At 34.4% G+C, this 69,321-nt stretch overlaps 2 protein-coding genes and 2 long non-coding RNA genes across 4 annotated transcripts; 2 read left to right on the top strand and 2 right to left on the bottom strand.

The window, feature by feature from the left end:
- The first annotated feature begins 25,911 nt into the window (after positions 1-25,911).
- On the top strand, positions 25,912-28,280 carry LOC129888397 (uncharacterized). Its single transcript, XR_008766653.1, has 3 exons — positions 25,912-25,995; positions 26,919-26,967; positions 28,211-28,280. It is a non-coding gene; the product is annotated as an uncharacterized LOC129888397 (long non-coding RNA).
- Positions 28,281-31,905: 3,625 nt separating this feature from the next.
- On the bottom strand, positions 31,906-32,682 carry LOC129890673 (uncharacterized mitochondrial protein AtMg00810-like). The gene has a single exon (XM_055966174.1). The coding sequence runs from the start codon at positions 32,680-32,682 to the stop codon at positions 31,906-31,908; it is 777 nt and encodes a 258-aa protein (XP_055822149.1).
- Positions 32,683-37,136: 4,454 nt separating this feature from the next.
- LOC129888398 (uncharacterized) lies at positions 37,137-37,710 on the bottom strand. Its single transcript, XR_008766654.1, has 3 exons — positions 37,676-37,710; positions 37,441-37,508; positions 37,137-37,358 (listed from the first exon to the last, which is right to left on the bottom strand). It is a non-coding gene; the product is annotated as an uncharacterized LOC129888398 (long non-coding RNA).
- A 4,250-nt stretch (positions 37,711-41,960) lies between these two features.
- Positions 41,961-50,316, top strand: LOC129889398 (syntaxin-32). The gene is made up of 5 exons (XM_055964679.1): positions 41,961-42,555; positions 44,905-45,149; positions 45,359-45,531; positions 48,387-48,593; positions 49,809-50,316. The coding sequence occupies exons 1-5, from the start codon at positions 42,309-42,311 to the stop codon at positions 49,966-49,968; spliced, it is 1,032 nt and encodes a 343-aa protein (XP_055820654.1). The 5' UTR covers positions 41,961-42,308; the 3' UTR covers positions 49,969-50,316.
- Positions 50,317-69,321: the final 19,005 nt, after the last annotated feature.

The raw sequence follows: 69,321 nt of genomic DNA, 5'->3' as shown, positions 1-69,321 counted from the left end.
GGGCGACCTAGGGCAAATTTCATTAGTTTTTCATCAGGAATCTTCGTAAAGGTAAGTAATTTATTTCTCCAACTTGGTACTTTAACTACTATGCCTTAGAGGTGGTATTTATGATCCTAGGGGAGAGTTTGAATTTAATCTAAGGTGGGAGAAATTTGGTGTAATAAGGATTGTGGGGTGTAAAACCTTGAGTTGATTATAAACTCTTTGTTCTTGATTTTATTTTCATAATTCACTAGTGTAACCATAAATCGATAGTTCTATGTGAATTATTGGTGGGAAGGCCCTAGGTTGAGTGGAAAGATCATGAATTTGACATTGGGTTTGGGTTAAGATATAAATCGTGCTTGTTTAGGCCAGTTGAGGCTGATTTGGTGAAAATCCATGAATTACAAATATTTTCATCAGGAGTCGCCTCCACGGAGTTTGAAATTCATGTTCAACTTCTGTAGTAGCTACTTGAAACTCAAATAGGCTAGGCTTAACTGAGTAGTTATTACTGTTTCTCATTTCATAATTCATTGTAGATTGAAGAAAGATTTCATATTAAGCCTTTGGGCACAGATTTTAAATAGCTAAATATGTTGATTATTGTTGTTTAGAGTGGAAGGTTGTTATGGTAAATAATGTTGAATCTATGACTGTCGTTGGATATTTATTCTATGCTTGATGATTCTTGGATATTCGGATGTGGAGGTGGGTTCATGGCGCCAATAAGGACTAAGCGTAAGGCGTTGTTGGGTTATAACGATTTCTGGATTTGATGGAATTGAAGGGAAATTCTCAAAAACGAATATGGTCTCTTGAATAGGTTCAATATCGATCTTTATGTATATTTGTGTGTATGTAAACTGTTCATTAGAATTGTTTGTATAATACATGTTTAAGAAATACGAGAATGAATGTGAAATGATATCTTAATGTTAATCTCGTGCGATGAATTTGTCTTAATTATTTGTTGTCATACAGGTGTGGTTGTATTTATTATGGTTGTGATTGAGTGATATCTATCATTATCGATTGGCTCGGATATCATGCCTGATACAAATTATAGGTTGCCTCGGATAGAAGGGGCAGCCCGGTGCACTAAATATCTCTCTATGCACAGGGTACGGGGAAGGGCCCGACCACAACGATCTATTGTACGCATCCTTACCTTATATTTCTGAGAGAGGTTGTTTCCAAGGCTACCATATCTGATATAAAATTTCTATTGATTGACTCGGATACCATGCCTGGTACATATTCTATTGATTGGCTCGGGTACCACACCTGATACATGTTCTATCAGTTGGCTCGGGTACTACACCTGTTACAGGTTCTACTCGAATACCACGCATGATATATACTTGATGGTTCTTTTATGTGTTGGTTCCATGAGTGAATTGAATGTATTCATTATGATGTATATATCCTATTGGTCTATGAATGGTTGGGTTATTGTGTTTAAATGCTGAAATGAATTTTGTATAGATCGAAATTGCATGTTAAACACCATATACTATATCTTAGATATCCTTGAGTGATTCGAATTACTTGAAAGGTGTATTGGTCTATGAGTGACCCAATTGTTGTGTTTAAATACTAAAATGAGTTTTTAGTAGAACGAGGTTGCATGTTAAACACCGTAGACTATGTCATAGGAATCCTTGGATGGTCCGAATTACTTGAAAGATATGTTAAATTATATATGGATTGTTGTTGAGGATTTGAGCATTTTCATATGGTGGCTTAGTCAAGTTGTTGACTTGGGGTTTGCTTATATTCGCTTATTAGAATTACTTATGTCTCTCAAGATAGTTCGGGAGTTACCTAATAGGGTGGCTTGATTCAAGGTGATTAGGTAAGAGTCTTGTAGGTGGTTGACTAAATGGGTCAAGGTCCAGGGCTGTTGGCATGGGATCTTCAAGGTGATGGACCGATTAATAGGAATTGTTAGTAAATTGAATTCGGGATTGAAATCAGTAAGGTAATTCTAGTGTTTGGTAAGATGAGTAGTCTTGAGAAGTCTTAGTGTTATAAGGGGACAGCCTATGACCAGGATAGAATGGTGGAATGGTTCCTATGGGTGGAGTTGGCAGCGGAATAAGGTAGGAAGGTTTGAGAAAAAGTGTAAAAAGTTCTTGGTTATTATATACGAGTAGTAGGAGCGTGTTGATAAGGGATTAAATTGTGTAACTCTCATATTGTATGCTTTTTTTGAATATTACATGATATTATGGGGTGGATTCGAATCGATCGGTGATGTCTACTAGTATATGTTGTTTATACTGATATTATTCTTGATATTCCACTTGGCATATTCTAGTGTAAGACCCCAAAAGTTGAAAAGTCATAAAACAAGGATCAAAAGATGATTTCCCATAAAATTCAGCCTTTTGGCACCAGGGATCCTAACAGTTAGAATTATAGGGGAGGGATCACGACAGAGGAACAAGACCGGTAGTGAGCACCATGAGTCGTGGTGCATTCCGTGGTGGACCCTTTTGCAGGCCTTGATGAGGTCCTCACTACGCTCCACCACCATGGAACGTAGTGCCCTTCATGGACCGTGGTGGGTCTCGTGGAGGGGAACCCTTTTGCCAATCCTTTCTTCCTGTCACGCCCCGAGAGGGTACCCTAGGCGTGGCCGGCACTCAGAAACCATCTCTGGCTTCCGAGAGAACCACTTGGTCTCATTACTCATTTGTTCATCAGCAGAAGACTTAATAATACTAATGTGGGATTGTCATAATCAAAGGAAAAATATATAATTCTTAGAAGAAGTAGTTTCTAAGGAGAACTACTCCGATTACATCATCAGACTCTGTCTATGAAGCCTCTAATACTCTTAGATGGTGCCAATGACATGTCCATGGCTACCTCAAAAGAAACATCACACTCAACAATAATAAAAGGATAAGGAGTTCCTTCGAATACAAGAAGTACTCACCAAATAGCTGAAAAGAAATGATCTTCAACGATGCGCCTGTTGAGGATCTCTAACACCTGTATCTGCATCATAAAACGATGCAGGTCGAATGACGTCAGTACGTGGAATGTACGAGTATGTAAAATGGCAGGAAGGTAAGGACAGATATCAAGAAACTCCTCTCAAGAAAACTCAGCTCAGAACTCAACATCATCTCAACATGAATATGTAATGCAAGTTTAAAATATAATAATAAAAATAATAGTAATAAGCAATGCTTACTCAGTTGGGAGTTTCTCTAACCGACAACCATCACTTATGAGCTAGCGATGATACAACGAAGCGATGTCGTTGCCACATCCATCCAATACCTTGCCAGGGTAAAGGACATCACCATCTTGGATCCATTCATCAAAGTCCTCTTTTTGGGACTTAAGAGGCATAGCCTCCATCCTACGCTGGCTACGTAGTTCTGGGGTTTGAGTCAATTAAACTCTTACCCAACTCGGTGCTCAATACTACTCCCAAAATATGTGCTCATATTAAACTCATCATCTAGTCTCATTGGACTTTAATTTAAATCATCAAACTCATCTCATTTCATGTTCATCAATCATTATACTTCCAAAAACATCATTTACATCTCATCAAAACATCTTGCTCAAAATATCATTTTCTCAAATTCATTCAAATTCAACTCTTTTACTCTTTCAAAACTCAATAAAATACATATATAGTATTAATTCATATAACTCTCTTTTTATCAATAAAAATAATAAAAAGCCAACATCTTTACTCAAAACATATGTAAAAATATTCATGAACATCAAATCAATTAGAATTCATGGGAAAGTAGCCATGAACAAATAATTCCAATAATATGAGAGATAACAATAATAATAATATTAATGCATAAATATATCAAAACTCAATAGAAGAAGAATTAATTCATCTAGAATTCAAGATTTGAATAAAACTCAACTATAACTCAATTTTAATAAATGTAAATATTGGGCGCATGGACGAACTCAATCCAATGCTATGAAAGCCTTACATACCTTAAATCCGAGGGTTTACTCCGAATTGGAATACTCTTGGATCCCTAGCCTTTTCTCCTCGCCGGAGCGTTTTGTGTACTACCCGAAGTATAAGAATAACCGGAGTAGTATTTTTATACTACTAAAACTAAAACTATATTTGAAAAGAAGTATATAGAGAGAAGAAATGCTTAGGAAAGCTTGATGAATAAAATGAGGAAATAAGGTGGGTATTTATAGGTGGGAAAGAGGGACTTATCAATAAATAAAATAATTATAAAGAAAAATCTGAAAATTTAATGGAATATATTGATGTCATGGATGATGTTAAATGGAGGACAATTTATGTCATGCATGATGTCAAATGCATCTAGATGTTTCCATGGTAGGTAAGATGAATTCTTTTTAACAGAATACTCATTTTCGAAGCTACGTTTGAATAAGATAAATTCCTTATTAGGATTTGGTTTCTTCATAAGAATTGTAGATATGGAAGTCTAGTTTCATATCGTTCAAGAATCAACCAATTTGGAGCAACCTACAGTGAGATATGAATTTTCTTCTATCAACACTCAATTTCGTCACAGCACTATATCTTGCAAAGATTAATTTATTTGACCTACTTATACTCCGAATTTGAAGTTATGTTCTTCATGAAAGTTGTAGGTAAGGATGTTGTGATTACCCAGAAATTTGAATCACCTAATTTGGACCAACCTATGAAAAGTTATGCCCAAAATACAGAGGCTGTATTATTTTTGTCGAGAATTGAAATACCGACATACAACATTTTAGGGGTTGTTACAATATCTCCCCCTTGGGATCATTCGTCCTCGAATGAAGATGAAAATAGAAGACATAAAGAATGAATATCATCAATACATCAACTCCGATACTCAAATGGTTAATGACTCAAACTCAAGAATAAACATCGACTCAAAGGTAGAAGTAAGGAATATTACCTTGAATATCGTCATCAGAAGGCATAAATAGATGAGGATAGTTAGCCTTCATATCTTCTTCAGCTTCCCATGTAGCCTCTTCAACAAATTGATTTCGCCATAGGACTTTGACAGATGCCACTTCCTTAGTTCTTAATTTGTGAACCTGACGATCAAGAATTTGAACTGGAATCTCTTCATAACTCAAATTCTCTTTCACCCCAATGCTCTCAGCTGGGACAACAAGTGAAGGATCTCCCAAACACTTCTTAAGCATAGAGATGTGAAACACGGGATGAATAGCAGCTAATTCTGGAGGCAACTCCAATTCATAGGCTACGTTACCTACCCTCCTCATAATCCGATAAGGACCAATGTAGCGGGGACTAAGCTTCCCTTTCTTTCCAAATCTCATCACACCCTTCATGGGTGAAACTTTCAATTATACCCAATCGTACACTTCGAACTCTAAATCTCTTCTTCTAACATTAGTGTAGGATTTTTGGCGACTTTGAGCAGTCCTCAACCTCTCTTGTATGGTTTTCACCTTCTCCATAGCTTGGTGAACCAAGTCTGGTCCAATCAACTCAGCTTCACCAACTTCAAACCAACCAATTGGTGATCTACATCTCCTCCCATACAGAGCTTCATAAAGAGCCATTTGAATACTCGAATGGAAACTATTATTGTATGCAAACTCAATAAGAGGTAAATGATCATCCCAATTACCTTTGAAGTCAATGACACAGGCTCTTAACATATCCTCCAAAGTCTGTATCGTACGCTCTGCCTGGCCATCTGTTTGCGGATGAAAAGCAGTACTAAGGTTCACTCTTGAACCCAAGCCCTTCTGAAATGACTTCCAAAACTGAGCAGTAAATTGAGCTCCCCTATCAGAGATGATAGACAAAGGAACTCCATGCAGTCTAACAATCTCTCTAAGATACAGTTTGGCATAATCCTCTGCAGTGTTCGTAGTCTTAACCGGCAAGAAATGGGCCGATTTGGTCATCCTATCCACAATCACCCAAATAGAGTCATGTTGTTTGCGGGTTCGTGGTAAACCGGTAATGAAGTCCATATTGATCATTTCCCACTTCCATTCCGGTATCTCTATATTCTGAGCCACTCCACAAGGCCTTTGGTGCTCAACTTTAACTTGTTGGCAATTTGGGCACTTGGACACAAACTCTGCTATATCTCTCTTCATTCCACTCCACCAGTATACTTCTCTCAAGTCATGATACATCTTTGTTGAACCTGGATGGATGGAATACTTAGAATTATGGGCTTCTTTCATGATTCTCTCCCTAATACCATCAACACTTGGAACACATAATCTTTCTTGATATCTCAACACTCCATCTCCCCCTTTGGTAAAAGCCATTACCTTCTGCTTGTGAACCTCATCCTTCAGTTGAAGAAGAATAGGGTCCTGGTCTTGCTTTTCTTTCACCTCTGCAACTAGAGATGATTTGGCTCCATTTCGTACTATTGTACCACCCTCACTAGAGTCAATAAGTTGAACTCCCAAACACGCAAGTCTATGCACTTCCTTTGCCAACTCCTTCTTTTCCTCTTCCACATGAGTTGTACTTCCCATAGATAACCTGCTAAGAGCATCAGCAACTACATTTGCTTTACCTGGGTGGTAGAGAATGCTCATGTCATAATCCTTGAGCAACTCTAGTCATCTCCTTTGCCTCAAATTCAGCTCCTTCTGGCTGAATACATACTGCAAGCTCTTATGGTCTGTGAACACATCCACATGTACACCATAAAGATAGTGACGCCAAATCTTAAGAGCAAATACCACAGCTGCCAACTCAAGGTCATGAGTGGGGTAGTTCCTCTCATGAGTCTTAAGCTGCCTGGAGGCATAGACAATGACCTTACCTTTCTGCATCAATACACATCCCAACCCAACTCTTGAAGCATCACAATAGATTACAAAACCATCCATTCCTTCGGGTAGGGATAGTACTGGAGCAGTAGTCAATCTAGCTTTCAACTCTTGAAAACTTTTCTCACAAGCATCAGACCATTGAAACTTAGCCTTCTTCTGAGTCAGCTTAGTCAATGGTGAGGATATGGATGAAAATCCCTCAACAAACCTCCTATAGTAACCAGCCAAACCTAAGAAACTCCTTATGTCGGTTGGAGAGGTGGGTCGGGGCCAGTTCTTAACTGCCTCAATCTTTTGAGTATCAACTTGGATTCCATCCCCAGATATAATATGACCTAGGAATGCTACAGACTCAAGCCAAAACTCACACTTTGAAAACTTAGCATACAACTCCTTCTCCTTAAGAGTTTGAAGGACAATCCTAAGGTGATTAGCATGCTCACTCTTACTTCTAGAGTAGACCAAAATATCATCGATGAAGACAATTACAAACGTATCTAGGTATGGTTTGAATACTCGGTTCATGAGGTCCATAAAAGCTGCTGGAGCATTTGTCAATCCAAAGGACATAACAAGAAACTCAAAATGACCATAGCGGGTTCGAAAAGCCATCTTCGGGATGTCACATTCTCTCACTTTCAACTGGTGATAGCCTGATCTGAGGTCTATCTTAGAGAAACATGTGGCACCCTGAAGTTGGTCAAATAAATCATCTATTCTGGGGAGAGGGTACTTGTTTTTAATGGTGACCTTGTTTAGTTGTCGGTAATCAATGCACATTCTAAGGGACCCATCTTTCTTTCGCACGAATAGGACAGGAGCGCCCCAGGGTGAGACACTTGGCCTAATAAACCCCTTATCTAGGAGGTCTTTCAGTTGTTCTTTCAACTCTTTCAACTCAGCAGGAGCCATCCTATAAGGAGGAATGGAGATAGGTTGTGTATCAGGAAGGATATCAATACCAAAGTTTATCTCTCTATCAGGAGGAATTCCGGGTAGATCCTCAGGAAAGACTTCAGGAAACTCATTCACAATGGGAACTGACTCAAGAGATGGAGTCTGATCATTAATATTTTTGACTCGAACTATATGATATATACATCCCTTAGAGATTAATTTTCTGGCCTTAAGGTAGGAAATAAATTTACCCCTAGGCACTACAGAATTCCCCTTCCACTCTAAGATAGGCTCGTTTGGAAATTGAAACTTGACAATTCGGGTCCTACAATCAACCGAAGCATAACAAGAATAAAGCCAGTCCATACCAAGAATCACATCAAAATCAACCATGTCCAACTCAACTAAGTCAGCCATGGTATCCCTATGATAGATTGACACAGTACAATTTCTATAGACCCTCTCAGCTAAGATAGAATCACCAACAGGAGTAGACACACTGAAAGGCTCAAGAAGACACTCAGGAAGGATCTCAAATTTACTAGCCAAGTAAGGAGTCACAAAAGATAATGTAGCACCCGGATCAAGTAATGCATACACATCAAAAGAAAGGACTCGAAGCATACCAGTAACAACATCGGGTGCGTTTTCTTGGTCTTGGCGACTACCCATAGCATACAGACGGTTGGTTCCCCCACCTGCACTTGAAGTTGCACCTCTATGATTACCTCTATTCTGTGGAGCTGCAGAAGAAAGCTGAGCTCTACTACTTCCATCTCCCTGCCTTTTTGAAGGACACTCATTCTGGAAGTGACCTATCTTTCCACATCCGTAGCAAGCATTGGTGCCCACACGACACTCTCCCAAATGGAGCCTTCCACATCTAGCACATGGTGGTTTCCCTCTAGAACCTTGAGCCATACTTAATTGGGACTGAGAACCTTGAGATCGGAAGTTTTGGTGACTTAGAGATCTTTGATCATACCTGGTATTAGGTGTAAAAGTATTTGTTGGGGAAGGTGCATAATTGGAAGACCTTTTCTGAAAGAAAGACTTGTTACCCTTCCCTTGCTTCTGCTCATTCTCATGCCCAGCAGACTTAGCCTTCTTGCTTAGGTGTTCTTCTCGGTCCTTTTTCTTATCATCCTCAACCTGCTGAGCATACACCATCAATCTAGAAAAATCCATGTCAGAAATCATTAGCATTGCCTTACATTCTTTCTTTACATGTTTGCCTAGGCCAGAGACAAACTTCCTCATCTTAGACCTCATATGGGGAATCATTTCTGGGGCATATTTGGACAATTGAATAAACTTCAAACTATATTCTTTCACAGTCATACTCTCTTGCTTGAGGTTCACAAACTCCTCAATTTTTGCTTCACGTAGCTCTTGGGGAAAAAAGTTATCAAGAAATGCTCTTTCAAACTCATCCCAAAGAGCAGGCTCTGCATCTTCACCTCTACTTTCTTCCCACTGGTTATACCAGACATTTGCGACATCCTTGAGTTGATAAGACACCAACTCAACACCCTCAATCTCTGTAGCATGCATCGCTTTTAGTATCTTCCACATCTCATCAATGAAATTTTGGGGGTCTTCATCAACGTTAGAACCCGTGAAGACCGGTGGATTCATTCTCAGAAAATCTCTGATCCTCGTGGAAGCAGACGGCTCTTGATAACTAGAGCTAGGAATTGGTGAACTCTGGCTACTATTTCGAGCAGCCACCAACTGGGTGAGCATAGCAATCGCTCCTCGAAAATCATCCTCAGAAGTAGGAGTAGTCTGAACAGTAGGTACTTGGGGTACCTCAGTAGACCTTGCAGGTCGGCCCCTAGTTCTCCGTGGAGGCATCACTGACTGTGGAACCTCAGTGCTGGGAGCGTTCCTCTGACTAGCTGAACGTTTAAGAGGCATGTCTGAAACGTGTAAACGCACGAATTAGAAAGAAAGCTTTTATAGAGTTAAACTCTATCGCACGAACTCAGAATATGAAAGAAGTGAAATAATTCCTAATGTCCTATAGCTTCCTGATTATAAGTGTGGTGCACGACACACCCATAAACAAGACTCTACTAGACACGGCTTCATAGACACCCTAGGACTCTTGAACTCTGTGCTCTGATACCAAGTTTGTCACGCCCCGAGAGGGTACCCTAGGCGTGGCCGGCACTCAGAAACCATCTCTGGCTTCCGAGAGAACCACTTGGTCTCATTACTCATTTGTTCATCAGCAGAAGACTTAATAATACTAATGTGGGATTGTCATAATCAAAGGAAAAATATATAATTCTTAGAAGAAGTAGTTTCTAAGGAGAACTACTCCGATTACATCATCAGACTCTGTCTATGAAGCCTCTAATACTCTTAGATGGTGCCAATGACATGTCCATGGCTACCTCAAAAGAAACATCACACTCAACAATAATAAAAGGATAAGGAGTTCCTTCGAATACAAGAAGTACTCACCAAATAGCTGAAAAGAAATGATCTTCAACGATGCGCCTGTTGAGGATCTCTAACACCTGTATCTGCATCATAAAACGATGCAGGTCGAATGACGTCAGTACGTGGAATGTACGAGTATGTAAAATGGCAGGAAGGTAAGGACAGATATCAAGAAACTCCTCTCAAGAAAACTCAGCTCAGAACTCAACATCATCTCAACATGAATATGTAATGCAAGTTTAAAATATAATAATAAAAATAATAGTAATAAGCAATGCTTACTCAGTTGGGAGTTTCTCTAACCGACAACCATCACTTATGAGCTAGCGATGATACAACGAAGCGATGTCGTTGCCACATCCATCCAATACCTTGCCAGGGTAAAGGACATCACCATCTTGGATCCATTCATCAAAGTCCTCTTTTTGGGACTTAAGAGGCATAGCCTCCATCCTACGCTGGCTACGTAGTTCTGGGGTTTGAGTCAATTAAACTCTTACCCAACTCGGTGCTCAATACTACTCCCAAAATATGTGCTCATATTAAACTCATCATCTAGTCTCATTGGACTTTAATTTAAATCATCAAACTCATCTCATTTCATGTTCATCAATCATTATACTTCCAAAAACATCATTTACATCTCATCAAAACATCTTGCTCAAAATATCATTTTCTCAAATTCATTCAAATTCAACTCTTTTACTCTTTCAAAACTCAATAAAATACATATATAGTATTAATTCATATAACTCTCTTTTTATCAATAAAAATAATAAAAAGCCAACATCTTTACTCAAAACATATGTAAAAATATTCATGAACATCAAATCAATTAGAATTCATGGGAAAGTAGCCATGAACAAATAATTCCAATAATATGAGAGATAACAATAATAATAATATTAATGCATAAATATATCAAAACTCAATAGAAGAAGAATTAATTCATCTAGAATTCAAGATTTGAATAAAACTCAACTATAACTCAATTTTAATAAATGTAAATATTGGGCGCATGGACGAACTCAATCCAATGCTATGAAAGCCTTACATACCTTAAATCCGAGGGTTTACTCCGAATTGGAATACTCTTGGATCCCTAGCCTTTTCTCCTCGCCGGAGCGTTTTGTGTACTACCCGAAGTATAAGAATAACCGGAGTAGTATTTTTATACTACTAAAACTAAAACTATATTTGAAAAGAAGTATATAGAGAGAAGAAATGCTTAGGAAAGCTTGATGAATAAAATGAGGAAATAAGGTGGGTATTTATAGGTGGGAAAGAGGGACTTATCAATAAATAAAATAATTATAAAGAAAAATCTGAAAATTTAATGGAATATATTGATGTCATGGATGATGTTAAATGGAGGACAATTTATGTCATGCATGATGTCAAATGCATCTAGATGTTTCCATGGTAGGTAAGATGAATTCTTTTTAACAGAATACTCATTTTCGAAGCTACGTTTGAATAAGATAAATTCCTTATTAGGATTTGGTTTCTTCATAAGAATTGTAGATATGGAAGTCTAGTTTCATATCGTTCAAGAATCAACCAATTTGGAGCAACCTACAGTGAGATATGAATTTTCTTCTATCAACACTCAATTTCGTCACAGCACTATATCTTGCAAAGATTAATTTATTTGACCTACTTATACTCCGAATTTGAAGTTATGTTCTTCATGAAAGTTGTAGGTAAGGATGTTGTGATTACCCAGAAATTTGAATCACCTAATTTGGACCAACCTATGAAAAGTTATGCCCAAAATACAGAGGCTGTATTATTTTTGTCGAGAATTGAAATACCGACATACAACATTTTAGGGGTTGTTACACTTCCAGAGTTCAATTCCCTCACTACAATGTTGACCACAGACCGTATTTCCCATCACAATCTGTGGTAAGGTCCCGTCCTGATGCCCAGTTCTAGTTTTTAATGAGGTTATTGTTGTCATTCCCTATATTTCATAAATGAATGTGGACGATTTATGGAACTAGATCCATACTTATTAAATAACCTAAGTACCCTTAACCCTCTCATTCTCATCATAACTCCCAAAATCACAAAAACATCTCTACTAAATTCCCTCTAAAGAGTTTTCTTCTTCATTATGCAAAGGTCAATGTATGTGGGACTTCATACATGGGTACCTTTCACCTTTGGAATCCCAAAATTTCTCTGTAATTTCTTTGTGATTTCTTCAATCAAAAAACTCTAATTTTATGATTTGCATTGGGTCTTCTCAATTATGATATATTTCAATGCTATTAGCCTTTTTATGCATAATCACACCATATTGCATGATTTTAAGATGAATTTCAATGATTCATGATATATGTTATTTTCAATTATGATTTATGACTTATGATCAAGATTTTCAAGTTATATTCAATGAAAACTTTATTGAATGATTTTCAAGGTTTATGAATGATTTATGAAAGGTTTTGAATGATTATTCTATGACGTTTCAAGCAAGTTAACAATAGGGTGACCTAAGACCCTCAAGATGTTTTATGAACAAGTTTTATGAAACATGATTTATGACAAGTTTACAATTTACGATGATTATTTTTATGATGTTGATTGGTATAGATTATTGTCCTTCCTAATGTATTTCATGAGCTATTCCTATGATGTATTTGTATTATAAATGATATTTTATTGGGAGTTGTACTTAGCATCGAGTTGACTAGTGGCGATTATCCATATCCCATAGCTATGTGCCATCATAGGATTAAAGGTGATTAGAGGCGAGTACCCAATCTAAAGGAGATTAGAGGCGCGTACCCAGTCTAAAAACTAGAGGCGAGTATCCGGTTCTCATGATGATAATGAGGTTTTGAAGCATTGACCAATGAGATAAATATTTTAAATTGTTTTCATGATTTTACTCATGTTTTAAGATATTGGTCTCGCATCTCGTGATTCTTATTGATTATGTCCTATGTTTATTGTTCATGCATACTTAATGCATTTCATGTACTAACACATACTTTTACCTACATTGTATCATAATGTAGAGTCCGACGATCACGTCTATCCTCTCATTCGTGGCTAGAGCTTGCTATAGTTGTACTTTAGTGGTGAATCTTCATATTTCGAGGACATGACATTTTAATTTCATATTGTCATTCGACTATGTCATTACTCTTATGTTGTCATGGGTGAGCTAGGTGTTTCTCTTAGGCCTCCATCGAGTTAGTAGAGGCATATTAGATATTCATGTAGTCTATGTTGTCGTTATTTCTCTTTTGAGACTTATGTTTCTTTTATAGAAACTATGCTTCCATATCTTGATTTAGTTTTATTTGCTTATTTACCTTAATATGCTCATGAATGATGTGCTAAAAGGCTTGGTTGGGGTCCCTCGAAATTCTAATCATCGTGTCACGGTTAGGCCCTAGTTCGGGTCATGACATCTAGTTACAGGATCAGTGATGTTTCTTAGGTGAAAACGATAATGATCTCCGACGTCTTTTATTCCTGTCTATCTATGGTGAAAGTTGTGTCATTTTTTTTATATTTTCTCATAATCTTAGAAGCTCTTGTACCTATTTAGACAAGTTCCTAGGGAGGATTTTTATTGTATTCTTCAAAGGTTTTATATTAAAATTTTAAGGTTGGAGATTATTCAGTCATGAGTTAAAGTATTATAGTATATTTGATATTCTTCAGCATTACCTGCTTAAAATCAGATGGTAAAGATTCACCTATTTAGGTGTTAGAGAAGGTGTAGGCATGACCCGATAGTTGGATCATGATACATATTTCACTACTCTTTTTTGGCTATTAATGATTTTTTTATCAAACTTCCGCATGTATTTTTGTAAGGGTTCTCCTATCTAAGTGTTAGAATAGGTGCTTGCACATCCCAGTGAGTTGGATCATGACGTTATTTTGTTTAAATGCTGGAATAATTTTTGTATAGATCAAAATTGCATGTTAAACACCGTATGCTATGTCTTATGGATCATTGGGTGATCTGAATTCTTTGAAAGGTGTGTTGGTCCATGAGTGACCGAATTATTGTATTTAAATACTGAAATGATTGTTGTGTAGATAAAGATTGCATGTTAAACACCGTAGATTATGTCTTAGGAATCCTTGGGTGGTCTGGTTACTTGAAAGATGTGTTAAATTATGTATGGATTGTTGTTAAGGTTTTGGGCATTTTCATGTAGTGGCTTAGTTAGGTTGATGACTTGGGATTTGCTTATATTCACTTATTAGAACTGTTTATGTCTGTCAAGATAGTCCAGGAGTTATCTAATAGGGTCTTGAGTCAAGGTGGTTAAGTAAGAGTCTTGCAGGTGGTTCACTAAATAGGCCAAGGATCAAGGTTGTTGCCATGTTATCTTCAAGGTGATGGACCGATTAATAGGGATAGTTAGTAAATTGAATTCAGGATTGAAATCAGTAAGGTAACTCTAGTGTTTGGTAAGATGAGTAGGCTTAGAAGCCTTAATGTTATAAGGGGTCAGGTTATGAACAAGATAGAAGGGTGGAATGATTCCGATGGGTGGAGTTGGCAGCGGAATGAGGTAGGGAGGTTTGAGAAAAAGTGTAAAAAGTTCTAGGTTATTTACCCGAGGTAGTAGAAGCGTGTTGAGAAGGGCTTAAATTGTGTGACTTTCACATTGCATGCTTCTTTTGAATATTACATGATATTATGTGGTGGATTCGAAACGATCGGTAATGTCTACTAGTACATGTTGTTTATATTGATATTATTCTTGTTATTCCACTTGGAATAGTCTAGGTGCAGGACCAGTGATATTTTATTAGGTGAAAATTATTATGATCTCCCATAGCTTTTATTCCTCTCTGTCTATGGAGAAAGCTGTGTCAATTTTTTTTTACGTTATCTCATAATCTTAGAAGCTCTTATACTTGTTTAAACAAGATCCTAAGGAGGATTTTTATTGTATTCTTCAAAGATTTTATATTAAAATGTTAAGGTTAAAGATTATTCAGTCACGAGGTAAAGTATTATAGTATGTTTGATATTCTTCCGCAATACCTGCTTAAAATTGGATGGTGAAGATTCACCTATCTAAGTGTTAGAGTAGGTGTAGGCATGAATCGATAGTTGGATAGTGACACATATTTGACCAAATTAGGGTGGGGAGGGGGATTGAACTTTTTTTCATTTTTTCATATCAAGTAGTCAATTATTGGAGCAGACAGTAAAAAAAATCAATTGATGCAAAAAATAAAATGGTACCATATATTTTTATATTATATTTATATGGCATTATAATATATAAATATGCCCTTTAACTTGACCTCATTTCATATTTATGTCCTTTAATTTTGGGTGTGCACAAATAGACACTTAAACTTGTATAAAATTGAACAAGTAGAAACATGTGTCCTATGTGACACAATACATGTAGGATGTCACGTAGGACACAAAATTATCAAGTAGGATGTCATGTAGGACGAATGTGGCTATTTGTTCAAGTTTTGAATAGTAAAAGTGTCTACTTATGCACTAGTAAAGTTAGAAATCATAATTGTCAGCTGAAACCAAGTTAAAGGTCATATTTATGCATTATGCATATTTATATTAATTTTGACATCATTAAGATTGAATCCTAGCAACTTATTTTGCAAAGCATTTTTTGTTAGAAATATTTTTCGAAAAAGTATTTCTAGTTAGTAGTTATATATGTATAGCTTAATTTGAAAAGAACTTTTATCAATAGTAGCGTAGTATTTGTTTTTTTTTTTGTAATTAACCCTTGAAGGTCAATTTTTGGAAATTCTCAGAAAATTACCATTTTGATCCTTCTGATAGTTTCCTCGAGTCATAGTTGAACAGTATATGAGATTAGATTTAAAACTGGATCGAAAAGTTGAGATTTTTGAAACTTTTGGAGTTTTGGATGTTTTAAAGTTGAAATGATTTATTTTAATCAACATTTGAAGTTTCAAATCTCAGAATGAAATTCTTTCAGTTCCATCAGCACCAGAACGTGACTTTTGGATTAGTAGGACTATTGGCTCGGGTCTTGAGGAGTTGAGGTATTTAGATGAGTTTTGAAAGAGTTTTTGGTGTTTTGAAAGCTGAAAGCATAAGCTAGTTGACCAAAGTCAACAATTGGTGATAGCTAGCTCGAAATGGAATTTCAACATTTTTGTTAGCTCCGGAATATTGTTTTGGTCTATATGTACTATTAGTTTGGGTCTCAATATTTTTGGCTTGATTTTGGGCTATTTAGACGAGATGCGGAAAAAGTTAATGCTAAAGTTTGACTTTAGTCAAGTTCGAGGTTAGAAAGGTCATTTTCGAGTTTTGATATTTCCACTAGGTCAGAAGGATGATTTTTTGTCTAGTTGAAGGTTTGGTTCAGTTTCCAAAACTTTTGGATGAGTTTCATGTCCTTATTTGAAAATTTAGAGATTCTAAAGTTAAAGTTGGCTTTGGACAACATTGAGTTAAGGTGACCTTGTTTGGGTGTTTTGATAATTTCATTGAGTCTGAAATATTAATTTCCAATCTAGTAGCATATTTGGTTTGTGTTCGAGAGGTTGTGGATGAGTTTTGGGTGAATTTTAAGCCTTTTTGAGTGCTTTAGTGTTGTTTCAACAAATTGTGTTAACTAAAAGTTTCGTTATTAATTTTAAGACTCGAATTTTTTCCCAAACTTCTGAAAGTTTGAGCATGAATTATAGGACTTATCTGCAAAGTTTGGTACATTCTTGTTAAGTCGAGATTGAACTTTTATTGCAAAATATGAAATAAGTGTTTACCGAGCAGAAATAATATTGAATGAGCAAAAGAGCATGGAATCGAGCTTCAATTGAACGAGTAGGCCGTATTATTATTTGGAAGATTCAGGAAAAAGAATCGGGTCATTTCCTATCGTATGAGGGAGTTACGATCTTTTTAGTGAAAATTTAAGTGCTAGCTTCTAGCGCAAAAATATTGTTGTTTAGGTATTTAAATTTCAGCATGTGTTCATTTAGTCTTTTGAGCATATTGAGAGTTCTAGAGTTTGGAATGGAGTGATTTTTGCTGCTTTCTTCTCTATTTAACATGGGGGTTAATATCCAATCCTCAATTCGGTATTCTCTCATGATTTCTTCATCTGATTTTTTTCCCTATCAACAAATTTCTTGGGAAAGTAGGATTTTATCGATTTGGACTCTGTTTTTTATGAAAAGACTATATTTAGGATCTTTATGTTATTGGTAATCTGATTTTGGCATAAACTTTTGATTCATTAATTATTTTTATCATATTAACGTGTATAATTTGGAGTTTTTTCGGTAAACTTAAAGTTTGATAAAATGAGAATTTCAAAATTGATTTTAGCTCCTTTTTTGATGAAATTTTATATTTGAACTTTTCTAATGCGTAAGATATTTTTCAAGAAATATTTTCATATTTGGATCGGAGTTTCGGATCCGAATATTGAGAATTTTTCTTATCAACTTTGATCTTGTGCTTTGGGCTTTTGGGATGGATTTCAATTCCATTTTAAAAATGGTTTTTACCGGTGAGTTAAGAAAATCCTTGGATTACGTAACTTAATACAAATTTTTAGATTTAATCCTAATTTTTGAAAATGAGTTTTGGATCAATTTAACCTTGATTTTTAAAATCTGTGATATGAGTCTTGTTAGTTTCGAATTCTTATTGTGATTTCATTTATGAATAAATTGTGTTGATTATTTGTCATATATTGATATACTTAATAAAGCATTCTACAAATAATAGGTGCGTTATGTTATGAAATAATTTTGGGAGAATTCAAATCAATTAATTTAGTAACTAGTACTTATTTTAATAATAAAATTTAACGCACTGATAAATATTCCATCCCAACAACTCATACTATTTATCCATTAAAATTCAGCAACCAAATAATAGATTTTTCAAAGAATAAAATGTCAAAATTTTGATTACATATTTAATTATTAAGTTCTTATTTTTAGATATAAGTTGGAGATAAATAAGATTTACTTTTTTATCACGTGTTGAATATACTATTAAATAGCACAACATCATATGAATTAAAATTATATAATATAATAAAGTTATATATATCATTCAACGTAAAATATAATATTTACACAGTCAATTTTTTCATAACATGGTATATAAAATTATATAATATTATATATTTTTAAAAATAAATAATGTATCAATATTATATAAGAATCTTTATACACACTTTTACACTATTTGTAACAATTATACAAACTTATATAAAACTTGAATTTCATCTCCTATACTTCTAACTCGTGAAAATAGATGAATAATATTACCAAATAGTTCAGATATTAATTAATAAAATATCTCTGAATTTATTTTGTTTTTTTGAATTATTTTAGCAGAATGATTAAACTTTAGGAAACATTAATTTATCTCCTTTTGCGCTCTTTCTCACGTTATTTGATGAAAATAATTGTGAATTGCAGTTGAGCGAGGATCAATTCTCAAGACTACTTTATACTCCATTACACATAAAATAAATGTATATAATTGAAAAAAAAATACTTTTTTCTAAATGTGTAACAATGAAGTCATAATGAGCTATTTCTAGAACAATTGCGCAAACGCCAATTACGTATCATGCATGCAAACCTGCTCTCATTCATGCGTGACACGTGACAATTCACTAATCATATGCATGTGTGACAAGTGTCTAACATGTATGAAGTGGATTTTCCCGCTGGGCGAGTGTACGATCTGGCTTCACACCTCTCGCCTACCTATTTATGCATGTTTGGCAAGCGACAATCATGCAAAACACGGCCGAATTCATCGATGACCCCTAAAATTGACATTAACTTTCACTTAGATATCTCAACTAGATTCTGTTCATTCTAGACACCTCATGTCGGACTTGCTGTGTCATTTTGACACTTTTTTTTACAATCAGCAAAAATATATGATGTGTGTGTATTACACTCGCGAATGACGTGTAAAGTGACGAATTAAACGATGACATTTGTCATTTTTGTCAAAAATAATTCTTAAATAATGAATTTGGAGTAAAAATAAAAAGTGACCAAATGAATCAATGACACATGCTATTTTTGAAAAACAAAAAGATTTAAACCATTAAAGAGTTGCACATCCCCCCCCCCTCTTTTATTGTCTTCTCCACATACCCCTACCCCTTTGCAGAAATATCTGCTCACACCCCCGCACCCCACCCTCCGGCGTTCTGATTTTCTTCTCCAAATACCCCTGTCCTTTTTTATTAATGTTTTCTCCAAATATCTTGTTTTGCTGAAATAACCGCTATCTTTTTGTCTTTTCCATCAAATACCAAGTTCTATATAGCTCTAGAATTCACCAAAATTTTTTCATTTTTCTGTAAATAATTCTTTTAAGAAAGAATTTCATTAATATTTAATATTTAAATCTTGAAATTGGTCTATTTCCATTAATTTTCACCATTTTTTTGTAACTATCTTCATTCACCATTGATGGAATTTAAGTTAGCAAAAATGGTGGATGAAAATACAGAAGAAGAAGGAAAAAAATTAAAATGGACTAAATCAGGTCTTTCACACGGTCAATGAGTGTATCACACTTATTATGTCATGTAGGCAAAAAATGTCAAAATGACACAGCGGGATTCGACATGAGGTGTCTAGAATAAACAAAGTCTAGTTAAGATATTTAAGTGAAAGTTGATGCCAATTTTAGGAGGTCACCGATGGATTTAGCCCGCAAAACACCTTCTTGCATGTGCTACATATGAACATCACGGGTGGCGTATGTCATGCAACGTGATGTGTGTCGCGCTAATCAATCATGATTACATATATCATATTTTTTAATCATTCATGTATAGACATCTCCAAATTATTGAAATAGCTAATTAAATCTTCACTTTTCATTAAAATGGAAAGTTACTTAATTGTCTTAAAATTACCTTATAAATTTTAATTTTTTTTTAAAGTAGTACATTAATTTAGTAAACTCAATTTAATCACGTGGAACATATATCTTACATTCTCCTACATGGCATATGTGATATCATTGGCTTAATGGGTAAAATAAACATTCTTACATTATGTACATATTATGAACTAGAATTTTTAACTTCGTTAATCATTGTCATTAAGTAATTAATCAATATGAATAATGCCGCTATAATTTAATTCGACATAGTCATTTCATGTACTATAATTCTAATCAATTACTGGACACAATCTATAATTAGAAAGCACATTATTGATTCAACGATAATGCTTCAAACATCTTTATTAAAGTAAAAACCCGTTATCATCATTTTCTCAACACACACCCCTGATGAATATTTGTATTTATCTTTCTTTTTTTCCTCAAATTTTGGACATTATTTTTCATTTTTTCTATTCATATGATATATTAAAAAATCTAAATATTATTTCATAATTACATTCTCTTAATTATTCTGATCTTTTCGGCCTAGAAATCCCACGAGTCATTGTTATTAATTTACTAATAATTTATTATGCAATAAAATAGCAATATAAATCAAAAAAACTAAGGCATTTTAAGAAAACGAAATGAAAAAACTTTAATTTCTAAAATTTTCGGAGGTTGAATAGTGAAAGGGGATTTTAATATAATTTTGAATGAAAGAAGAAAAACAAGGAGGGTTGGTTTTCACTCAGTATGAAGCATTGAATTTTCATCAGTGCATCAATTCTTGTACATTATCGGAATTGAAATTCACGGGAAATAATTTTACTTGGTGGAATGGAAGAATAGAAGAGGAGGCTGTTTTTAAGAGGCTTGATAGAGTTTTTGGAAATCAAGAATTCCTCAATTTACTACCTACCAGTGAAGTGCATCACCTAGTGAGACAAGGCTCAAATCATGCTCCCTTATATGCCATTTTCAATTCGGAGGAGGAGGTAGTGATTAAGCCATTTAAATTTCTTAACTTTTGGACAAAACATCCTAAATTCAAGAAGTTAGTAAAGGATAATTGGTATGTAGATTTTGCGGGAAGTCCATTTATGGTGGTTCAGACAAAATTTAAAAAGGTGAAAGGAGTGCTCACAAAATGAAGCAAGGATACATTTGGGAATATTTTCATTGAGGAGATACAATTAGAGGTCAACACAAATGCTGAAAATAGAGTATATTTAAAAAAGACTGAAGCTGATTTTGAAGAAATATCTTTTCATTGAGGAGGAATTTTGGAAGCAGAAAGCACGAATGAGATGGTTTAAAGATAGAGATAGGAACACAAAAAAATTTCACAACTATGTGAAAGGAAGGAGGAAGAAATTATTTTTAAGGAAGATTCATACCCAGCAAGGTGATGTGGTGAATTCTAGTGAAAATATAAGGGTGGAAGCAGTATCTTTTTCAAAAAGCATTTTAAGAAAGAGATTACTAGTGGAGGGGAGAAGATATTGCAGTAGATTCCTAAACTAATCACTAATGACCATAATGGACAGATGGGTAGAACACCAACAATGGAGAAAGTAAAAGAAGTGGTTTTGGCATTAAATGGAGAGAGCACTGGTGGGCCTGGTGGTTTCTTAGGACTTTTCTTTCAAAGCACTTGGGAGATAATAAGGGAAGATGTTACACATATGGTGAGGACATTTTTTTGAGGGTAACAAATTCCAGATTTGCATCTCATACGAATCTTGTTCTGCTATCAAAAAAAGAGAGAGTATCACATTTTATTGATCTCAGACCTATAAGTCTAAGTACTTTTTCTAATAAAATCATATCGAGAGTTTTACATAAATGATTAGCAAAATACTTATCTACTATTATATCAAAAAATCAATCTAATTTCATAAAGGGAAGAAATATTACTGAGAATGTGTTGCTGGCTCAGAAAATTATAAAGGATATGAATGTGGGAAAGAAATTTCATAATGTGATGGTGAAGTTAAATATGGCTAAGGCATACGGTAGAGTCTCTTGGGTATTTCTAATCAAGGTGTTAAGGAGATTTGGTTTTTCAGAACTTATACTAGATATGGCATAAAAATTAGTATCGAGTAATTGGTATTCTGTACTAGTTAATGAAAAGTTATATGGGTTCTTTAAATCCACAAAAGGGCTGAAGCAAGGAGATCCTCTGTCTCCTACCTTGCTTATTATTGCTGCAGAAGTACTTTTAAAGGGATTGAATAAGTTACATGAAGATGGAGAATTCAAGGGGTATGGCATGCCAAAATGGAGTCCACAGATCAATCATCTATCGTATGCTGATGATACGATTTTGTTCTGTTCAAATGAGAAAAACTTTATCAAAAAAATGATGTCAGTACTTAGGAAGTATAAGAAGGTCTCATGTCAGATGATTAAAATTAATAAAAGTTTTTTTCTATTTTCATGATAAGTATAAGAAAGTTAACAGGAATTCTGCCTGGTTCTTTTCCTTTTACATACCTTGGTTGTCCAGTGTTTTTTTGACGGGAAAAAATAAAGTATTTTGAAGACTTCGTACGAAAGGTGCATAGAATTAGATTAATGTTATGGCATAACAAGTAGCTGACATATGGAGGAGAGTATATTTTAATTGCAAATGTGTTACAATCTATGCATATTCACTTGTTATCAGCTATGAATCCTCCTAAAAAAGTCATCAATAAGTTACATCAAATATTTGCTGATTTTTCTAGAGTAAAGCAGAAGGAGAAAAAGGAAAACACTAGATAACATGGGAGGAAATGTGTTATCCAAGGAGGAAAGGACCAGTAGGATTTAAATCTTTACATGATGTGTCAAAAACTCTTTTTTGCAAATTGTGGTGGATCTATAGAACTAAGACTTCCCTATGAAACACATTTATGTGAAACAAGAATTGTAAAAAGCACCACCCTCTTATTGTAAAAGGGACAGGGGCTTCACATGCTTGGAGAAAAATGGCGGAGATAAAAAAAGAAGTAGAGCACAATATATGGTTGGAGGTCAAAGAAGGTAATGTGAACTTTTGGTTTGACAACTGGACTAAGCTTGGGGCTTAATACTATTTAAAAGAACAAAGAAAAAATGAAGAGGTGATAGAAATTAAGGAGTTTATTGAGCAAGGAGAATGAAATATTCAGAAATTGAAGGGGGTATTATCAGAAGTGATGGTTTATTACATTGTTGAATGTATAAGCCAAAACAAAGTCAAGAAGAAAGTGATAAATCTTGGTGGATGGAGAACTCTAATGGAGAATTCACAGTAAAGTCAGCTTTTGAATATGTGAGAAAAAAGAAAGAAAGAAGTTATTAGGGAGATGGCATGTGGAGTAAAGGGGTGTCATTCAAAATAAATTTTCTTCTTTGGAGATGCTGCAAAGGGAGAGTGGCCACTAATGATAATTTGAAGAGAATGAGAATTATTGGTGCTTCCAAATGTTACTATTGCAGTGGAAATTATGATCAGAAAATAATGGGACACCTTTTTCTAACAACTCCCATAACCCAAAACCTATGAAAGAAGTTTGCTATTTGAGTAGATATTCCAATGGAAGGAAATTTGCAACAAGTAATATCCAAATGGTGGAGAGCAACAAACAATATGAACGTTAAGACAATCTTTCAGGCTATCCAAGCCTTTCTAATGTGGAAATTATGGAAAAAAAGATATGCTTGGAGACATGGCAAGGAGGCAACACACTATAAGTTGCAGCAACAGTGTCAAGAAAAGGTATACCAACTTATGTAGACACTATACCCATGGATAAAAGCTCCTAGGAAATAAGAAGGTTTAGTGAAGGTGATAAAAGGGTACAGACCAAAATTACATTACTATCCAGTGACATGGGAGAAATCAGAGATGGAAAAGCTCAAATGTAACATTGACAAGGCAAGTAGCAGCAATCCAAGAGAAAATTCATACAGTTTTTGCACCAAAAAACATAAAGGAAATTTAGTACATGCAGAAGCTAGTAAGATGTAATCAGGAAGCAACATGGATGCAGAAATAATAGCAATGCTACAAGTCTTTAGATACTGTAGAAACAAAACCTTGAATAATGTGATTGTGGAAACAAATTCTAAGATTCTAGCAAAAATGGTTAAAACGATAATTGAAAACACCATGGGAGCAAGCAGAGGGGATAGAGGAGATATAAGAATTAATAATAATCACACAAGCACAGATTAAACATGTTGGGGAGGAAGCACCACAACTAAAGTTTGATATGATGAAAATAATGAAAATAAATTAGACACGAGAATTTTATGTGGAAACCCCTCTAAAAGATAGAGGGGAAAAACCACGGGGTAGAAGGATCTCACTATTTTATTATGGAGTATACAACTCTCAAATACAAGGAGAAAACAACAATTAACACTTCTCTCCTGTAAAAGGAACAACTACTAAAGAGGACACTCAAGACTACAATATTTATCTTGGTGTATAACTCTCTTTGTATTCTTACTCTCTCTTTTTGGGATTTTTGGATGATATAAATGAGGGCATTAGGCCCTCTATTTATAGGAGGAACAAAACGCGTAAAATTTCTTTTACGCGCTTTGTATTTCAGAAAATGTGTTGCCAGCATTTTCTACACATTTGTTTTTGCTGTTTTTCCAACAAAACAACTGTACCTTTTTTACTTTACCATTTTTCAACAATGGCTGCCCTTCTTTTTCCACAGCAATTTATTGCATTTTTTTATTTTCTTTGCATTCTCCCACTTGAAAATTTAATTGAGAATCAATTAAGTCTTCACATCATCCTTTCTACCCAATTAATGCAATGTTACGTTTCTACTAGGCCAATAGAAGATCGACACCATATAAACTTGTTACTGTTGATCGGCTTTGTAAACATATTTGCTAGGTTGTCATTAGTGTGAATTTTCTGAATATCTACACTGCTTTCTTCCACCTTCTCACGAACAAAGTGATACTGAACTCGTATGTGCTTTGTCCTTGAATGAAATGCCGGATTCTTTGCAAGGTGCAAAGCGCTCTGACTATCACAAAATAAAGCAACTCTCTCTTGTTTGTGCATGAGCTCCTCCAGTAACATCTGCATCCATATTGCCTCTTTGCTAGCTTGTGTAGCTTCTACATATTCTGCTTCCGTTATAGATGTAGCCACGATAGATTGCAGTTTTGAAACCCAGCTTACAGCTCCTCCAGCAAGAGTAAACACATAACCTGTGGTGGATTTGCTTTTATCAAGATCACCTGCATAATCTGAATCAACATAACCTTTAACAGTAAAGTTTGATCCTCCATAACACATTGCAACATCTAAGGTACCCTTGATGTATCTCAGGATCCTCTTAACAGTATTCCAATGCTCTCGGGGCGTAAGAAACTTGGTATCAGAACACAGAGTTCAAGAGTCCTAGGGTTTCTATGAAGCCGTGTCTAGTAGAGTTGTTACAACCCGTATTTTTGTACATTTAGACATTTGGGATAATTGTAACAAGTGAAGGATAATGCTACGTTTTGGTCTTGTTTGATACATAAGTTGGTTATGGAATTTTGGAGGTGGAAATAAAAAAATTGGAGGTTCACAAAATGTAGTTTATGAAAACATATGGACCAAGGGATTGGGCTTGGAAAGAAATCAAAATAATAAGAGAGGCCCAATCATAAGCCATGGCCCAAAACAAAAGAAAAAGGAAAGGGAGATTCAAGCCCATATGATTTAGTCATGTTATAAAAGAATAGAAAGGGGCTAGTTAGTCATAAGGTCCTAGAACATTCAAGAAAAATCAAGTCATCAAAAGAGAAAAGAAGAGACCGAAGCTAGAAAAAAAAAAGGAAAAAAATTGCCAAGTTCTTCAACTTTGATTCAAAAATCTCGTTTTTCTCAAATTCTTACTAAGTTCAAGCTCCTCTTCAAAGGGGTATAATTGGGTAAGCGAGAGAACTACGATTGTGGCAAGTCGAAAATTGAAGAAAAGGTAAGAATTCTATTTTTTATGTTATGGAAGAAGTCTATGTGTTGTAGCTAGTAGAATTAACTGGAAATCATGTAATTGTGATGTATGTGGGTGTGTGAACATGTGGGTGTGCAAGTGGGTGTGTGTGGCCATGTGGTGTGATGGTTGGAAGAAGAGGAGTTGAACTTTATTTAGCTTGTTAGTTGTGTTGTTATGGCGGTTATGGTGTAATTAAAAGTTGAACGATTCGAGACGGCCTTGAAATTGGTTACAAGTTGTTATATGAAATTATGTGATTTTAGTATAGTTTTATGAAATCATGGAAGTGGAATTTTAATATGGGGATTATTGTTATTCTTAATGAATTTGGAGGAAGACAATGCGATTTGGTAGTTCCGTTGTGTTTGTAGAAGTTTTGGGTGGATTATGATTTTGATGGAATTTTTGGTATATTGTATGGAATAATGTTAATTTCTTTTGAATTATGTTTAAATGGTCTTGAGCTAGTAAGGGAATAAGAAATTTTGATATTAGTTTGAAGGTGTGAAGTTGGAGTAGAAATTGTGGCCTTATGTAATAAAAGAAAGAAGAGAAAAAAGAAAGAAGAAAGAAGAAAAAGAAGAAAGACTACTAGTGTAAATTGTGTTTTGTAATAATTGCTAATATTGTTAGTATGATGTGGTTAGTGTGTAAATTATTGGGTTGTGGTAATTGAATTTGAAAGAAGGGATTAGATTGTTATTGTTCTTATTGGAATTGGAAGGTCTTGGAGAAAGTAGTATATTGATTTGGTATGATTGTTGGTAAATTGGCCGAGTTAGATTCTCGAGGATGGTGTATTTACAGGGGAAGTGTTGTCGAAATTTCGGTAGACAAAATGTTAGTTTATAATGAGGTTCTTGGATACCTATAGCTAATGTTGACATTTATTAATCTTGTTATAGATTTTGGAAAGGCCAAGAGTTAGGTGGGGTGACTAAGGAAGCGGACAAGGTATGCAAGGCTTACCCTTTTTTTTCAAGTCATGATTCCGATGTTATGGTTTCATAAGTGCTTCCATATATTCTTTGTTTTTAAAAGCTAGGTGTCAATGGTCCCAAGGAAATGACTACTTTTTCCTACAACCCGTCAATGTTTTCCAAAATGTCTATAGTTTCCCAAAACAAAGGTTTACAATATTACAAGCTTTTATGGCAATGACGATGGATATGTTTTACAACGACATTGATGATGTCGAGGATGAGAATATGTCTATGATGGCTAAGATAAGAACGGCTTCATGTATGTAATGTTTACTCTTCTTTCTCTTGGCATGTCTTGACATAAGTATATAGAGCTACTCTTCCTTTTGGCATGAGTTTTATAAAACAAGTATATGTCATTTTGTACAATTTCAAGAAAGTCTTATTCGTAGAGCCACTAGGATGGCCAATTTTCTTGAGTTTCCAAAGGATATTTTCTCGTGCTTAGATACGTGTACATGATTCCAAAAGTTTTATTTTGATATAATCCATGGTAATTTTTTAAAGGTACTTGACATGACTCTTATCTTGATTTTGAATCATAGCTCATTCCGATTATTCTACGAGTCTTGAAAATTGGTCATATGTGCATATGTATACGAATTGGCGTCTTATAAGATTGTGACCTTATTCTACGTTCTCTTAATATTATCTTTCATTGATAGTCTCATCCTATAATAATTGTTCCTTCAAGGTGAGACAAAGCGACCGTGATTAATTCATAATATAATCGGAGGTTACCGACCTTCCGTCACTCCGATAGATACATGACTTTCGTTGAGCTCTCCTACATGCTGTCTATATGTATATGTATATGTATATGTATATGTATATGGGGGATATGGGGAGGTGTATATGTGGCGCTATAGACGCATTCCCACCTGATCAGTTGGAGTAATTTTCATCCTGGACGCGGGATGCCCGGACGCGGGACATATGTGGGAACGCCGACGTTGTTCGGTGATATGACTTCTATTTTCTATGCATATGAAAAATATATGTTTTATATGATAAGACAAGCATGCATGGCATCCGGCCTAAAAGGGCACTCATATGTACAGGTTACTCTCTTATCTCACTATATGTCTATGATTCTATGATATGGTTATTCATACCCTATGTTCTTTATTATGCTGATTTTCATGCCTTACATACTCAGTACATTACTCGTACTGACCTCCTTTTCCTTGGGGGCTGCGTTTCATGCCACGCAGGTACACACAGACAAGTAGAAGTTACTATAGAAGATGTTCCAGCGGGGTTAGCAACTCCACTTGTTCCTGGGGTGCTGTCGAGTAAGATTATAAACGCTATGATGTTTCATTCGAAGTTGGAGACTTTGCAGACAGAGTTGTGGGTATAGAGTGTCATCTTTGTTAGCGGCGTCACCAGCCGATATGTTATTATGTCGTATGTTATGAGTGTTATGGGATGATAGATTTTGAAAAAAATAATTCACGAAGCTTAGTTATGTTTTCCATTTCTTGTTGATGTAAAAGTCTAAGAGATTAAGTATGTACTATGAAGCAGCGGGTTCGCTCGGCTCCAAGCATGGGGTCGGGTGCCCATCACACCCTGTTGAGATCGGGGTGTGACATTCTGGAGTTTCGATCTCAGCTTGCTCTTGTTCTTCGTGCTCTAGTGCTGCTTCAGAAGAAACTGAAACTTCTTCTATTTCTTCAACTTCAACTGTAGTAGTCTCTGATTTTTCTTTCGAAGTGCTTCCTTCTTTTGCTTGTATCTTGTTTTCAATAAATACATCATCCCTGCTGATTACCACCTTGCGGGCTGTGGGATCCCACAAGCGATACCCCTTGACTCTATCAGCATACCCTAAGAAAATGCATTCCCTAGATTTTGGATCCAACTTTGATTTTTCTTGGGTGTTGTACATAACATAAGCAGGACTTCCGAATATATGTAAGCGAGAATAATCAGCTAGTTTTCCTGTCCACATCTCCATTGGCGTTTTCAGATCAATTGCGGTTGATGGTGACCGATTGATCACATAACATGCGGTTTTGACTGCCTCTTCCCAGAATGATTTTTTCAACCCTGCAGTTGCCAACATAGCTCTTGTCCGTTCCAATAAGGTTTTGTTCATCCACTATGCTACTCCATTTTGTTGTGGATTATATGCCACCGTGAACTGCCGTTTAATACCTTCTTGTTTACAGAAGTTATTAAATTCATCACCAGTGTATTCTTCTCCATTATCTGTCCTCAAATACTTGATCTTTTTCTCAGATTCAAGTTCCACCCGCACTTTGAATTCTTTGAAAACTGAAAAAACATCTGTCCTCCTCTTGATTGGATACACCCAACTTCTCTTGAAGTAATTGTCGATAAATGACATAAAATATTTTGCTCCTCCTAGAGACTCCATCGGTGCTTGCCAGACATCAGAGTGAACTAGATCTAGTATTTCCTTGCTTTTAGCAGAAGAACTGCTAAACTTCAGTCTATTTTGCTTACTGGTAACACAATGGTCACAAAAGGGTAGTGAAACCTTTTTGAGCCCTGGAAGAAGTTTTTGTTCAGCAAGAATCTTCAAACCTCGTTTCGATATATGACCAAGTTTACGATGCCACATCATCGTTGATTCTTCAAATGAACTTGCTGACGCGGTTGATGTTTCTCCTTCTTAGTGTGTTTCACCTTTAAGCACATATAGATTTGCAGCAAGTTTTTCTGCTTTCATCACTACAAGCGCTCCTTTGGATATTCTCATGACTCTACCATGAGTCTTATACGAACATCCATTATCATCTAGTTGTCCTAAAGACAATAGATTCTTCTTCAAGTCTTTTACATGTCGTACCTCCTGGATGGTGCGAACCGTGCCATCATACATCTTTATTTTGATGGACCCAATACCAACAACATCCAAAGCATGATCGTTTCCCATGAACACAGACCCTTCTAAGATAGGATTATATTGATGGAACCATTCTCTCCTGGAAGTCATGTGCCATGTTGCTCCTGTGTCAATGATTCAGACATCAGCGAAATATTTCCTGCCTTCATTATTTGATATTGCCTCACTACATAAAATATCGCCATCATCCGAGGTACATGCAACATTCCTTTGAGCATTTGATGGCTCAGGGTTTTCACTCTTCTTCTTGAACCGACAATCTTTCTTGAAGTGTCCTTTCTTGCCACAGTTGTAGCACTTGATATTCTTCTTACTTCTTGATTGAGATCTGCCATGATTGTGACTCCCACTAGGGCCACGTTCCGTTGGTCTTCCTCTCACCATTATCAAGGCTTCAGCTTGCTGCGAACTTGCTTGTCTGTCTTCCTTATTTTTACGCCGATTTTCTTCTTCCAAGACACCGACTGCAATTTCATCGAAAACTAGACTGTCTGTATTGTTCGTCAGGTTGATGATGAGTTGATCATACGAGTTAGGCAGACTTTGAAGTAGAAGCTCCGCACGTTCAGTCTCCTCTATTTTGCAACCCATTGTTGTAAGTTGCGAAAACAGAGTATTCAAAGTATTGATGTGTTCAGTAACTGACATGGACTCTGCCATTCGAAGAGTATACAATCTTCTTTTTAAGAAGATTTTATTATGTAAAGACTTAGCCTCATACAACCCCGTAAGAGTATCCCATATTTTACTTTGCCGTCCGCTTTTCTGCTATACTAGACAACACTTGATCAGCTAGTGCCAAGTGTAGATCAGAAACTGCGTTGCTATCTATGTCGTTCCACTTGCTGTCATCAACAAAGTCTGTGGGCCAGCCTTCAATTGCAGCTAAGCAATTGTCTTTTCTCAGTATTGCTTTTATTTTCATTTTCCACAATGAGAAATTAGTCCCATTGAATTTCTCAACGTCAAACTTTATTGTACTCGACATTGTTATTTGCTTCACACCCTTCTAGATCGTTTCTGAATATTTTGCGAACAATCATGACAAACTGTACCATCACCAAAATTTACTATTCACGTGAATAGTACTATTCACTGAATTTTACTATTCACAAAAAGTTACTATTTACAGATAGTACTTTCGCATAAAATAGACAGAATAACCGAGGGCTCTGATACCACTGTTGGGGGGAGAAAGCACCACAACTAAAGTTTGATATGATAAAAATGATGAAAATAAATTAGACATGAGAATTTTACGTGGAAACCCCTCTAAAAGATAGAGGGTAAAAACCACGCGGTAAAAGGATCTCACCATTTTATTATGGAGTATACAACTCTCAAATACAAGGAGAAAACAATAATTAACACTTCTCTCCTGTAAAAGTGAACAAATTAATTCTAAGCTTCAGTGAGCTTAGAATCTTCTTGTGAGAGTAAGAAACAGAGGAAACATGAAGAATCGACGAAGAAGAGAGAAGAGAAAAAGGAGCGAAGAGAGAGAAGAGAGAGAAGAAGAGGAGATAAAAATATCTTTACATCTTTTTTGTATATTCTCTTAGAGTACAATCAGTGTATGTATCCATATACTTATACACTCAATTAACACTAAACCAACAATCCACCAATCAGTTACAACCACCTCAACTAACTAACTACCTAATTAGCTCTTTAACAAATCTTAGCTAAATGACCAAAAAGTCCCTAGCTTGCTTAACCTCTAACACTCCCCTTCAAGCTAGGTGGGGTAAAAATGTTCAACACCCCTAGCTTGGAAAGAAGATATTCATGCTGATCTTTAGACAACCCTTTAGTTAGTATATCTGCTGGTTGTTCTTGAGTTGGAAGATAGTGTACTTCGAGTAAGCCTTGTTGCAGCTTCTCTCTAATGAAGTGACAGTCTATTTCTATATGCTTTGTTCTTTCATGATACATTGGATTGGCAGCAATCTGGATTGCAGCTTTGCTATCACTATACACCTGCACTGGCAACTCTACTTCAGCTTCTACTTCTTTCAACAATCCTAGCAACTAGACTAACTCTGACACAGTTGAGGCCATGCTTCTGTATTCAGATTCAGCTGAGCTTCTTGACACTGTGGACTGCTTCTTGGCCTTCCATGATATCAGTGACTCTCCAACTTTTATCATGTATCCAGTGACTGATTTTTTGGTTAGGGGGCAAGCAGCCCAATCTGTATCACAATAAGCACTAACCTGGTTGTCTGAGTGGCTTGAGAGTAGTATGCCCTGTCCAGGTTGTCTCTTTAGATACCTGACTACTCTTAGTGCAGCATCCATGTGGTACTTTTTTGGTTGATTTAGGAATTGACTCAATATCTGAGTGCTAAAGGCTATGTCTAGCCTTGTCATGTTGAGATATAGTAGCTTACCTATAAGCCTTTGATATGCTGATTGATTTGTCAGGGGATCATCTGATTCTTCTTGACTCTTGTTCACATGTTCATCATACTGTTTGGATGTCAACTTGACATTTACATCCATTGGAGTGCTTGCTGGTTTGGCTGTTGTCATTCCCATTCCTGATATGAGTTCAAGTGTATACTTCCTCTGGTGCATAAGTATTCCTTCTGTAGATCTTGTAAATTCAATTCTAAGAAAGTACTTGAGCTCCCCTAAGTCTTTCATTTTGAAAGCCTTTTGTAGAGCTTTCTTGGTTTCTTCTATTAGCTTCAAGCTGCTGCCAGTGATCAGCATGTCATCTACATACACAAGTACTATTGCAATTCCTTCTGATGACTTGTTAATAAACAAAGAGTAGTCATATTGGCTCTGTGTAAACTTCATTCTCAGGAGGGCTTCGGTAAGTTTTTGATTCTACTGTCTTGGGGCTTGCTTGAGTCCATACAAAGACTTTGTCAGTCTGCACACATTCTCCCCTTGACTGACAAAACCTGGAGGAAGCTGCATATATATTTCATCTGTTAAATCTCCATGCAAGAAGGCATTAAAGACATCCATCTGATGGATGTGCTAGTGTTGGGCTGCAGTAATAGACAGAACAGTTCTCACAGTTACCATTTTAACCACTGGAGAAAAAGTTTATGTGTAATCAATGCCTTCCTGCTGGCTATACCCCTTTACAACTAGCCTGGCTTTGAATCTGTCTATCTCTCTTGTGGATTTATACTTGACTTTATATACCCACCTGCACCCAATAGCTTTCTTGCCTGTAGGTAGAGGTGTAACCTCCCAGGTATGATTACTCTCCAGAGTCTGAATCTCTGCTTGCATGGCCTCAATCCATCTTGGATCTTTGATTGCTTCAGCATAGGTGGAAGGTTCAGTCACAGTGGATGTAGCTGCAATGTTGCATTGATAAGAGGGGGACAGATGAGAATAAGTGACATAGTTAGAGATAGGATAAGGGACATCTTTAAGTGTATTGAAGGAGACAAAGTCCTTCAACCAAGCAGGGGGATGTTTAGGTCTTGTAGACTGTCTAGTAGGTTGTGGAATCACTGAAACAGGAGGCACCTCAGGAAAAATCAGATCATTCTGCAGCTGCACTTCAGAGAAGGGCTGAGTGGTCTCACTTTGCTCAACATCTGCAGACATAGAAGTCTGATCAGCACCTGGTGATATTGCAGCCTGGTCAGGACCTGGTGAGATCACAGGATCAAGTGTAGAGAGCACTGATCCTTGCAGGGTGTCCAGAAATAGCTGCTGATGAGGTGACCTGTTATCTGTGGCAAATGGGAAAATATCTTCTCTAAAGAGAACATCCCTACTCACAAAGAATGACCTATTAGACAAATCAAATAAGATGTATCCTTTATGCACTTCAGAGTAGCCCATGTGGACAGCAGACCTTGATCTAGGCATAAGTTTATCATGTTCAGTAAGATTTTTTGCAAAGACCAAACAACCAATTGTCCTCAAGTGAGACAATCCTGGTTTGGCACCATAGAGTCTTTCATAAGGGGATTTGAATCCAAGGACACTGCTAGGAAGTCTGTTAATAAGATAAGTGGCAGCCAGTACACAGTGACCCCAGAACTTAATAGGAATTTTACCTTGAAATCTTAGTGCTCTTGTTACTTCAAGTAAATGTCTATGTTTCCTTTCAGTAACACCATTTTGTTGAGGGGTGTAAGGCAGGATTTTTGATGTAGGATACCTAGTTCTTTAAACAGGTCATCACAAACTGAGTTAACAAACTCTGTACCATTATCAGTCCTTATAGCTTTGACAGTTTTCCCAAACTGATTCTTAACATACTTCAGAAATAATGGAAGTGACACACAAACATCTGATTTTTGTTTAAGCAAGAATAACCAAGTCATCCTTGAAAAATCATCAACTACTGTAAGAAAATATTTGTTGCCATCAAAGGTAGCTGTTTTGTAAGGACCCCAAAGGTCAACATGTAACAAAGCAAAACAGTCACTACTTTTGATACTACTAGAAGGAAATATAGACCTGGTTTGCTTAGCCATTGGACAAATAAGACACTGAGAAACTTGACACATACTGTGTTTAGTCATAGTAAACATTTTAGCAAGCACTATTGAAGAGACATGTCCAAGCCTTTGATGCCATAACTCCACTTCTGCAGTTGAATCCTTGTCTGTGGGATGAGTTGAATCAACAACAAGAGCAGACTCTTTACTGGTGCTTTGAGATAATTGTCTCCACAACAGATATAAACCCCCTTCTTCTTTACCAACCTCCTTCACCTTCCCAGTGTAAAGCTCCTGGAAAACACAAAAGTCAGGGAAGAAGGACACTGAGCATCCTAATTCCTTTGTTAGTTTGCTGACTAACATCAGATTATATTTGAACTCTGGAATGTGAAACACATTAGTGATAAGACTTCTAGTTGATAGACTACATGAACCAATGTGTGTTACTTGTGTAGTACTACCATTTGGTAAGGACACTTCCTTAGGAATATCTAGCTTTAACATAGACTCCTTTTCCAGCATATTCAAATTTGATACCATGTGGTTTATTGTACCTGTATCTATAATCCAGACATCACTATTTTCAGTGACAAATAGGGCTTTACCTGCAGTATTGTCCTTATTGTCATCAGATGCAGTAACTCTTGCTTGTGACTGTTGACTCAGCATTTTCAAAATTTGATCATACTGCTCTTTTGTGAATGTGCAGCCTTGAAGTAATTGTTTGACATCCTTTTCAGCTTGACTAGTAGTGATGGCAGATGTGCTGGCCTCAACTGATTTGTCATGCACATTGGTGTTCAAACCATAAGAGAAATGAGCATGAGCAGGATGCTGACTGGAATTTGAGGCACTTTGTATCTTCCTCTTTGACTTAAAGTCTGATGGATATCCAATAACTTTGTAATAGTATTCCTTAGTGTGGCCTCTACACTTGCAAAAGTCACATACTAGCAGTATATTTTTCTTGAACTTATGATTTGCACCTGAACTAATCACACCTTTAGAATACATTACTGCTGACTCTAAGATGGATGCATTTAGGCCCAAAGTATTGATGCCTGTAATAACAGACTTTTGACTTTCATCTCCTACTACCATGGCATAAGCCTGATTAACAGTTGGTAGTGGATCTATCATGAGTATATGTCTCCTAGCCTGATGATACGAATCATTTAGCCCTATTAAGAATTGATATAACTTTTGTCTGTTCATGTGAACAACAAAGCCTCTGGATTTCTCACAGTTACAACCAGGTGAAGGTACTAACACCTCAAATTCATCCCACAGAGCCTTTAGCTTTATGTAATATGCAGAAACTGAAGTTGTCCCCTGCTGTAGAGTTGCAATTTCTTTGTGCAGACTATAAGTCCTTGAACCATCTACTCTATCAAATCTCTCTTGTAGGCCAGTCCACACATCCATTGCGCTTAAAGCAAATGCAATTCCACTCAGTAGACTTTTTGACACTGAGTTCATCAGCCATGATAAAACGATAGCATTTACCCTTTCCCATTGACTCCACAATTCCTCGCCATACATCTCCTTTTTGCATGTGCCATCAACTAGCCCTAATTTGTTCCTTCCTAGTAGAGCTAGTTTGATCGATCAATTCCATAAAGTGTAGTTCTCCACACCAATCAATTGAAACGAAATAATACTAATTCCACTTACATCTGTAGGGCTTAAGAACAGTGGATGGTTGTAATCAACACCTTGCCCAGACATGGATCGATTCAGCTGGACTCGTTGACCTAGGGTTTCTTCACCTGTCATTTTCAACCTTTCTTCCTGTTTGTTGTAGTTGTATGAATGATCTGAGCTTTGATCTGTAGATCGACCAAAGATTTTTATGAATCTATGAATCTAACTGATTCTTTGACTCCGAAAATGGAACACCTACCACAATGAACCACTGTGATACTTGCTCTGATACCATGAACAAATTGATTCTGAGCATCAGTGAGCTTAGAATCTTCTTGTGAGAGTAAGAAACAGAGGAAACATGAAGAATCGACGAAGAAGAGAGAAGAGAAAAAGGAGCGAAGAGAGAGAAGAGAGAGAAGAAGAGGAGATGAAAATATCTTTACATCTTTTTTGTATATTCTCTTAGAGTACAATCAGTGTATGTATCCATATACTTATACACTCAATTAACACTCAACCAACAATCCACCAATCAGTTACAACCACCTCAACTAACTAACTACCTAATTAGCTCTTTAACAGATCTTAGCCAAATGATCAAAAAGTCCCTAGCTTGCTTAACCTCTAACAAAAAGGAACAACTACTAAAAAGGACACTCAAGACTACAATATTTATCTTGGTGTATAACTCTCTTTGTATTCTTACTCTCTCTTTCTGGGATTTTTGGATGATATAAATGAGGGCATTAGGCCCTCTATTTATAGGAGGAACAAAACGCGTAAAATTTCTTTTACGCGCTTTGTATTTCAGAAAACGTGTTGCCAGCATTTTCTACACATTTGTTTTTGCTGTTTTTCCAACAAAACAGCTGTGCCTTTTTGACTTTACCATTTTTCAACAATGGCTGCCCTTCTTTTTCCACAACAATTTATTGCATTTTTTTATTTTCTTTGCAAAACATGCATTCAGAGAGGCAAATCAATTTGCAGATAAACTATCTAGTGACACATACAGTCATAGTGACAGAATTCAGTGTGATAATTACAACTATCTATTAGAGACATGCAAGGGCATTCTTAATGCAGACAAAGCAGGACTTCCCAATCTAAGAATAAGGACCAAAAGGATTACTACAAAAAATGAGCAAGGATAAATAGGAAACAGAAGGCAAAACAAAGTCCCACAATTATGATATTTACAAGTCAAACCTACGCCATTATTTGTCTTACATAACTACGAGATTTAAGCTACCTAGTCAACTCTTAGACTATGTTAGCTTACAAAAAGAGTCACCAGCAAAAAAAGAGGGCCTTGGAGTCAGATGGGGAACTCACGAGCAGTGGCAAAAAACAAACCCAGAAAAGAAAGAGATCAGGAGCATGGTGAAGCCTCCGCTACTACCACTTCAGCTAGAAGATCAGGAAACAAAAATGAGAGGAGAGAAGAATTTTTTTTATAGGAACTAAAGATTCAAAACAAATAGAAGCTTACTTGGAGTTGTCTCAGCACGGGACTTGACTCCTCTACTGAACAAACATGACAAACCACCGGAGTACCCTCTGAGGACATAAAGAATAATAGATTAGAGGTGAAGAAAAATGAACCAAATGAAAGAAGAGTTTATCTTTGTGAGCTGAACATGATGGACTACATAATCACAGAAAGGAAAGTGTTGATAATCAATAACAGAAGAAAAAAGAAGATAGGGTTGAACATAGCTCCCTACGGCGACATGAAAAAGGAAAGGATCAAGCTCAATTTGGAAACTCTAGTGGAAGTGAATGGTTACATTGTTATATATATTAGGAAAGGTGGGAATTGGCTAGGTGGATTTGGTTTCTTTATTTTGGGTCTCTGGCCTTTTATTTGTATTGTTGGTTTGTTGAAATAAAACGAGCCTAGAGCTCAAAGTTAATTAAAAAAAATTCTAAAAAAAAAAGTATGCCAAAAACATTATTTATTTGTTTTGCTAATTATATTTGTTTCTCATGCTAAAAATCAATTTTCTTCTTTCCTAATATAATGGTAGTAACTTAAAATGATAGTGTTTTTATTATTTAACTAAACAGGATGTAATTATTCAGGTTTCAGAATTCTAAAAGTCAATCCTCTTAATTTCATAATGCCTTCATCTCTTCAATATCTCTTATTCCTTCACTTTTTATCAGTAATCTTTTTCAAGTTTTTTTTTAAACAAATACAATTATATATATATATATATATATATATATATATATATATATATATATATATATATATGAATTTATTTTAGTGTTAAATTCGATAACTCACGATATTAAATATATTTTACAGCATAATACTTGAATCAATAAAATACAGGATGTTGCTTTCGAGTCTCTTCGTTCACGTTACTCTTTGAAGATTTCTATTTATGATATTATTTTGTGTTAAGAAAGAAGCTAAAAACCACTTGATTCTAAGAAGAGGATCACTAGCTAGTGGATCAGACTACTCATGCTTGAGCTTTTCGATCAACCAATCTTATTCGTCTTGATTGATGCAACTATTATGCAACTTAAAGGCTATTTAGCTTGTTACCACGACTTGATATCTTATGTTCATAAGTAGTATTTTTTTATTGATTGTCCTATAATTATTGTGCAATAGATTGATCTCTATTGATGTTATTTTGCCTTCGTTCATAGAACATGTAGGGGTGGCAAAATCAAACTCAGCACGCCCAATTTGTTTAAGTTTGGGTTGGTTATTGACCCACTCATTCATTAGCTCAATCCATTTCAATATTTTAAAATTGGGTTGATATGTAACCCAAATTAGCTCATGAGAAATTTCGTTAATTTTTTTTTTTTTTTTTTTCAATTTGATATGTTATATATAGTCATAATAACGAAAAACATATTTCTATTAGGTATTAAAATAGTTTAAAAGAACAAAAAATAATTAAGTTTAGCAAAAATTGGGTTGAATTGGGTCTTGACCCGTTATATAGCTTATTACCTAACCCATTTCGACCCAACCTGTTTTGACACAAACAAATTTGGATTGAGTTGGATCTTGATCCAATTATTATTTTAACCTATTATGATCCGTTCAAACTTGATTCAATCTGCTCAATTGACACCCTTAAAAACATGTATGTTTTATCTTCTCTTGTATTCTTATATATCTTTTTCTTAATCATTTCACTTTTTAATATCTCACAGTTGCCTAATTAAAAGTCTAATAATTTTGATATTTTCTTCTTATTTACGTGCTATATTAGAAAAAGTACCTTTTTACTCTCTTAATATACTAGTGACAAAAATTCAGTGAAAAGCACGGGCTCAATATTTATTGACAAAGTTATTTTTTAAAACCAATATCGATTAGTAATTTTAATTTTTTATTTAACATAGATATGTATTTGTATGATAATAAATTATTAAGTTTAATGAATACTTACAAATAATTTTAAATAGATTTTAAGTGGTATAAATTAAATTAATCTTAAATATTTAATCAAAAATAAGTTATATATATTTGTATCGTGGTAAATTATTTATCTGAATAAGTTATATAGATGTATTTGTATGATAGAAAATCATCTCATTAAGTGTAAAGTAAATACCTATAAATATTATTGACATTATATATTTTAAGTAGTTATATAAAAGTATTTGTATGATAGTAAATTATTTCATTATGTGTAAAATAAATACCTACAAATATTACTAACATTGTAAATTTTAAGTAGTGTTGATTAAAATAATTTTAAATTTTTATCTAAAATAAATTATATATATTTATGTGATAGTAAATTATTATTTTTTTTTGAAAAAAGATCTAAAGAAAAAATTTCTCAATAATGTAACTTCTAATTCCAAAAAGGCCCCTGCTACTACCGGAAGCTGCTCACTTACTCCCTTATATATAAGTAGTAATAAAATATGCAACGTTAGAAAATCAAAAAGGTCACTTTTTAAACGTAAAATTTAATGGTCTTTGTTTTCATTACTCACATAATTTTTTATTATCATAATTTATAAAATAATTAATACTCATATTCATTACATTATTTGATATTTCATATTGTAGTTCTATACACATAGATATTGTAAGATCTTGTAGAAATGATCATGTTAGTTTTTTCAGTTATGTTTTTGATACTTGTTATCTTCATGATTTATTTTGACTCGAAGAATAAGATAAAGACTATTCAATGGTAATCGGTTTGTGTGAGTGGATATCAATACGGTCTCGAAAAATTGTGTACTTATTTTATATTTTTATTCTTTTATTTTTAATGATTAAGGTCGTAAAAATGGTGTTGCATTATTTTATTTTTCATATGTCCTCTTTTTATTTTATATTTTATATGAATTTCTGATTTTATACTTAATAATTTTTTTTGGTTAAAAATAGTAATTTATGAATTTGTTAGACATAATTATTTTATTCTCATTTTATGGCCTTTTACTTTCTTAAAATGTATAAATATAATTTTTCCATAATTTTTTAATTACAAATGCTTCGTTATAAATTTTAAATAACACTAAATATACACAATAATGTCTTGAGTCTCTTTGAGTTTTTCATATTTATTAATCTTCAAGAAATTTATTATTTACTTTCTCATTTTTTTTTAACAATTTAACCTACTTCTTTAGTTTTTTATTGTATTATAATAAATATATCAAACATTCATTCATATTATTTAATGTGAAGCTTAATTATCTTTATTTTCATTATTTCCACTCTCTTTTATTATTATAACCTCAAAAATAATTAATAATCATACTCATGACATTATTTGGTATTTCATATTGTAGTCCTATAAATAAAGACATTATCAAACTTTATAGAAATAATCAAATTAATCTTTTAAGTTGTTATGTTTTTGATACTTATTATATTCATATTTTAATTTGATTTGAAAAATAAGATGAAAGATATTGAATGGTGATGGATTTATGGGAATAACTATGGACAAGAGCTCGGGAGATTGTGCACTGATTTCATATTTTTTTCTTTTCTTTTTTAGTAATTAAGGTTGTAAAAATGATACTGCATTATTTTATTTTTTATGTTCTTTTTGTGCTTTCTCATTAATTATATATGTTCTTTTTATGCTTTTTCTTTATTTTGTATTTTGTATGAATCTCTAATTGTCGCAAATTTATATTTTGTTTTAAAATAATAACATATGATTTTGTTGGAACTGAAAGTCTACTAACTATTAATCAAACATTTCCCTCCATTATATTTGATAAAATTATTGATATTTTATTATTTTTTATAACTGCGTGAAGCGCGAATAAATTTACTAGATACGTATACAAGAGAAAATGCGTACCAACAGAAACATACACATAATCAATTACATAACATCATAAATTTTCTACCTAAGATTATTCATTGATATGACTAATGTCCATTCTCTCAACATGTTCTATAAATGTTTTGGGCCATAATACTTTCTTCAAATGATCAACAATCATAAATTTGGCGTTAATACATTCAATTGACACTTTGTATTTATGTACTTCTACTTTAATGGCAATTTTATATGCTTAATATTATTTTAGTATAAATGGTATGATAAATTATACCATATAAAACTACAGAAGGTGAGATAAAATAATTTTATACTATATTTTAATTCATAAAATATTCTTGTCTAACATATCCGTAATCAAATATCATAATTTAAGAAATTAAATTTTACAATTTTCTTACAAATTTATTTTAAGTTTGTAGTTTTATTTACGCATCAAAAAATTTATTTATGTAAAAAAAGTTTTAAATTTATTTTTTTTGTTTCAATTCGTAAGTAATCAAAATTTGATAATGAGGTTGCTCATTCCTTAATCAAATATCTTAAATTTGAGTTTTGAATTTAATTTTTTTTTTTTTAATATGAAGTGTTACCCTCAAATAAAATATTATTCAATACGAATCTAAATTAGTCTTTTTAACTCTTTCAAGAAAAACAAACAAACAAACAAAAGAGACTGGTAAGTAGTCATTTGTAGTCATTTTTGGCTCACGTAGTGTTGGGTTAAACTATTCGGGTTCGAATTAAACCATCAACCACATCAATTTTTCTTCCAAAACTCACCCTTCGTAGCACCGTCAGCTGCTGAATCGTTTTCCGGATCAAATGGGCTTCCTCCTCCCCTCAACGTTCTTCATCTGATCTACAAATTCTTCAATTTCCTACGGATCTAGGGTTTTGCATCACGAAATCGTCATTCTCACCCTCGTCGGAGAAGATTTCTGGATCTCGGAATTCTAGGGTTCTTCAGAGAGATCCAATCGGTTTTTGAATGCGCATGGAACATAGAAGATCGATTTGTTAGTGTATTGAAAATTATAATTTTCGGAGATTATTATTGAAAATGCCTGTGAAAGTAGCGAGTGCGTCATTACGGGATCGGACTCAGGAGTTTCAGAGTATAGCAGAGAGGTTAAAGAAGTCATTTTCGTCTGTTCAGAATGGGCCGATTAGCAGCAACACCAATAGTGGTTCTAGATCGGAGGAACAGAGGACCACTATTGCTATGCAATCGGAGTTTAATCGACGAGCCTCCAAAATTGGTTTTGGAATACATCAAACCTCTCAGAAACTTGCAAAGCTAGCAAAATGTAAGCCAATATTGTCTCGCTATACTCTTTTGAGTGTATTATTTTGTTTGGAGAGGATGAAAATTGCAATTATGATATTTTTTAGTCTGTCAGATACTTTTTATTTAATTTTGAATGTCTATCTTGTATTGAGAATTCATTCTATATCCTATTTGTATGTGAGATTGTTCACATTGCGGGTACCAAGCCCGGATAAAGGAGTAGGGTAGCTGTATTTCGGCAACCAAACTAAAACTAGTCAAAATATATCATTAGCCCACTCCAACTAGCTTGATGTTGAGGCATTGTTTTGTAGTTTCTAGTTGTACTATGTCCCATTTAGCTTTTGGCCATCTTTAATAGTAACAAATAGTTTGGAATGGAAGAAATATATAATTATGGAGGAGAATCTAGTATTTACTATTGTTAACGGAGAACCAATTGTTTGGTGTACCCGTGGTGGTTACCTTCTGGTAGCTTTCAGAATTTGCTGCATAACATGAATCTAAATCTTATTTCGCTCAAATTTTGTGCGAATGTTTAATTTTATTAATCATACTGGCAATTTGATACCCTTAACTAAATTAAATTATGACATGCACATCAGTGTGACTAATAGCTTGTTAATCTATATAGGTTGTGGTTGCATTTGTCACTCTTGAAAGTTAAAGATATTAAGTTTTGAATTGTGATATGAAGGAAACTGACAATTTTGTTGCTAATATAAGCTTAATTCCGCTGATGTGAGCTGGGTTTTAGCCTTTGAGTGTTAGTGTCATAACGTGCATCCAATGAACTTGATGGCTGTTAGTAGTAGCACATATAATTCTTCTCCATTACAGTGCGCTTGATGTTCTCTAGAAAAGAGATTCTGAAACACTCACTTGGTGGGATATTCTACGTGGCATGATTTTCTTTGAAAAAAGTTTCATTCTTATAGCTTCAGTCCCGGGGTTTAAAGGTTCTACTCGAAGCTCTCAGTTCAGGACTTCTCTGTTGAAGTTTGGGTCTGATTTATCTGATTAGAAATCTTCTTCTAAAATTGGGGTTTCTTCTCATTTTCCTGCAAATTGTGGATCACTTAACTTTAGCTGAAATATCGGAGTTTGGATCAAATTTTCTGGTCTCCGTTCGAAATTCTTTTTATATTGCAGTGACCCATGTATATGTCTGGTAGATTATTTTGCAATTTCAGACGACCAATTTTGGTTAAGCTCTAGGTAATTTCTTCTCGTCTGTTTAAGTCTTGGTAGATAGGTTTTCTGATATGGTGATACCTATGATGGTGGAAGCTAGCACAACCTGATGAATAGTCGAGGTTTGCGTAAGCTTGCCCTACACCATCATTAATAAAAAATATGTGTAAGAGTGACAGTCTGGTAAATGACAAAGTGTTTCACTTGGAAGCTTCCATTGTTATGCATTTGCTAAGCATTAGAGTTGTGGGGGTAGCAGCTAAGAGCTTTCCTAGAGGAAAAGCTTTCTTCCAACTTAAGTCCTGTTACTTGCCAGATTTTGAAGTTAGTTGTTTCTTCTAATATGACCTTTCATTTTTCTTATCCAAATCCTTTTAGTGATGATTAAATAGTGTTCTATGAAGAATAGAATACTTTATTCTATGGTGCTTTGAAAGTTAATCTTTTTTGTTCTGTTTCTGGGGTTGACTTTACTCTAATGGTTCTGACTTTGCTATCTTTCTCTTATTCCTTGGGTTTTCTTTTTAGCCATTTCAGTGTGTTTTGATTATTTGGTCAAATCATTTCCCTTCTTATTAAGAAACAACATTCACACCTAGTTTTATTCGGAATTTCTATGCTTTAAGGCATTCCTTTTGCCTTTTGAAGTGACAAAGTCATCAATTTTGGCTTACTAGACTACGCAGTTCCCTTACAGGCCCCAGTTATGACCTCCCTTTATGTCTTCTCATCGTGGGTTCATGGGGCAGTTCAGTTTGTTGTGTATAATGGATTTAAGCACGGTGTTATAAATTCATGTATAAGGAAATATAGGTTCAAACTTGGCAACTGATCTTTCTTATGAATGCCAATGAGATTTGGGGAATGCGTTGCTAAATCTAACCATCTTCTCAAGTCCTACAAGGACCATAATGGATTTTCTTGTTCAAGTTTATGTTTAATACTGCAGTCCTCCCTGGATTTCATTGTGCCTACAAACTTGACCATTTGTGCTTTGGTTTCTTCTCAAATTGTAAAAGAGAAGATACCAACTGTAGACAGTAGACCCTTATTTATTTCTTACATATTATTGGCTTGTACCAGCCTTGGCTCGTTGACACTTGTTTATGTTGTGATTATAATCAGGGCCAAGGTTTCTGATATTTATCTAATAGTGGTATATGTCTCATTCCAGTGGCAAAAAGGACTTCCGTCTTTGATGATCCAACTACAGAAATCCAGGAGCTCACGGCAGTTATCAAGCAAGATATTACAGCACTTAACTCTGCTGTAGTAGATCTCCAGCTTCACTCTAATGCTCGTAATGAGAGTGGTAATAGTGATACCACTAGTCACTCGACGACTGTTGTAGATGATTTGAAGAACAGGCTGATGACTGCCACAAAGGAGTTCAAAGACGTACTCACCATGCGGACAGAGGTGAGACTAGCCAGATGCTGGTTATATCTTCCTTGTTAGCCTTTTTTCTTACTCAAATAGATCTTTTGTGAGTCTCAATTTAGCGAAGGCTTCTATTTACTATTTTTTTTGTGGCTACCACAGTGTGTCCTTCAACTTTTTTGTCGTTAACAGTAGAAAATATACACTTCATCATGGTCATTTACATTTTTTTGGATTTCTGTTTCCAGAATATGAAGGTTCATGAGAACAGAAGACAGATGTTTTCTTCATCGGCTACCAAGGAAGCTTCAAATCCATTTATGCGCCAACGTCCACTTGCTTCAAGGAATACTGCGAGTACATCAGCCAGCCCTCCTCCCTGGGCTAATGATTCACCTTCTTCTTCTCAGTTATTTCCAAGGTGAGGAAGAAACTCTTTTACACCGTCTTAGCAGTTCATGCCTCACGGGCCTGCTATCACTGAACATAGTAGCAGCCATCAATTCTTTTTGTAATTTCGGGAATGTCTTGCTTGCTATATTTTTATTACAATGATTTTAACTAATTCAAAAGAATAGATGAAATTTAAGGAGTCTGTTCTTCTTTCCAACCTTTGCTTTTGGTAATCTTGACATGATTACTGATCTACCCAATGTTGATGCCAAAAAGAAATTACAAATGATTCATGTATTAAAGGTTGAAAGCTATGAGATAGCTCTTCCTCTCGTGGGAATAACCTTTTGTTCAGTCTATGGCCTAATCTGTCTTCCTAAGTTAACTACCGGACAGTCCGTATGATAGCTCCTCCAAGCATGGTCTATGATAATACTAAGTACCTTTAGTTTATCCTATTTGTCTAATCCGTTACTAAATCCAAATTTCTCTTGACCCCTTTCTTCCATGAAACTTATATTCTTGAATTGGTGAAATTGGATTAGACACACACCTTGTTTGGACGAATGCTGTATGGTAGCAGCTTTAATGGTCGGAAGTGGTTGAAAGAATGATTGGGGGCTGATCTCCTGAAAGTTTGGTTTCACATGATCTTTTGCTTTAAAAGTCGTGAGAAATTTTGAAGGGCACTTTCCTACCTCTTACCCACACTTCCCCATGCTTCTCCCCTTTAACACACACTATTCTTCTTTCGTCTGTTTCCTTCCAGAGGCCTCCTTATATCATTCATATTATTTTTTAATTCATAATTTCATTATTTATCTTCTATCAGTATCCTAAAATTGTATTGTTTACACTCTTTTGACATATTACCTAGTTACTCTTAACTGCACGTATTGGAACTTTGTGCATTCTTTTTGTCTTGCTATATTTGTTGTTATTAGTCTTTATTTATTTGTATTTATTTGTTATCTATTTGTTATTTGTTTGTTGTTTTTCTCATAAAGCTTTTAATTTTCTATTCTTATCTAACATTTTTTATGCATTTATGCTTTTACTGAGCCGAGGGTCTCCAGGAAACAGCCGTCCTACCTTGGTAGGAGTAAGGTCTGCGTACATTCTACCCTCCCCAGACCCCATGTTGTGGGATTTCACTGGGTTGTTGTTGTTGTTGTTGTTGTTGTTATTTGATCTTATCTTAGCATCTCTCTCCCTCTTTTAAATCTAGCCAAATTTGTATTATTTCAATAAATTTAAAGTATTAGCCACACTTTTTGTCAAATGGTACAAATCGGTCAAAAAGTATTATTTATGTTAGAATACTCAGATATGACAATACTTGGTGATGGTTATTAAGTGTACAAAGTACAAATAACAATGTAGTATAAAGTTAATGTAGTTAAATAAACTAGAGGATGCGGTGGTGGTGTTTGTGCTATGGTCAATAAAGATGACCGCACCACGACAGATGGTGCCCTATGAGGTCCAAATAAAGTAGCTGAGGGACACAGGAGGGGGACGATGAGTTATCATCATTGGAGGTATGTTATAGTAGGCAATTGAAATAAATGCATGTCACTGGTGGAGGTTTTTAGTGCCAGCTTATTCTAGCTTTCTCCAGCTACTAGTGGTGAAGAAAAGAATTGGGATGTTGGATCAGTGGTATTAATTATGAAGCTGCAGTGAGCTTCCTCCACACTCCTATTCTCCAAAAGAAAATACATCAATTCACAATATTGCCTTTATCTCAAAAAAAGGCACAACATTGCCTTGTTCTGTTCTGGTTCCTGCTTAGTCAAAGGACCTAGGTGAGCCTACAAAGGCTAGTTTTGGTGGTGTTGAAGGTGTTACTATACAAGTTAGACCTAAAATCATAGAAAGGAGGTTAGTCTGAGAGATCCCCAACTAGTTGAGCTTAAAGCTGCAGTGTGCTTCCTCCCCACTCTTAAAATCCATGCAGACTTGGCAAAAAATAGAGTATAATAGAAGAAAAGGATCCCCAACTATTTTCGGGGTTGCCCAGTGGTTTGGGCTTGGGACTTCGATGTTGGAGGTCTCAAGTTCAAAGCCCCCTGCTAGCAAAAGCAAGGGGTTTGTCTTCTGGGTCGAGCTCGTTGCACCGGACTTGCCTAGTGCGGGTTACCTCTTCTATGTGGTTTGCGAGCTATTGCATAGGAGTGAGGGTTTTACCCTGTGCGCCCCCAAAGGGTAGCGGTTGCGGGTTTCCCTTGGCATAAAAAAAAACTAGTTGAGCTTAAGGCTGAATCTTCTTCGTACCGTTAAATTAGTCCAACATTTGCTAATAGTTTTACTTATTTTGTTGGGGAATTGTTGTGTAAGTAGTGAATGTAGAGATTTTTTAGGGTTAGAAAACCTAAATTTATAGAATATTGGAATGAGATGGGTCTAAATGGACAATGCGGATACATGTCTTGTCTGACCTTAGCTAGCTTGGGATTGAGGTGTAGTTGTAAGTCACATGGTCATGCACTTTTTTAATAAGTTAAATAATGTTATTAATGTTTGGAAGAACTCTCATATGCGAGCAACCAAGCAGTATACCAAAAAGTAAAAAATCTGCAGCAAAATATGATTTTCTACAAAAAAAACCACTCAACCATCTATACAAATAAGAATTTCATGGGTGCACTAAAGGAAAACGGACACGAGAAGCTTCTCCTCTGATGTACCAAGTAATTTATATATTAGCTTTCTTGTCTACTTCTACTTGTCCCAAAAATAACATTCTTTTCTACTTTTCTTTGTCCAAACTGTAATGATTATCTGGAAAAATAACTAAGGTAAACCAGATCCTGTTCTACATCTGTTTTCTTGCTCGCTTTGGGGTTTTAAAGTATCACTAACTTTTTTTCCCTCTTGTAGGAAGCATGGGGATGGAGACACACAGCCATTGTTGCAGGAGCAACAGCAGCAGCAGCAGCAGCAGCAGCAGATAGTTCCATTGCAAGACAGCTACATGCAGAGTAGAGCCGAAGCTCTACAAAATGTTGAGTCTACTATCCATGAGCTGGGCAGCATTTTTAATCAGCTTGCTACCTTGGTTTCTCAGCAAGGGGAGGTTGCAATCAGGTTTGTATGACAATTGTTTTAGCACTCGAAAAATAAAAAAGATGTAGGAGATGATGATGATAATAATAATAATAATAACCATAATGGTGATGGTGATGATAATAGAAGGATTTAGGAATCTCAATGCTTCGTATTTTTCGTAGTTATCTTTGTACAACCAGTTGACACCAATGTAGTCTCCTCGTGGTAAAGTTTAATATATGATGGCAAGTGATGGGTTTTTTGTTTGTTAATTTTTATAAAATAATCACTAGTTTTGGACTATCACTCTGATGAATACTTTGATGTCTTCTCTTGTTGATATCCTATTTTGCATGGTAAAAGTTGTTTTTTAACCTCTGCATGAACTTCTGGACTGTGAAACATTAAGGATCCAATATGGGATCAGATCATGTATCCACCATGCGCTAGTTATAAGGATTAGAAGACCTAGTGTCTTTTATATATTGCATATTTTTTATGTTTCAAGAAATGAGTTAATTCTTCTCAGTTCTTAAAAATAATAATTGGTGGTCCTTCCTATTTGTTGACACTTACTCTGTATGGGGAGGAATATCTATAGGGTTGACAAATATATTCAAATTTGAACGCTTACTTGATCAAGGGAATAATATGCCATTATTGTTGTAAATTCCATGTTAAATTGAGCTTTTGAAGTTCTTAAGGGTCATTAACATGAGATGTATATCTACTTGTGGTTTAACATAAAATGTGATGCGTGTACTCTCAATGAACCCCACCATCTCATTTTATGTAATGCCTCTTTCTATTGTGAAATGTAGTGTAATGCTTGGCCTTGGCACACTTCTTTTCATTTACAAGTAATCTTTTGTACATTATTGATAATATTTGAAGTCAAATTTGCATTAGATGTTATAGTTGTTCTTCAATATGGTGTTTGTGCTATCAGTAGGCAAGGGTTTACTGCTTTATCCCCAACTTGGTTAGAGAAAAATCTGAAAGTTGATGGAAGTTTCTTATACTTTGAGCTATATGTATTTAGAATCTTGCAAAATGGTGCCTTCCACTTTGTTGCTTCTCCTGCTGTCACTCTGTAGTGTGTATTTGTACCAACTGATGGTTGATATTAAGCTGATATTCACTATATAGTTACAACAATTGATATAGTTACTACTTCTGATCAAGATATAGTGGGGGTGGGGGTGGGTAACACATTCTTTTAACAGGAAAGTAATATCTTCGTTTCCGTCACAGGATTGATGAGAACATGGATGACACACTAACAAATGTGGAAGGGGCACAAGGGGCTCTACTCAAGTACCTCAATAGCATCTCGTCAAATCGGTGGCTAATGATTAAGATATTCTTTGTGCTGATTTTCTTCCTTATGATTTTCCTATTTTTTGTGGCATAGTGAGCAATGGCAACATTCGACAAAGTGTGAGGTAGAAAGACAAATAATCGTGTACTTCAGATAAGTTGCTCTGTCCCCTCATGACGCTACTGTTGTTTCAAAAGATCGAATTTGATACCAACTCCATTTTGAGGCATCTTTTTACCCTTGTCTTCCATCAGATGTGGCTTATTGTAGTTAACTCTGTAAGGTTGTTGGGACTGGCAGTGTCTGTTTTTGTTCCCCCCTATAAGTTGAAAGCTGTAACGTTTGGTTACCAGAACAAGGGAAAAATTATCCTGGTATAAATATCTGTATTATTTTATACACAGTTTGGTTATTATTTGAATTTTGTATAGTTAAATATTATTTTATGCTCCCTTTGGTTGGCATTACCATATTTTATACGAATCATTGACTTGTTTTATTCAATGTGGAAGCTCATGACTGCATTCTACATTTTTAAAAAGGTTTGCCAAAACTGAGAAGAGTCTTAAGTTTTTGAAAATATTTTCTCGAAATAATTCAGAAGCAGTCTCAATCATCATTCCCCCCCCCCCCCAAACAAGCCTTAATCATTAAATTAGTTGGAGATAACTAACACTAACCACTTCCTTTCTTTTAACAAAAAAGAATCTTTCTAAAGGCCTTGTTTGAAAAGTCATGCTAATTGGATTTGGTGTAATTGGGCGTAATTATATTGTCTGACCTGTTTGGTTGGTCAGAGGTAATTACTTGGTCAGCATGTAAAGGATAGTCCGGTGCACTAAAACTCTCGCTGACCTCCTGGTCACTTGGTCAGCATGTAATTGGGCGTAATTGACAGGGTGTAATTACACTCTCCAATTCACAAGGGGAGGCTGTGAATTGCTAGTAATTACATGGTGATTACTTTTGAATTTCTTTCTTTTATTTTTTTTGTTTTAATTTTTTTTTTATTTACATTATTTTAAATTCTTTTTATTTTTATTAGTTTAATATTTTTTAAAAATATATTTTATTTTATAATATTTATCTTCTATTTCCTTTTCATTCTCAACCTTTACTTCATGTGATTCCATGTAATTTTTCATATTGTCTTTTTTATTTATTTATTCTATGTTTATTTTTTTCATTAGCGTGATTTTATTAGTATTCTAATTTTTAAATTAAAGTTGAATTCATTTTTGAATAAAGTTATAAACTCATGTTTTTTCCTTTTAAATCATATTTATGTACGTCAGGTTGAAGTTTGACATAAGAGTATTATGTTAAATTTTTATTTTGAATTTAGAGCTTATGTTATATTTTTAGTTTCATTTCTTTTAGTAGTATTGACTTGATATTTCATAGTAGAAGCCATTTATTTTTTAATTAGATTTGATAGATTATCTTTTTGTCAATTATTTTAATAACTTTACTATGATATTATATTTATAATATTTAATATTTTTGTCAAACATGCATTTCATAATGTTCGTATAAATCTTGTATTTTTAGTTTTTATGATTAATTTAATTAAAATATATTAATTTGAAAAATATAAATTGATTTTTTATAATATTAGTTAAGAACATATGTTTACTCATTAATATATTTTCAAAAGACAATATATATTTTAAATATTTAATTTAATATTATTTATAAATACTCTTATTTGTCTAATATAAATTTTTAATTTTAGATAATTAACTTTTGTTTTTAAAATCTAATATAATCTTGTAATTACACTTGTGCAACCAAACATATACACTTGTAATTATACTGTAGTTATATTGTGACAAACAAACAAGTCAGAGTAACTATTAGGTTGTGTAATTATTAGCATAGTAATTACTATCCTAATAACTATACTAATTTCAATTACCAGGTGACTTTCCAAACAGACTCTAAGTGTTGAATAGGAATGGCCATTGGGGTGGGGGAGGGCAGGGCAAAGGCTTAACAGGCCTGGGAAGGACAATGCTTAAATAGGGCAGGCCAAAGCTTAAATTTTCAAAAATTTAAATGATAGGCTGTGTATCGATCCTTTTGGTCTATTTTTTCACTTAAACGTTGTTTATAGCTTTCTGAGACAAATTGCACTGAACTGTTTTCCATTGATATGTGTTTCTCATTTGTTGATTTGTTATAAACTCTGTAAACTAAATAAAGTTTGTCAGTAGGTTTCATTAAATTTGCAAATGTTATAATTAAAGTATTAAATTAAGATTTAATTATTAATTAAATTAATTCTACGAAATTTAAATGTGACAAATATTTTGAAATGAAAGAAATATATAAGATATTAGGGGCAGTGGCGTATCCACATGTAACGAAGAGTGGCCAGTCGAGTATATAGAAAATTATACAAAGTATATAAGTCAAAAATTATTTTTCATACATATATATGAAATCTTGAATATCTTTAACGAAATTTCTAGTTCCACCATTGATTAGAGGCCATATGGATATGAATAGTTTTCACTTTTTTCTCAAAATTATATTCCGAAATCATGTTTGGACTTATTATAAAATTTGAGATGTGATTTTTTAAACTTTTATAGTTGATATCCTCTTGAGTCCTAAGTCTAGTAACAGAAAATCTCCAATAAGTCTGTTGATGAACACTTAAGAGTTACTAAATTGACTTAGGGGTGTGCATTATTTGGATTAAATCGAAATATCAAATTAAATTAAATCGAATTTTAATTTGGATTGATTTTTTGATTTTTTGGTTTGGTATCGGATTTAGAAAAATAAAAATCAAAAAATTGAAAAAAGAGAATTATATATATATATATATATATATATATATATATATATATATAATATTTAGGTTAAGAATTGAAGTTATAATTAACCACTTCATCCTCATTTTTTTAGTTAGATAATTTTTATTAGGGTTAGTAATTTACCGCACTAGGACTAAGCTCGATTCACTGGCCATTTTTATTTTTCTAAATTATAGGTATTTGGTTATAATATTTTTAAACTAGAGTTAGTTTCATTGAAAGTTTCATTATGAGTTAGTTTAGATTTTATGTTTGGACATCTATCGGTATAATTTAAGTTATTGTGTTTCAATGTTTTACTCGTGACTTATATTAGAAAGTATATTTAAGAGATTTAATATTATTACTCCTCCTTGTATGTAATTTTTTATTTTTTTAAACATACAAAAAAATTTGATTATGCTATTAATTTGAAATAACCGAATCGAAAAAAACCAATCCGAAAAAAGAAAAACTAAACCAAACTATTTTTTTGGTTTAAATTGGATCACACTTTTTCAAAACCAAAAATCGAAAAATCGAAATCGAATAACACAAAATTAAACCGAAAAATTGAAACAGAATAACACAAAATCGAACCGAAAAATCGAATGCACACCCCTAAACTTATGTGTTGGTAAGGATTGGTGCAAGAAATTTAGACCCTTTGCTAGATCCTTTATGATGAATATTCTTGTGGTCCAGTTTAATGGTAGTCTCCCAGTTTCTTTTTTTTTCTAAAACCAAGAATCCTATGAAGATTTCAACATTTAATTATAGCTTAGTCTTGCATTGTTATTGTAAATGGGGCGGGGCAGGGCAGGGTAAGGCTTAACGGGGTGGGGTAGAATAGGACAATTTATTTAAAAAATGCTAAATGGGGCAGGATAGGACAAATCAAAATGTTAATAGGTCAAGGTTTTCTCCATTCTAACCCGTCCTATTTACATCTCTAATCTTGGGTTCCTCCTCTTCTCATAATGAATGTACTTAAGTACTAATATAGAATGTTGTTTACTTGTAAGAAAGTTTCAAGACTTGCGTAGAATGACGAGACATGTTATAAATACAAAAAGACTAAAGTATATCCATCAAATTTTTATATATGGGTAAGAAGTCTTATTTTTTCTTAAAGTCTCTCATATATAAATGTACTAGGAGTAAAAATAAAGGTAGTTTACGTAACTTAGAAGAGGACAATTTTCATACGCATGCTTTCCAAAAACAGCACAAAGTTTTGTGTGGAGGATACTGATTTAAGAGGATATGAATGAACACAAAATTCTATCCCCTTATAGATAGGTGTCTCTAGTGAAATAGATAGACTTTGTTTGGATCAAAATAATCAGATGTTATGTAGAAATTAATATGTAAATTTTGAATGATGATATGAAAATAATTTAACATGATTTTTCAATTGATATACATACATATGGAATGAAATGAACAATTTATTAATATAAAATAGAGTACAAAAATAGCTAGAGAATAAATTCTCCCTTACACAAACTCTTCAAATCTCCTAAAGGACTACATTGTGATTTGTGTATATTATAAAATGAGAACAAACGATTCTCAATTTATAGAAGTTTGATTTTTCTTTTCTAACAAAAGAATTAGCCAAATATAATGAGATATACATATTCCTCTTAGAAAATTAAAAGTTAATTATGACAAAAGTTCAGCCAAATACCTAACAGGCTAACAGGTTCCTAAAACAAGCTCTTTTGGATTTAGACGTTAAAGTCAAAAATTGCTTTTGATATGCTCATGTTCATCATTATGCCAATGTACAATTTTTAACCAATTTTATTTAAGGTTTTAAAAAAGATATGTAGTATAATATATTAAAATATCCTTTGAATCACATAGTCTTAAATATACTACGTATGATGTTGGAACTAGAGAATTACTACTAAAATATATAATACAATATTTTTTTACATTAAACCAAAAAAAAGAAGATAAACTTAAACAGAAGGAATAATGTTTTTCATACTCAAAAAGAAATTTGTATACTTTGTTTAAGTGATTGGACCAAATACGACCAATGAACAATTTTGTGGGTGATTAAAAAAAATAAGAAATGTCTAGTTCTATTTATACACTTCTTGATTCTTGAAGCTTCTTTTGAGCAGTCTAAAGCAACATGTCAATTTCACCAAATGACTTATTGGTTATAGCACTTTTGAAAAGGTTTGATACAAGTTCTGAATAATTGATTAGTGCTTTTGATGATCTACGATTATTTCTTTCCACAAGTTTTAAATAATTGGTTTGTGCTTACACCCTAGATATAAACTTCATAGTCAATGTATTATTAAAGGTTCACCTCACCTCTATTTGGATTTTGCTTTCAAATTTGGTGGTTATGTTGTGTATTGTGATGCTTCTTCAATTAATTTGAGTTGTGTGTTGATGCAAGAGAGCAAGGTAATTGCCTACGGTTCACCTCAGTCGAAAAAGCATGAGAAGAATTATTTAATTCGTGATTCAAAGTTAACTACTTGATATTTGGGCTGAAGATTTGACATCATTATTTGTATGGTCATCATTGTGATGTTTTTACTGATCACAAGAGCTTGCAATATATTTTCAAGCAACGCGAGTTGAATCTTAGATAGAGGAGATGGTTAGAATAATTAAAAGATTATGATTTGACTATTTTGTACCATCTTGGTAAGGCTGATGTTGCTTGAATTGTAAGTCTATGAGTATGTTAGCATATCTCTGACCTCCTAAAATGCTGATGAATAGGAGAATTTGAAGACTTGCTAGTATTAAAGTTCAGTTAGATGGTGAGTTAATTGAAATTATTCATTCGTGATATGATATCGAGGAAGGACCAAGGCAAAACATTATGCAGATGAACTCTTAGTGAAACTGAGGAATGAAGTGCAAAATGAATAAAACACATTGTTCATAGTTGATGCCGTCGATAATGTTTTGAGACTGCAAGGTTACTTATATGTTCCAAATGTCAATGATCTTCAACAAGAATTGATGGTGGAAGCTCATAGTTCTAAATATTTCGTTCATTCGGGAACTACCAAGATATATAAGGATTTGAAACAACATTATTGGTGTAAGAGCATGGAAGTTGACATATCCAATTTTGTGGCTAAGTGTTTGAACTGTCAACAAGTGAAGAATGAACAACAAAGCCTTGTGTTTTTTCTTGGAATATTGAAATTCCATAATGAAAGTGGTACATGACCAAATATAAACTTTGTTGTGGGTTTACCTTGTACAAAAATCAAGTATGATTCAATTTAGGTGATTGTAGATAAGATTACAAAATCCACACATTTCCTTCCTATGAAGACATGGATACTGCGAGCTAAGTTGTACTTGAAGGAGACAGTGAGATTGCATGGTATTCCAACGTCCATTATATCAGACAAAGCTACGTAATTTACTGCTCATCTTTGAAAATCATTCTAATAGGAAAAATTTGTTACGCCCCAAACTACACCCTAAGCATGGCCGTATTCGGAAATCATTGCTGGAAGCGAATCCTTGGCCTGGCTGACTAATGAGTGGAAGACTAAACATACGCGCGGAGCTTAAATAAGTGAGTATTTACAACATTTAAGTAAATCTCATGCAACTGTCTAAAAATACTCTTAATATAAATAATAAGAATTTTTAAAATATCAGAAATCTGAAGGTTTGACTAACTCACTAACTTGTCCATGAAACCTCTACTACCTGAAGATATGTGCCTGGATAAGACCCACAACTATCAAATCAAAAAGCTAACTGACTACTTAATACTGAAAAACATAATAAATGGAGTCCTCCGAAAGCAAGTAGGTGTCACCAAAAGTTGACGAAGTAGTGATCTCAACGAAGCGCCTGTAGATGATCCTGAAGGAGCAGATTATGGGATTTGAGTTATCTGAACTTTTATTCAAATTGATGCTCAATACTACTCCCAAAACATGCGTCAACGCTCATAATAATAATATTTGTGTTGAGTTAATACTCAAAACTGCTCTTTTCCAGGTATACTAAACTTTACTTTATCTGACTGAAACTTCTTTCTCAAATTGATAAGGCTTTCTTTAAACTAGTCATGCTTTTACTTGTGAAAATAGTGCATTTGGAACGCTTAGTGTTCCCTTAAACTCTTCTCAACGATAACTTAAAATACTTGAACTTACTTTGATTTAGAAATCAAGGAATGAAAAATAGTTATGCAAAAGCTTTAAATAGTTCTTAACTGAATAGGGTTCATGTGATAGAATAAACATGAACAACAACTAAAAATCAGGAATTGAAGAAATAAAATCTCTTTGATAATAATCAAAATTCAACATAAGGAAACAAGACCCATTCAAAATTCAAGAATAATTAGGGTAGAAACCCTAGGTTTAAATATTACTAACTGAATTTAGATGTAGGGCGTAAAACAAACTTAGTCCATCACTATGAGTAGCCTTACATATCTGGAAGAACAAAGTTCTTGAAGAAACTTGATGAAGATGCTCGAAACCCTAGGTTACTCCTCTTTAGTCCATGCTCTAAATCTTGGGAATGCTTATGGGAAAATTAGGTCGAACTATACTGATAAGAACCTTAATTGTATCCCATAATGTTGGAGTTTTAGGCTTAGAAAGGATGAAAAAAGGTCAAAATATCCTTCTTTAAAAACTAGATGGAATCGTCTACGGGACCTTCTACGGTCCATAGAAACTTCTACGGGACCTTCTACGTTTTGTAGAAACTTCTACGGGTCATAGAAGCCTCTAGTAGAAGATAGGCTGAGATTTTGGGATTTCTGGATTTCTAGTTTACGGACCCTTTTATAGGTCTTAAACCATTTTATGAATTGTCCTGTATGTTCGTAGAAGGTAGGTTGAATTCTGGGGGCTCTTTGAAGTTTTGGGTGTACAAAATCTTTTACGGTCCGTAAATCACTCTACGGGTCGTAATGGTTAATCGTAGAAATCAGAAAAAATAGAATGGTCCCTGAAAGTCAAACTAAAATTCAAGTTTCAGGACTTTATTTCAAGAGACAATCTACGGTCCGTAAATACTTTTACGATCTGTAAAACTTAGGCTTAACATCTCAATTTCAGTAGTTGATTCCACGAGCCCATCTAATGTCCGGGATTACTTTTATGGGGATGTAGATGGTGTAGTAAAAACCACACTTTAGTCTTTTTCTACGATTTTCTGGTCTGGTCTAAGTTAGACTTTGGGGTGTTACAATATCTCCCCTTTGGGATCATTCATTCTCGAATGATGACCAAGCTAGAAAATTACATAAGGCACGATTACAATGCAAAAATTGAAATGTTCAAACACACGAATATATATTGAATCTAGAATATGAAAAAAATTATTACCTTCAATATCAGCACTAGAAGGAACAAATAGATGACGGTAACTAAATTTTCATTACTTCTTTGGCTTCTCATGTAGCCTCTTCAACAAACTGATTTCTCCATAAAATTTTGACTGATGCGATCTCCTTGATCCTCAACTTGTGAACCTGATGATCAAGAATATGGACCAAAATCTCCTCATAGGACAAGTTATCCTTCACACCAATACTTTCTGTGGGCACAATGAGTGAAGGATCACCTAAGCACTTGTTTAGCATGAAGATGTGAAATAATGGATGGACCGTCGCTAAATCTGATGGTAGCTCTAACTCATAAGTTACATTACCGAATCTCTTCAAAATGCGATAAGACTAATATATAATGGAGACTGAGCTTTTCTTTCTTCCCAAATCCCATGACACCCTTCAAGTAAACTCAATCGTACACTTCGAACTTTAATTCTCTTTGCCTAACATCAATATAGGATTTTGACGATTCCGTTGTTCCCAACCACCCTAGGACTACTCTAACAATCATCAACAAGGTCACACAAAGTCAAACTATTAGGGTTGGCAATCATTGGACTCACAATTGAAAAAGCCCCCGCCACATGATACTATTTTTAGACTCAAAATTGTAAAAGCTTTCCCTAGATGATGTATTTCTTGAACTAGAAATCATAAAAGCTCCCGTCAAATATTTTTGTTCTCTAAGACCCATATCATAAAAAGGTCTCAATGAAATCGTGTGCCTAAAAATAAGATCGAAACATTTTTCCCAAAAGCACCACAACAAAGCAAAAGGCCTTTCTTTGAGAAGAAGCAAGGTCATATTTATGCCCTTCTGTTTTATGACCTAAATGTTCATATTTCGGGCATAACACGTGGTTGATGTCATGTACGCGAATTTAATGAAGAGACATTAAACATCGAAGCTAAAAGAGACATTATTTTAAATTTGAAAAGTACTATTTGTAACCACTTTAAAAAAGAGCATAGTTCCAAAAAGAGATTGATGCAGATTATCCTTATGTCCAAGTGTTCTCCTATTCAAATAGAGTGGTTATCCCCGATCAGTCAGAAAAATGAATATAGTTTCGAACTGAGTTGAGGTATTTGCATTGGTTTGGTTAACTATGAATAGTATGATGTCATGAAGTAATCCTTGCGAGATGGTTAGAACATGAGTACATTGTATAAGAGAAGTTGGGCATGTAGTTTATGTTGTAGGGCTGCTCTATATTTCCCATGAGTTCCTTGTATTTGCGTGTTGTTTGGTTTTATATTGTGTTATTGCTTGAGGACAAGCAACAATTCTAAGTTGAGGATGTTTATGTGTCTCCAAAATATGACACTTAAGACGCTGAAAACATAAAAATATTATAAGTTCTCAAGCGCGTGTTGTTAGTTTGATATGCGCTTTTGATTGATTTCAGAAAAATTAGGTGTGTATGAGGTGATAGCTAACAGATTGATTTTCTTCAAAGTTTTGGGTAAAGCTTGGAATGAGGAAGTTAGGAATGAACCAAGCCATGTCATGAAAGACATTACATGGGATGTATAGAAGTGTAACAACGAGTTTCGGACCATGGATGCACACCACGAGACCCTTCAAAGGCCATGGTGCACACTACTACCCGTGAAGGGAACCATCCAGGAGAAGGCAGCCATAAACAACTAAGGCAACACACCACGAGCCCCTTCAAGGGCCGTAGTGCACACCATGCCTCGTATGGGCTGTCGTACAATAACCAGGAGCCAAGGCAAAAAGAAAATGGCCAAGGCAACCACCACGAGGCACCACCACAATCCGTGGTCTAGCTGTGGTGCGTGCCGTGGTGGGATGAACTCTAAAATAAGCCCAAGGATAGCACTACTAGTCGTGGTGCTCACCGTTGGCCATGGTGGGTACCGTCCAGTGGTCCATCAGGCTGTCAACTTTAAGTTCTCCTAGTTCGTTTAGGACTAGGTTTTAACTTCTAATAAATACCCACCTTTGTTATATTTTTAGGGTACATTTTTTCTATGATTTTGAGGCTACATTGCATGAGTTAAACATTATTTTTGAGATCTTTTCTCCTAGAATATACATGCAAGGATAGATTTGGACGAAGAACACAAAAACTTGGTTTCTTTTGATATTTGTTTTGGTGTTTTAAATCAAGGTCTAATCTTCAATTGTAAGTTTGATTCGTTGATACTTGTAAAGCCTTGTACATATGATTTTATTAGTGTACATTGATTTATTCATCATAGTTATGCAAGGCTAATCCCACAACTAGGGTTGTGGGAACTATGACGGCATAACAACGTAGCAAATATAGGATTGATTTTCGTGATTTGTTTTTGCATGTATTGTGGTTTTCTTTATTCAAAAGTCTTTCTTAGTGAGTGCACGCATTGAGAACTTGCCCATATTCATTGCTTTCCCGGGAGGGAGGTAGTGATTAGGAAAAGATTATCACAACAAAAATTTGGAGGAACAAAACTTCATCAAAGTTACTTGAGAACCGGAGAAGATAGTACTCTGAGATCCTAAGCGAGGTTTAGTAAAGCATACATTCTGAGACCGGGAGGAGATGAATGAGATATGTCTGAGAAGTACCGGGAGGTGAATTAGATGTTACCTAACTCGCTAGATTTTGCATGCAATACATTGATTGATATCATGAATACAAGTTTTCTATTAGGTTATAAGTCATGGGGATCATAACCCTAGCCTAGTTTTCATATTGTTTACAAACTAACTCTTATCTGTTTGTCACTACATTGTTACTTGTTCTTAAATTAAAACCAAATCCCCACTTTTATTTTATGCACTTTTATTTTTGAGAAATAACAATTACAACTGAGATAGGTTAGCTAATAGAATTGTTTCAACCTATTTCCTGTGGGATCGACCCCGACTCTTAGTTGGATAAATATATTGCTAACGATTGTCTATATTTCTTTCGAGAAGTATAATTGAGCGTTATCATTTATTCGATTAGGTCTGACTCGTAACAGGACACCCAAGATAGGTCTTGCTTAGGAGAAACCGACTGACAACTAGAAAGTTGTCATAATGATCCTCGAAAGATCAAATATTAATCTCGAGTGATACACTTATCTGCTCCAATCAGGTTCAGACGAGGAGTTAAAATATAGACACATGCTACAAAGTAATTTTTTTTAGTATTCAAGTTTGTCATTGTTTCACATTAAGGTAACAATTCAAATTTTGGACCTATATAAGGAGACCTTTGCATAGAATAAAAGTCATTACAAACCCCAGATCACAATTTACCTAGAAACTTTAGCTATTTTTTTTAGTTTTTTCCCATTTATAGGACCTGCCATGAAAAGGGTCTTGGAACCTCCTCCCACTTGTACTATCCCTTACCTCTTGTTTAGTAAGTTTTTGTCCTAGTATGGTTCTAGGGCCTATGTGTTATAGTTCAAAGAAAATGAACTTGATCCGCCTTAATCCACTTATTATTTTAACCCACTGAACACATTTAATTATTTAATAGGGTGACGATTTTTTAAAAAAATAATAGTCGTTAGTATAAATAAAATAGTTTAGGGTTTGATTTTAGAAGATTCAAATCTATTGCTAAAATTAGAGAAATATTTATGCATGCCCACTTTTTTTCTTGTAATATTTATTCTCACATTCTTGATAAACTAACAATCAAGTGAATCTATGCTTTTCCATAAATGTTTCACCCTATTAGTTGAGACATGGAATTTCATACCTCTAATGTTTCAATTAATCAGCTTAATGATTAAAACAATTTTTTGAGGGATTTTCTAATTTCTATTTTTGCTTTCATGTTGTAGGAGATTCCTTATATTGGTATTGTTAGCAATAATTTCTTCAGCTTCTTTTATGAGTTCATCAAAGCTATTTTGGATAATACTAGTATTAATAGCTATTTTAATGTTTACAATATCACTTTCTTTTTTCTTTTCAGTTCTTTTCTCAGTATGTCGATATAGAATTTTTTGCCAACCCCCTTCAATGAGATCAATTTTTAATTAATTTTATCTAAATAATTTGTCTCCATCTTCTTTATTTTGTTGGAAATTTTTGTTCAACTCTAGTACCTTATTATCTTTATGAATTGTAAAAATCAGTTTGTTTTTTTCCTTTTTAAAATGTTGAATTTCAAAGCTATGAACTCTTTGATCTTCAACTTGAGTAATGTCATTTTTGAATATCATGTGCCGCTATAATTAGGGTATTCTCATCTTATTTTGATTATCTATATTATCATAAAAATATGAACTTCCTAACTTGAGTGTTGAATTATTAAAATGCCTTTTTAATTAACTTAATACCCTACTTAGTAAAAAGAAAATAACCTAACGCAGAAGCCACCGATTCATATTATTTTAACAAAGCGCCTCTAACAACTTGTTTGGATGGTGGTTTTCGTGGTATGGTATGGGTAGTAAAAGAACCACGTTTGTTTTGATTGTTTTTTTAATTACATGGTTTGGTTTCATGATTTTGTAACCATGAAAACCCTCACTTTGTAAAACCACCAATTTGGTGGTTTTCCATTGTTTATATATATTTTTCTCAATTATACCCTTAATTTTAAATAATTATAATTTACCCTTTATTCTTTATTAAACATTACCCTAACCGACTTGGAACCCATGCTTCGTGATCTCAAGGATAATTATGGTCCTCTCATCACCATCCTCAATATTGGGTCTTGTCCCATTATATTCGTAACTAGCCACTCCTTAGTTTAACAAGCTTTAGTCCAACAAGGCTCTGTTTTCTCCGACAGGCCAAAAACTGTGCCCACCAGTGCAATCCTCAGTACTAATTAGTTGCCTTTAGGATGTAAGATTAGAGTTGAAAAATGAAAAATTTAATATTTATAATAATTAAGGGTATTTTTGTAAATTTATTAGTTACAATACAATATAATACAGTTAAACCAAACAACAAAATTATCATTAAATAATAGCAAACCATACAGTCTATCCAAATATAGTATTGTACCATTATACCATAAAGTACAGTACCATACCATACAGTACCGTACATTATGAAACCACGGGAAACCACAATCCAAACAAAGTGTAAGAGAAACATTGGGATTGAAATGGTGGACTTCCTCACATAATTAAGAGTTACTATCATGAGAATCCTATTAAAAGATTTCTTTCAGAATGATGCTTATTAATATCATTGATTTATTAGGGTCGTTTGGTTGGAAACAAGTTATTTCAGGATAAGTTATTCTGGGATAAGTTATTCCATCATGTATATTGGATAATTTATTCCATCACTAAAGTATAAATGACGGGATAAATAATATCAAGACTACCTAATATCTCCAACCAAATGCATGATAAAATAGTTCTGCATTTTATCCCTTGAATTATTATACCTTATACCTCACACCAAACGACTCCGATAGTTTTTTGAGAACCCATCACAATTAAAAGTTCTTATCCATACAAAAAAATATTTATTTTGAAATTTTTTACATGCCTAAAGCCATGTGAAACTGAGAGCTTGCAAGCTCACCAGTTCATCAATGTACTGAGAAGAAGCAGAAACATGAAGAAGAGAGAAAACTATTACAAATCTCAGCAAACATTCATTTACAGAATGAGGGGTTTTTATAGCCTGAAAGCCTAACAACCAAATAACAAACTACAGATTAGTAACTAACTAATGAAATTTATAGTAACTAACTAACGGATCAGGTTCATTATGTATCATGTATCACAACTAACTAATGGACCAGGTTTGTTATATGATGCATTTGAACACACCCCCTCAAGCTGAACGATGCAAAATATTAAGCATGCCAAGCTTGCCTAGAAGATGCGAATGTTTAGCTTGACTCAATCATTTTGTCAATAAGTCTGCAACTTATTGTTGAGTGTGAACATAGACAGTTTCAACTACTCATGATGTTTTGATCTTATCCCTGATAAAGTGACAATCTATTTCTATGTGCTTGGTCCTTTCATGAAAAACTGGATGGAGGCTAAATAAATGGTTGACTTTTTGTCACTTAGAATGGTAGTAGGCATATGAATGGGCACACCTAGCTCAGTAAACAAGTCCAGTAACCAAGTAACCTCAGATACAACTGAAGCCATGCTCTTATACTCAACTTCATTAGAACTTTTGGAATTAGTATGTTATTTTCTTGGACTTTCAAGATACTAATGACTCACCAAACTTAACCACATATCCTGTAATATACGTTCTAGTGTTAGGACAAGCAGCCCAAATCAAAGTCACACCAACAAGTAAGCATAGTGGTAGGCTTGGCGTATAACTAGCCCCTTGATCTATTTGTGCCTTTAAATACCTAACCACTCTTGTAGTTTCCTCCCAATGTGACTTTTTAGAGGACTGCATAAACTGACTAAGAGTGTGTACTGCACAGCTAATATTTGATCTGGTGATGGTGGCATAGAGAAGCTTACCAATTAGTCTTTGGTATGGGGTAATGTCATGAAGAACATCAACTTCAATAGAACCAGTTACTAGATCATGTTCCATTAAGGTGAGTTTCAAGTTGGATTCAAGAAGAGTGGGTGCAGGCTTGGCATCAGTGAGGCCTGCATTAACAATAAGTTCTAGAATATATTTTCTTTTATTCAGAATGACATCCTTTGGATACCTCAACACTTTAATGCCCAAAAAAATATTTTAGTTCACATAGATCTTTCAGCTTGAACTACTGATGCAAACTGTCTTTAGCTTCAGTAATCATTTGTGCATTATTTTCTGTGATTAGTAAGTCATCAACATAGACTAATACAATCACTAGTTCTTCACCTTTCTTCAAAGTAAATAGGGAGTAATTATGTTCACTCTGAGTAAAACCAGTAGCCAACAAGACAGTAGTGAGTTTCAAGTTTCATTATCTAGAGGCCTGATTAAGGCCATACAATGACTTGAGTAGCCTATACACTTTGGTCTCACCTAGCCTCTTAAAGCTTTCAGGCATCTTCGTATACATCTCTTCATCTAGATAACCTTAGAGAAATGCATTATAGACATTTATCTGAAATAAATTCTACCTTTTAGACACAACTAGAGTAATGATATATCTGATTGTCTCCATCTTAGAAACAAAAGAGAAAGTGTCAGTGTAGTCCAATTCTTCTTGCTGACCATAACCTTTAGCCACTATCCAGGTCTTAAATCTCTCCACCTAACCATTTACTTTATATTTCACCTTATATACCCACTTGGAGCCAACTGTTTGCATCTCCTATGATAAGTCAACAACCATCCAGGTATTGTTATCCTCAAGAACCTGAATTTCCTGTTTTATCGCTTGAATCCATCTTTCATCTTTGGTTGCCTGTCTGAAGTGTTTAGGTTCTACATAATCAAAAAACTTGCTCAAATAGCTCGTATGACAAGTAGTTAAGTTTTCATAGCAAAGTGAATTGGCTAGAGGATGTCTAGTACTATTTTGATTCTTACTAGTGATGGCATAATCCTTCATCCAGGCAGGTTCCTTGGTGCTTCTTGAAGTCTTTCTAATAAGAGGGTCTACATATGGTGGTAGTATAAGACATGAGGGTAAGACCACTTCTTCTAGAGGGGTTAGTGCTTGGGCAATCTCAGATGAATATTGCAGTGATGAGCTCTCACTAGTGACTTCTACATGAGCTTAACCAATAATATCAACATCCTCTTCTCTAGAATAACAATGTCTTGAATAAAAAGTTTCACCAGCAACTTCAATAACTTTATTATCTAGACCCTGAATTCTAAGGGAGAACCAATAGATACAGTTGAAGTATCTACTTGGGAAATTACTTGAGCAAATGGAAAAACTTCCTTTTAAAAAACCACATCTCTAGTCATAGTAATCTTATTAGATTTGATGTCCAACAGTATGTATTCCTTTTGTGGATTTGAGTAACCTATAAAGATAGCAGGAACAACTCTTTCTAAAAATTTATCATTCTTTGGTAACACTAATACATAGCAAATGCAACCTATGACTCATAGGTGAGATAGGGTTTTTTGTTTGGAGTAGAATTGCTCATAAGGACTTTTGTTATCAATAGATGAGGAAGGAAGCCTATTCATCATATATACAATAACCTTGATACAATATCTCCAATGTCTAATAGGCAAATATGATTGAAGTTTGATAATTCTAACTATATTGAGAATATGTTTATGTTTTCTTTCCACCACACCATTTTGTTGTGGTGAATGGAGACAACTACTTTGATGCAAGATACTTAGTTCATGAAACAACGTTGTGCATTAAGAATTAAAGAACTCAATGCCATTCTAAAATCTCACAACCTTAACATGAGAACCAAATTTAGTTTTGACCATTAGGAGGAAATTTTTTATAGCAATAATGGTTTCAGATTTCAGCTTTATCAAATGAATCCATACAAACCTGCCATAGTCATCTACAATTGTCAAGAAATAGTGCTTCTTATCTATAGTAGTGGTCTTGTAAGGTCCTCAAAGATTCATATGAACAATATCAAATCTCTTAAATGCTCTAGAATTACTGGTAGGGAAGACAAGTCTAATTTGTTTAGCTAGTAGGCAAACTTAGTGAATACCTCACTATCTTCATTATTTTGAACTACATTTAAATGCCTCAGGGTATGAGAAGAAGGATGTCCAAGCCTCTTATGCCATAGATTGACATCTTGCATTGTTGCTCCTACAACCATCATTTTCTGATTACATTTCACTTCCTTCATCTTCTTTGTTGTAAACTCACTATTGAATATGTATAAAACTCCATCTTCTCTACCAATCCCATTCACCCTACCATTGAAGAGATTCTGAAAGACACAAAAGTCAGGATAAAAGGACACAAAACAAGATAATTTCCTTGTGATCTTGAAAACTGATAATCGTCTGAACTTGAAGACTGGTACATATAGGACATTTTTCACAAATTTATTGTCAAATATAGATGATTCACCAACATGACTAATATCCACCTTGTCTCCTATAGGCAAATATACTTGATTGTTATGTGGCTTAGTTAGATCATGATTCGTTGTCAGTAAATGTTTATTGAATGTAATGTGATGGCATGCATCAGAATTCATTATCCAGTCCTGTGCAATTATATTTGACATTAAACAAGTAATAATACCTACCATGTTGATCTATTTAGAATCCTACATATTTTTGTTCAACATCTTCAGTATCTTCTTATATTCCTTTTCAGTAAATGCATGTCCCTCTGCTAAGAAAGCCTTACTTTCCTTCTAATTGGTTGAAGCCATCTGAAAATAATCACAATGAGAATTGGATATATTGTTTGCTGAGTGTTATCCTCCATAGCCACCAGAGCATGAGGGACTTACTAAGCTTCATATGTTGTTTGCTGGAAACTATCCTTTATAACCATCAAAGTATGAAGGACCTGTTGTGTTTCTCATGTAGCCATTCCCATAGCCAAACTTCTTCCTTTACTTCCAATCATCTAGATAGCCAATCAACTTATAGTAGTTGTCTTTGGTGTGACCACTAAAATGATAGAACTCACATTTTTTTCCTTGATTTTTATTCACATTCATCACTATTGGATTTGATTTCTCAATTACATTGGCCACATGTGTTGAATGTTGAATCTCATCTTCTATTATCAGAGCATAAGCTTGGTTTATGGATGGTGTGATTTCTTTTAGTAAAATTTGTCTACGAACCTGATCATATGACTCATTTAAACCACTTAAAAACTGATTCAATCTTAGTTGTTGTGGTTGATCTACATATTCCTTCGATTGAGAACATGTATAGCTAAGATTTGGTACCTCTACATCATACTCATTCCATAGTGTTTTCAGCTTTGTAAAATAATGCAATACAAAATTCATACCTTGTGCAAGTGTAATAAGCTCCCTATGCAGCTGATAGATTTGTATGTGATTCACCTAGTCAAATCACTCCTTCAAGTCTTCCCAAACTAAGAAGGCACTCATAGCATACATAATTCCACTGAGGATCTCTTCACTGACAGTGTTCATCAATCATGATAACACGATCGCATTGCATGTCTCCCATTACTCTTGTAGTTTGTCTCCGTATAATACTCTAGTACAAGTACCTGTTAAAAATTCATATTTTTCAATAGTGCAATCCTCATTGACCTTCTCTAGATCCCATAATTTTTAGATTCAGTCAACATAATAGGAATCAACACAGCTTCTAAAGTGTCAGATTGGCCAATATACAGAGAATCATTCTGATTGATTTTTAGGACCGTCATTTCTACAACTCTAATCACAAAATCAACTAGCTAGAAGAAATCTAAGCTCGTCTATAATTCCCTTTTTAAACAAAAAATATTGACTGCTCTGATACCATGTGAAACTAAGAGCTTTCAAGCTCACCAATTCATCAATGAACTGAGAAAAAGCAGAAGTAGGAAGAAGAGAGAAAACTATTATTGATCTCAACAAACATTCATTTACAAAATGAGGAGCTTTTATAGCATGAAAGCCTAACAACCAAATAACAAACTAATGATTAATAACTAACTAATGGAATGTCTAGTAACTAACTAACGGAATGTCTAGTAACTAACTAACGAATCAGGTTCATCATGTATCATATATCACAACTAACTAATGGACCTGATTCGTTATATGATGCATTTGAACAGGCCTAATTTTGATTACTAAATATGTAAGGGGAAGATATAGACAAGTATGATAGATCATGCTTAATTAATTAACGGTCAAGGCAACATTACAACCATATTATAAGTTCTTTCATGGGAAGAAAAAAGTTTACAAAGGTATTACGTAGACAATATTTTGTACTTATATATCATACTAGTTTTGGGAACGTGCGTTGTACATTTGATCCCTACTACTGTATAAAATTTAAATAGACCTAACGCTTGTTGATAATAAGTTAATCTCTTTATTTTATCGTGTCCTACCAAATTCGTCCCTCGAGTCCATGTAACTTAAGAAATTTTGTAAGAATAAATCATAATATATAGCTTTAAAAATATATATTTATAAGTGGAAAGTGTCATCACACGTTTATTTCAAATGTGAAAAACAAAAAAAAATATTAATGAGTAATGAAGTATATAAATGTAAAGTTTAGAAGATCGAAAGAATGCATGATAATTTAAAAAGATATTCATTTGAAAACGTTATTACAATAAATTAATATAATTAAAGGCTAATATAATGAAGTTCAGTATTTTCAGATAAATTTTTTAATATAATATATTAATATATGAGGTAATATTTCCTTTATACTAAATAGATAATTCGTTACATGATTATCGTTTAGTTTGAATACTAAATTTATTTGGAGGG

Source organism: Solanum dulcamara, chromosome 5, assembly GCF_947179165.1.
Source record: "Solanum dulcamara chromosome 5, daSolDulc1.2, whole genome shotgun sequence".
NCBI lineage: Eukaryota > Viridiplantae > Streptophyta > Magnoliopsida > Solanales > Solanaceae > Solanum > Solanum dulcamara.
This window is presented reverse-complemented; position numbering and strand designations above follow the sequence as displayed.

What these genes read in the sequence shown, in the direction of transcription:
- LOC129890673 (XM_055966174.1), bottom strand. Translation starts at nt 32,682, where the DNA reads ATGAAGTTTACACAGAGCCAATATGACTACTCTTTGTTTATTAACAAG.
- LOC129889398 (XM_055964679.1), top strand. Translation starts at nt 42,309, where the DNA reads ATGCCTGTGAAAGTAGCGAGTGCGTCATTACGGGATCGGACTCAGGAG. An exon ending in TACTCACCATGCGGACAGAG is followed by an intron (nt 45,150 to 45,358) that starts GTGAGACTAGCC and finishes TTCTGTTTCCAG; the next exon opens with AATATGAAGGTTCATGAGAA. An exon ending in CAAGGGGAGGTTGCAATCAG is followed by an intron (nt 48,594 to 49,808) that starts GTTTGTATGACA and finishes TTTCCGTCACAG; the next exon opens with GATTGATGAGAACATGGATG.